The sequence below is a fragment of the Harpegnathos saltator genome, unplaced genomic scaffold (assembly GCF_003227715.2).
Source record: "Harpegnathos saltator strain DR-91 unplaced genomic scaffold, Hsal_v8.6 scaffold180, whole genome shotgun sequence".
NCBI lineage: Eukaryota > Metazoa > Arthropoda > Insecta > Hymenoptera > Formicidae > Harpegnathos > Harpegnathos saltator.
Window position 1 is genome coordinate 101,606 of NW_020229962.1, and position 72,089 is coordinate 173,694.

The 72,089-nt window shown below is 37.6% G+C and overlaps 1 protein-coding gene and 2 long non-coding RNA genes across 7 annotated transcripts; all 3 read left to right on the forward strand.

Annotated features, from left to right (window-relative positions):
• The first annotated feature begins 17,913 nt into the window (after positions 1-17,913).
• Positions 17,914-31,027, forward strand: LOC109503669 (uncharacterized). 4 transcript variants are annotated; one of them, XM_025297581.1, is made up of 4 exons: positions 17,914-18,026; positions 19,193-19,304; positions 19,461-21,258; positions 21,373-31,027. In XM_025297581.1, exons 3-4 carry the CDS (start codon positions 19,614-19,616, stop codon positions 30,624-30,626), a joined length of 10,899 nt encoding a protein of 3,632 aa, XP_025153366.1. In that variant the 5' UTR covers positions 17,914-18,026; positions 19,193-19,304; positions 19,461-19,613; the 3' UTR covers positions 30,627-31,027. The 4 variants fall into 4 exon arrangements, with proteins under 4 accessions (XP_025153366.1, XP_025153367.1, XP_025153368.1 ...); XM_025297582.1 differs by having other exon boundaries at positions 19,461-20,742; positions 20,875-31,027; XM_025297583.1 differs by having other exon boundaries at positions 19,461-20,742; positions 21,139-31,027.
• Positions 31,028-38,305: 7,278 nt separating this feature from the next.
• LOC105192629 (uncharacterized) lies at positions 38,306-41,315 on the forward strand. 2 transcript variants are annotated; one of them, XR_850551.2, is made up of 6 exons: positions 38,306-38,589; positions 39,022-39,223; positions 39,911-40,040; positions 40,111-40,383; positions 40,999-41,115; positions 41,252-41,315. It is a non-coding gene; the product is annotated as an uncharacterized LOC105192629 (long non-coding RNA). The 2 variants fall into 2 exon arrangements; XR_003112732.1 differs by lacking the exon at positions 41,252-41,315 and having other exon boundaries at positions 40,999-41,218.
• Positions 41,316-51,364: 10,049 nt separating this feature from the next.
• Positions 51,365-54,045, forward strand: LOC112588264 (uncharacterized). Its single transcript, XR_003112730.1, has 3 exons — positions 51,365-51,557; positions 53,725-53,848; positions 53,989-54,045. It is a non-coding gene; the product is annotated as an uncharacterized LOC112588264 (long non-coding RNA).
• The last annotated feature ends 18,044 nt before the right edge of the window (positions 54,046-72,089 follow it).

Below are 72,089 nucleotides of genomic sequence, written 5' to 3' on the forward strand. Positions count from 1 at the left end.
GCTGAGCAATGTAGCAATGAGTATGGGAACTCCACTCCCCACAATTTCAACGGATGCGTCAGCAAATGTTATACTTCTAAATAAGTGATAAAAAGGCAGTTGGTAATCGTTCATTCTATTCAATCTGCATAATGTCTCGACACCACTCTATAAAAATTTTCTTTAATAAAGATTATATTCTATCATTCATAATATACACGAAAATATATAAACGAATGTCACACCATATCTAATTTTTCCTTTTTCTAGATGTCGCCAAGTTAAGTAGCTAGCAATCTAGAGGCATAAGATTTCCAAATATCACGCTTTCCGAGATAAAATTATTACTAAGGATAGTTCTTAGAAGTTAAGAATTACATATCAAAATATTATACATATAGCAAAATTGCAAAAGAAATCACAATGGAGGTAATAGATATCACAAATCTAATACAAACAAATCTGTGGAGTCATGGATATTGCTTGGAACAAATAGAGAATATCATTGAGAAAGAACATAACGTTCAGCTGAATACTGTCGATCGTGCTTACATAGAGGATAAATATATTAAGTACTGCTTGGAGTATTCGATAGAGGAGATCGATAGTTTTCTAAATGAACATTCAACTGACGGTCACTTAATAGAGAGACTCATTGCTTTGGACAACATCAGACATTTTATTGAAATCGCGCCTCCATTTAATCAGTTGAATTATTATAAGCTTTTGATGGAACACAAAGATCTTATTGAACAACACAAAGAAGAAACCTTAATGAGACGTTATAAAGAGAAATGCCTGGAGCTGTCAATGGCATACAGTAACACTGTAACTAAAGAGATCGACTTTTTAAAGGCATTGCTTGAATTTTTAGCTATGTTCGAAAAGTGCGATGGATATCCAGACATGATGAAGTTACAACAGTTATATGAGCCTAACATATCAAGTGATAAATTCATTCAATTAATTATGGACTTTGATATCGTCGATTATGATATAAAACTTAAGCAATTGCAATTTGCGGCGCAGTCATTAAAGGGACAAAAACATATTGCTTTGATAGATAAATATCAAAAAATTATCGGAGCATACTTTAAACCAGTAACACTCGAAAAATTGACGACTGATAATCGAATCATTATTGAAGTAATAGGTGGAAATTTTTGCCTAAGTGATATCATCAATGATATCAATCTCATGTTGTTACATGACTCTTATATAGAAGAAGTTCGTTTCATATGCTCTGGCATCATGTATATCAATAGAAATCTGGAAAACAGCACGTGGCATGGGAAAAATATCGTGGTATATGCTAAAGCGATTGTAATTTGCGACAAGTGTAAATGGGATATTTCTGGAAAGTCCGCAGACGCCACAATTACCAAAGCGAAAACTGACGACGACGGCATGGGTGTAGACGGAGAACATGGAAAATGTGGAGAAAGCGGCGGAAATGTCTTCATTTATGCAGATAACGTGTTGCATCCGGAGATGCTGGAGATTTGGACCAATGGTGGAAATGGTAGCGATGGTCAAAGCGGCGGAGACGGTAAGAACGGAAGAGATGGGACAGGAATTTCTTATGTAGATTTCATTAATAAATTCCCAAGTAGTGGAAAACTTGTTGGTAAATTTTTGGTTAGAAACTTGAGAACCATAGTACGTAATATTTGCTCCTTAGGACAAATAAGAGTATCGTGGCTAAATGGTAAGAATCGTTCAGTAGAAGATATAATAAAATGCAAAAAAAAATGCAATATATATCTAGAGGCTGTAACAGAAGACGGTGAAGAAATTTACTTTTCTTCTTCGTTCGGCGGCCAAACTTTCGTATTGTACAAAGGCACTTCAGGGTGTCCCGGAGGACGTGGCGGTACGGCTGGTTTAGGTGGGCAAGGAGGATACCCCGGTGAAGTGATTAGTAACGACAATGGTATTGTCGTAGTTTCCAATTCGGGCGAAAATGGCGAGAATGGCAAAGAAGGTAAATGCGGCATCCACGGCAAAAATGGCTGGGACATGTCTTTTATCGATTGCGCATACTGGATGAAAGGAAAATATTATGGTACTAATAAGAATAACAACCTCGAATTGAGTTATTATGACAGCAATGCTTCGAATCGGATATATGTTCCTTATCGTGCCACGAATTCTAACAATAAGTATGTACAAATATCGGAGATCAGCATCCCGGAACTTGCAAGTACCACATTCACAGAGAAAGATATTTCAATTCGCTCGGAGCGCCAAACTCAAGCCGAGAGAAGGAAGAATATTTCACAGAAACATATCTTCGTGCGGTATTTTCAACATATAGTTGAGACAAATATCGGTTTGTATCAGGATATCCAGACGTATATGCGATATGCTGAGGGACACGCTTTCGAGATAATGATGCAGAATAGAGAGCAGCAGATGAAGGAAATATCGAAGATAACTGTAACGCGTGCAAAACCACTTCCGCAAAAAAATGCAAGAGTACTCAACACAATTTCTCCAATCTCCTCTACTGAACCACAACACGCACGTGAGAAGTCACTGGAAGATTTGCTAAAAAATTTACGACAAGCTTCATTAAGTGAATGGTTCGAATTAAAAAATGAGCAGTTCGATTATTTTGACTTTAATCATTTGTTTGAGCTTCACGAATGGTTGAAAAAGAAACATGTACGAAAAAAAAAAGGGCAGTTGAAAGATATTGAAGAACTCTTAATTAAAAAGTATCGTTCAGCTGTTCTACAACAAATCGCATTACAGATAGCCGAATATCGATGCATTGCTAATAACAAATTTGAATTAACACCAAAGAATGCGATAAAGTATTTTCGAAAGATCGAAAGTAATCCGCATGTTAACCTAGGTCTGCACAAAGAGTTGGGCAATTTGCAGCAGTACTTCTTTGAGGACAACGAGACGCAACGCAAAATGATCTCAAGATTTTGCACAGCGGAAAACGTAAACAAATATCACCAAGCTTTCAAGTTCTCCATTGCGTCTTTCATAATGGACAAGGGTAAAGAAGAGGAAGCGCACCTACATGTGAAGAAGTATTACGAAGAATACAGCAAATTTGTTGGCGAACAAAAGATAAAATTAGAAAAATTGTGCCAAGAATTGAAGCTCGACGCAGACTCTTATAACGAAGTGGTAGCTCAATTCTTCCAAAGTTTCCAAAATAACATAATTGTGGAAAACAAGTTGAAGGAAGATGCAAAGAAAGACAAACAGTTGAAGAAGCTTTATCGACGATCTAGTAAAATGTTCAATGTACGTTTTATTTGGAAACATTGTATGAAGGACCCGATAATACTCAAGGAATACGTACGACATATAAAACTACACGGTCCGTTGTCACCGAGTTACCGAGAATTGTTAGCGTATATATTCAACATTAATATCTGCATGTACATCACGGATCGAAATAATCAAATCTGTTTGTTGGACGTACACAATCCACAATCTACAGACGTTATATACCTCTTGTACACAAACAAAAACTACACACTACTGAATATCAATGAGAACTTCCTCCGACTGGACATGGAACGTAATGTCAGAGCTAATCTGTGCGCGAAAATCATCGCGGAAGTGGAGTCGATGAATGATCATACAAATATCAACGAGTACATGAAAAAGGGGTTGTTTCTTCCTGGAAGCAAAGAGGATAACAACATTATCTCCAGTATCGAAACAGAAATCGACGAGAAGGCGGATATGAACGACATAATAGAACACTTTTCCTCTTCAGAGGAGAGACAGAAGCTACAATTCATGCTGGATAAGATATCATCCAAGTACATTGGACAACGTGAGATCATTCACGCAATAGCTAAGGTTTTCTCATGCAACGGTAGACACATTACCTACAACGAACTCTGTTGCCTAGTGAATGCAGTACTAAATTTCGTAATCGAAGATCGTCCTGGCTTAAGTATATTTAGCTGGATAATCGCGGCATATCCACAGCAAGAATGGTTAAACGAAATTATATTGTTAAAACTCGAAAATCACTTTCAAACTTTATTGGATGATATACACGAATGGAGACAATATTTGTCGAATATTCATGAGAAGAAAATTCTGTTACAATTGAACTTCAAATTGGAGCAGAGAAAATCGAATAAAGCCTTCTCGATAGAATGTATAAGAAACATTTTGTACTTGCTGAGTAATATTTCAGAACGCGTGCACGGACTTCATGCGTTGGAATTATCCGAGTGGCCGTATGCGATCAAGGAGAGATACTGGACGACTAAATTGTCTACATTAACTGAATGGAACGACGAAGAATTGCAGAAAGCCTCTTACTACCTGTTATCTTTGGAGAACAGCGCAGGCACTATTCTCATGGACGAATTCATAGATATTATTATAAAAAAGGGTGTCACGTTGCAGTCGAATGAAAGAATGAAGGTAACAAGCGAGGTATCGTCCTGTTTCCAAAAGAAAAGTGGCTGTATAAGTATTCATGATTTTCTACAGATTTTATCAAGTTTTCACAACGGAGAGTGGAATTTATCTAAGGAAGTTCTCATTAAACTCAATGACTGCCAGATCAACGAATGGACAATCCTGATGAAAGAAATGTTCCCTACCAACGGAGAAGATCATAACATAAAAAAGTTGATTGATCTGATCAGAGGCAATGGCAACACTTCCAAACATATTCTGAACAATTTGAATGCGATCAGAGATAGTATTCAAGCCATGAAGCAAGTGACGGCGACGAGCGAGGAAGCGATCAAAAAGGAGATCGTGAGACACAAATCCAACATACAGCTTTTCAAGAAAGAGAGTAATAAACTGCAGTATATCCACAATTACATGGCTGAGTTACTCGGTCTGATAGACAACGCCATAAAACTGAAGAGAAACTTTAGACTTCGCGACACGCAAAAACTCGCCATACTAACGTTATTCAAGAATGAATGCAGCACACTGATGCAGGTGTCTACGGGGGAGGGTAAGTCGCTGATCATCGTGGTGCTGTCAATATTGAAGGTGCTCTGTGGTCAAAAAGTCAACATCATCACCAGCTCCTCGGTGCTGGCAAAACGCGACAGCGAGATCAACAGCGACATTTACGATTTTTTCTCCGTCAGCGTGTCGCACAATTGCGACAATGACATCGAAAATCGGAAAGAGGTGTACTCTTATAAGAACGTTGTTTACGGAGAGCTATCCGGCTTCCAGCGCGACTATCTGCTGGATCGATTCTACGGTAGGAACATTCTAGGCGACCGTAGCTTCGAGAACGTCATCATAGATGAAGTGGATAGTATGTTGCTCGACAAAAGTAACAACATGCTGTACTTGTCCCACGAATTACAGTGTCTGGACAAGCTGGAGTCCGTTTACGTGTACATCTGGCAGTTGATTAATAGGTCTTTCACGAGCCAAGAAGAGTTTCTACAGATTTTCGACAGCAAGGCGATCAGGCAGGCAGTCTTGTGTAATATGTACGGCTCGTTATCGAAGAAGGATCTTAAGAAGATCGACCTACATATAAGCGGACAACAAGTAAATACTATATGGGAACATTTGATCAAATACAATATAATCGATAACGATGGTTATGTGCTGAAGGACCACGTGAGCAAGAAAGACATCATGAAAGTATTATCATCGGACCTCAAGCGTTACAAGCGATATCTGGTCTATCTGTTCGAGCAGATTTCCAAGCGCGAGAGATTCATCATTATTCCTAATTACTTGAAGTCGTTTGTACTTCTGCATCTGGACGCTTGGATTAACAGCGCTAAGACGGCGTTATTCATGCAGGAACGGCAAGACTACATAGTGGACGTTGACAGGAAGGGCAGCAGGCCGGATCTCAAGGCCAACATCACTATCATCGACCGTGATACGGGTACAGACCAGACGAACTCTCAATGGGACGAAGCGCTGCATCAGTTCCTGCAGCTAAAACATGGCTGTAGGCTATCGATACAGAGCCTGAAGGCCGTGTTCGTATCGAATGTGCGTTACCTGAAGATGTACAGTAATCTATATGGCTTGACCGGCACGTTGGGCTCACAGCGAGAGCGAGATCTACTGCGAAATATCTACCAGGTGGACTTTGTCACTGTGCCGACCGCAAAATTGAGGAAGTTCAAGGAGCACAATCCGATCGTCTGTCCTGACCTACAGGAATGGTGTCAGCAGATATGCTCGGAAGCCAATACTTACACAAAAGCAGGCCGATCAGTGCTGATAATTTGCGAGACTGTACAACACGTAGAATCTCTGTATAGTGTCTTAGGCGCCAAGAATATGACTAACTTGCACACGTACACGCGCGCCTACGAATCTTTCGACGTGACCGCTGAGCATCTGCGTGAAGGTCAAATCATCATTGCGACCAATTTGGCCAGTCGCGGCACCGACATTAAAATCACTGAGCAGTTGGATAAGGCAGGCGGTCTGTATGTTTGTCTCACGTATCTACCGAACAACAATCGAGTAGAACAACAAGCTTTCGGCCATGCGGCTAGGTGCGGCAACAATGGTTCCGGTAGATTGATTATCCTGGATTCGCGGGACACGCAAAGAACCTCGCAGATGTCACACCTGAAAAAAGAGCGAGACTCTGAGGAGATGCGTCGCATCTCCGACACCAAGCTATACTATGAGACGCGGATAAGCGTAGAGGAGGATGCTTTTCACCAATTTAAGGAGGTGTACCAGCAGCTGAGGAAGAACCTAAAGAACGAGGTATGTGATGAAGTGAAAGAAGTACTGTTGTGTAGCTGCCTGGACGAGTGGGCTTTCTGGTTGGATGAGAATAGCAAATATATAAACGGCACATTGGGTGAACAGAGCACGGATAAATATAAAGCATCCCTTAACAAACTGATCGATCGTTTGAGGACATTGAGGTCGAAAGAGAACAAAGACTGGGTACACTGGACTCGCGGACCCACCCAAATCATCAGGCTCGCCAAGTTTTTCGCACGAAACAAGCAGCACGATACGGCTATCAAGCTATTCGATCGCATTATCAAAGAAGAGCCTAATTTCTCGGAAAGCGCGCATTACTACAAAGCTTTCTCGTTGATCAAGAAGATGGACAAGGAGGACCGGGGCGCTTTGAAGGAACTTAAGAAAGAATTGAGCGAGGCAGCGAAGCTCTTGGAGAAGCATCGCGATTATGCGCTATTGGCTGGAAATATCATCGACGTGCTGAAACAGCGGAATCCCGGTATCATGCAGATCGACGCGTTCAAGGAGCAGCACAAGAATATCAGCATCATATACCAGATCTTCTTGCAATCTATTGATAATATGTTTGGTCATAACGTGACATCGCAGAATCTCGAGAAATACGATATCAGCGAGGAATTAGCCGAGACTTTGTATTTCGACTTGATTAAAAATGACATTTTAAGAAAGCCGAAAGTATCGAAGAATATTGAGGAAGGCATCGTCAAGAAGATTTGCGAGCATCACGGAATAATTCTGGAGGAGTTGAAGTATTTTCTTATAAACAAATGCGGTTCTTCTATAGAGCCACAACAATTCGAGAAGGATATGAAGAAGTCGCTGAGAATGCCTAGCAAGGAGGACTTCTGGAAGTTGTTAGTGAAGACAAAGATCTTGAACGATGAGGTGAAGTACGTGAAGATTGTCGTAAAGAAACTCCGAAACATCGATCCGTCTTTATTGAAATCGCTGGAAAATATGATCCAGCAGAAGAAACTGGTGAAGCAGACTTTGAAATGCAATAAAAAACAGCTGCTCCTCTATATAGGAGGCGCCGCCGAGCAGGACAACCAGGACAAAGATGAAAATATCACGTTAGAGAAGGAGCTCTTCAAGAAAATCATTAGCGACGACAAATATAAGATATTGAAGCGCAGAAACGTATTCACCTATAACAAGAAGGCAACCTACGATGCGGGAAAAGTAGAGGACGCGAACTTTCCGTGCTTCGACTCAATCACCGTGAAGGATCTGACCGAACGAAATATCTTGGTGGAAGATGCGTATCGGATTCTAACGGATTTGGTCAAACGAAAAGTCTTATCGGATGGAGAAAAGGGCCTTTACCGATTGGTCGTCCCGTACGACCAGATCGCGAATCTTCAACTACCTTTCTGCCCAATCTACGAAAGCTTCGTGATACAGCTGTTGAACGTCTGCTTCATGTACAGAATAGCGTTGCAGAAATTAGTAAAAGACTTTCACGACGAAGCGGTACCCGTTAATCTGCAGTTAATGACCAACCCGCACCAATCAGTGATGTGTTCGTTGATAGAGGAAAAGATCGTCAAACTCGCCAAGGTATCCAGCAATAATAATAGTCTGGAGAGCAAATTGCGAAGCATGTACGAACGCATAATACGTGGGAAGGATGTTTTCATGCAAGTACTCTATAAAAACAATCTAGTACCACGAACGGAAAAAAATGCAGAATTATTTAATTACATCATTCAGAAGGGATGGATCGACGTGATGGAGTCGACGGAGGAAAACTCGACGGAGGTAATTGAAAGACTCAAGGATCATTTTACAGATCCAGTGGGAAACACAAGCAAATCGCCGAACACGTTGGCAGAAACGACCACAGGAATGTGGCAGCCCAAAACATCGTCAACCCTAATATATACTTATTATAATTTAACAGCGGAAGAGCGAGAGAAAATCTTAGTGTTCGTCAACGGTGACACTCTGAGATGCACACGCGAACCGACGAATTACGAGGGACCGACGGAAACTATCAAGGCCATTATAGACGCTCATAATCTTTTCGGCAAGAAAGCCACGATAAAGAATATCGTCAACACCTTGGAAGCTTTGAAAAACACATTCAAGGCCTTAGACGCGCCGGACTGCGATATGATACCGCTGTTGAAGCACATCGAAACGAGCGGATCTTTTAGTAGTGACGATTACCCAAGTGAGGAGCTACACATCTTTACGACGAACGGTCTGGGTGATCTTCTGGTAATTCGGGAGCAACCATGGAGCTGGAAGATAATATTCAAGACTGCTGCGGTCGTCGTGTTCGGCATAATGCAGATTATACTTAGTAACGTGATAGAAATCTTTTCGGCTGGCACTATGACATATATGGCCGGCGCCGAGAGTGTGAGTAATATTTTCTTCGGAATCTCAGATTTTAGGAGCGGCTGTTTCAGCTCGAAAAGCTATGTGCATCATAAGATAATGAGTCTGGCCATCACTGGCTTGACGTTTGGCCTTGGAGCGATGTTCTCATCCGCAAGCAGAACCTCGTCTTACGCAAACACCATAGTTGGACCCAACGTCTCGTCAGCCAGTACAGAAATCGCTACGACGTCTGGTAAACAGGTATTAAACGATCTGATGCGCAAAGGGACTCATTTTCTGACGAAGGAATTCACGAAGCGCGTCGTGATGAGCACCGTGGAAGGCATTGCATTTGGTCTGACGAGTGCGAGTGTCTATTGGATCGTGGACAAGTACCTGCAGAACCTATGCCGGGACATCGGTTTCTCCATGATGGCGGAGATCAACCAATCTGTAGAGCAGCATATTATATCCGATATTTTGATGATGGCGTATCAAACGTTGGGCCGGCAAAACGCGACAACGATGATAAGAGACCTGACCAACGATTATTTCGCTAGCAATACAACCTCTGAATTGTCGCGTATATGCAGCAAGCTTGTGTACGCCGTAATGAACGTTGTCAAGAAATCTCAGTCCGTTTGTTCAGCGCCCGTCGGCTCGTTTAAAGTGAAGATGCTGCTGAAACTGATGGGTCCGACGAGCATGATCTTAAAGAAGACGACTGTTCTTTACGATCTCAGAAATATGGTGGACAATATGCTGAACGAATTGAACGAGCGTGTATATACGAAGATTAGCGAGTTAAGTGAGATGAACACGACAAGTATCCGACAAGACCAGCAGAACTCGGCAGACGACGATGCCATGAATATGGACAGATTCAGATACGATGTCATAACAATGTGGAAGACAACACTGTGTGCGCGAGCCGGCAAGATGATCGATGAAGTAATTGTCAGCCTTGTCATGCATACAGTTTCAACGATGATAGTGAACTACGTTGACAGCCAGATACAATCGATGTATAGCAATTATACGGAACGCAAGTACTCCTACGAGTTTCAACATTACAAACAGGAATACGAGGAAGAGAAGGTGCAGGAACTCAGGGATATGTCCGAAGAGGAGTGTAAACAGCTCGAGAAGGAATACCATACTAATCTGCAAAACTTGCTGATGAAATCCCGCAATGCCAACCTGTTCGCGGACATGGTCCGCGAGAACGTGCCAATGGACACGACCTACGTGGCCGTATGTCTTCCGGTTCTTCAGCGTATGCTGGAGATTCGCGAGTATAATTTCGAAGAAGTGGTTTTCGTCGTGTATGAGGAGTCCGGCCTGTCAACGAGGATCTCGACCATGTGGGATGGTGTGCAAGACACTGTCATTAGAATCTTCTTGAGGGATGGTTACTTTCAGGTTAGTGGAAACGACAGCTCGAACAGCGGCACAAGCGAAGGCTCCAACAATTGCCTGTATGAGACGCTCTGCCAGTATATACCTGATCTAGATAGCATGTCGGCGGAAACGTTCAGAGAAGAGCTAGCGAAGGAGATTGAAACGCCGCGGTATATTATCTTCTGTTTACTAAGCCACTTGTCGTACAGTCGGTTTCTACGCAGGAAGAGATACTTAGTTCCCACCAGTCGAACTCGAAGAACAGTAAAGATCGTAAAAGATTGGACACAGAACAATAAGTACGACGTGGATCTCATTGTAAATAAAGTATTGAGCAACAAAGAATTACAGGAACAACGTACGAGAGCTCTGAATGTAGCATTTCAAAAATGTTGCAACTTTGTCGGAAAATATAAAGACGTGAAAAGGGAACCCATTAATCTCAAACTAGAAGATTTTAAACCCACCCTATGGGACAGAATATATGTTAATGCCCCGTACGAGGGTGAGACAGGTTTCTTCCCGGTCCAAATGGAAGCCGAGTTGAAAGTGCTCGTACCCGGGACGAAAGAACAAACAGAAACAATCAAGTTCGAGATTAATATCGACAATCCTTGCATTAGTATAGTGAAGCATGGACCGAAGGTTCCTCACGTCGGCTATGGTGTAACTGGATGCGGCGATTTGCCATTGAAAGCACGTGGACATATATTGATAAATAAAGAAGGCAACGACTTTCTTCCGCATCGAAATAGTAGTAATATTAAGTTGGGAAGTCTACTGGCTGGAGAAACGATCCCCGATGATCAGCAAGTTTCTATCTTGAAGATGTTCGCAGGACCATCAGACTACGAGAAGATTCTCGCGCGATACGATACGCAGAATTTCGACCTTCCGAGCATGAGAGGTAAAACATTCGTTACAACATTTTACTAAGCGTCTGGATTTATTTATTCATAAAGAAAGGAGCTGTCTGAATTGCAAATGAAGCAAAAAGATATTATGTTGAGATACTTCTCAGGCAGAATAGAAAGTTATGATAATGTCAAAATGACAAAATGAGTTTTCTTCGTCACTTTGATGAAAAAATTTCATCATGATTCAATTATTTTTTCGTCACTCTAATGTCATCATAATTTTCTGTTCTACTAGGGTGGTTTTCTTTATTGACGTTCCTGACCTTGACATGTGATATGTCTTCATATTTTAATATAATTTTGATATATGATACAATAATGAGATTCGTTTTAATATTCTCTTGGAGATTATCAATAATCTTAATCGATACATATGTATATAATAGTTTTGAAATACTACTGTGATAAAAATTAAGGTGAATTTTTTATTTAAACTTCGCTGGTACTATAAAATCATGAAATTATTTTTTCGTGGGTTGATAGCACTGTCTTTGACATCTATGCAGAATTTCATGTCAATATATTCAATTGCTGCAGAGCTATACGTGTATTTGTAAACATACAAAAGTAAGTTTTTCGATTTTTACTATGTCTGATTTTGTTGAGCAAAGAATTTGCATTAAATTTTGTTTGCGGAATGAATATTCTGCCGTGGAAACGTTGAAGATGTTGCAGAAGACCTTTGGTGATAAGGCTATGTTGCAAAAAAATGTTTACAAGTGGTACAAAGACTTCAAAGAAGGCCGAGAACGAGTTCAAGACGAACAGCGCCTCGGACCCCGGACGACCATCAACATCTACCGATGAAATCTACCACGTCAAGGAAATCAAAGATTTGCTGTTTGAAAATCGTCGATTGACAATTAGAGACCTTGCTGATGCTACGGGCATTTCATTTGAATCAACCCAAACCATTTTAAAAGATGTTTTGTGCCTCAAACGCGTCAAATCTCGATTGGTTCCAAAAACACTCAATTTTTTGGAAAAAAGCGTCGCGTTGACATCTGTGAAACAATGATTTTTGACTACCAGGACGTCATGAAACGCATCATTACGGGAGATGAGACTTGGATCTATGCATACGACTCGGAAACAACCGACCAATCGAACGAATATCATGCAAAAGGTGAACCAAGACCGAAAAAACCGCGCCAAAGTCGCTCAAAAATCAAGGTCATGTTGACAGATAATCTTCGATTATCGCGGTGTCATGCACTATGAATTTCTTCCGTCAGGCCAAACTGTTAACAAAGAATATTATTTGAGTGTTATGCATCGTTTTCGTGAAGCTATTCGCCTCAAGAGGCCAAAATTATGAGCAGACAATTCTCGGTTTTTGCACCACGATAATGCACCGTCCCACACTGCATTGGTTCTTCGAGAACATTTCGCCAAAAATTCGACCCATATCGTCCCACAACCACCGTATTCGCCTGATTTAGCACCGTGCGACTTCTGGCTGTTCAACAAACTCAAAAGACCGCTCCGAGGACACCGTTTCGACTCGATTGAGGAGATAAAAGCCGAATCGAAGAAAATATTGAAGGCCATCCCGGAAAAAGACTTCTCTGACTGTTTCGAGGATTGGAAAAAACGTTGGCATAAGTGCATTGTGTCGGACGGGGAGTACTTTGAAGGCGATGAAATTGATTTGGAAGAATAAATAAAGATTTTTCATTTTATGAACAAATTCACCTTATGTTTTGATCACAATAATATATAATCTTTGTTACTCATATGTTTATGTGAAATATATAAAGATTTAATATATATATCACGTCTAAATACGCGTCACCAATTGTTTTAACTAAGAAAAAGAACGGAGAAACGAGGGTATGCGTAAATTACAGAGCGTTGAATAAGGTAATAATAACGCACGATCAGTTTCCTCTTCTTTTAATCGAAGATCAGTTAGATCTATTAGGGCTGATTTTTCAATAATGGTTTAAACTTAAATCGAAGTTCAAACTCTGTTTAAAGGCATTAAACTGTTTTTCAATGGATAGATCAGAATAAAACGTAGTTTGAAGTATAGTTTAACTAAACTGTGAATGATGACGTTTAAACGTTGTTACACACACATACAATACAGTGTCTCTATTATTATATTTAAAATCACATTGTTAAATATATATACTAGGTGCACAACTAAGTTTCCGGGTTTTTTTGATCAATGAAAAATGGAAAATTTCAAGAGAAATAAAAAAATGGTTTATTCAAAGTATCGTCCCTCGCTAGCTACATATTTTTGCCATCTTTCTGGCAATACATGAATATCGCAACGATAAAACGACGCGTTTTTGGACCGAAACCATTCATCCAACCAATTTTGCACTTCTTCGAAATTGGCCAAGTGTTACCTAGCCAAGCCATGCGCCATCGACTGGAACAAGTGATAATCGGAAGAGGCCAGGTCTGGCGAATACGGCAGGTGCGGTAGTAGATCCCATTTCAGTGTTTTGATGGTGTCCTGGACGATGGAAGTGGCACGGAGCGTTGTCGTACTGCAATATCACTCGTTTGTGTCTTGTGTCCCATTCTGGCCGTTTTTCGAGCAATGCATGGTTCAAATTGATCAGTTGTTGTCGGTAGCGATACCTATTGACAGTTTCACCCGGCTTCTTTTCAGCAGCTCATGGTACACGATTCCTTTCTGGTCCCACCAAACGCACAGCATTGTCTTCTTTCCGAAGCGATTTGGCCATGCCGTCGATGTTGATGCTTCACCAGGTGAAAGTCACAATTTTTTGCGTTTGGGATTCTCGAAATATATCCACTTCTCATCGCCAGTAACAATTCGATGCAGGAAACTCTTTCTTTCACGCCGCAAAAGCAAAATTTCGGAAGTGGCTCTTCGATTTTCCATCTGTCTCTCAGTCAACTCATGCGGCACCCATTTTCCTTCCTTTTGAATTTTTCCCATAGCATGTAAACGTTTGGAAATACCTTGGCAAGTCATATTTAATGCCTCCACAAGTTGATCTTGTATTTGCATATCATCTTCATCCAATAACGCTTGTAGATCGGCGTCTTCAATTGTTTTTGGTCTTCCGAAGCGCTCTTTGTTCTCAGTGTCGAAATCGCCACTTCTGAAGCGTTTAAACCAATCTTCACAGGTAGTTTTCGATGGTGCATGTTCGCCGTAGGCCTCCTCAAGCAAACGACGTGCTTCAGCTGCACTTTTTTTCAAGTTAAAGCAGAAAAGCAAAGCTTCCCGCAAATGCTGTTTATTTGGCACAAAACTCGACATCTTCGTTGTTAGAAAAAATATTTTTGCGTTGCGATATATGTTGGTATTACGACTGGTTATTGTTAACAGATGTCCAAGCTATAAAAAAGAACACAACTTCAGACATGTATGTCGACTACATGTGTCGTTAGCGCCATCCATGTGCGAAACCCGGAAACTTAGTTGCGCACCTAGTATATATATATTTGTAAAAGTATAAAATATTTTATACGGTATTTGATAAAGAAAATTATGAAGAAAGTAGTGAAGATGAAGATATTTCAAGATATGTAAAACGTATCAACATGAGAAAAAATCGTGTTGTAAGGCAAAAATCATTTTGAAATTTGGGATGAAAAAGAATTTTTTCAGATTTCGCTTATCTAAAACTACAGTTCATACGTTAATAGAACAAATTCAAGACGCTGTTCAATTATCAACTGAAAGTTATTAATATATATTAATATATATTATATGATATTATCAATATCATATAAATTAAATGACATATTTTTCAATTATATTAGTTTTAATTAATTAGCTAGTTGCAAAATATGGTGTTTACTAATAATGAATATTATAAGAATAATACAAAATTTATTTATATCGTATTTTTTTTTATTTTTTCCAGAAATAAGTTTCTTTCAGTATGTATGAAATGATGTTACTGACATTAAGATTTTATGGTAATGGATATTTTTTAACAAGCGTAATTTTGTTGGTTCATAAAAGTACAGCAAGTAAAGTAAAATGATTAATAAAGTTTCAAGGGCTCAACATAGACCTGCATGTGTAAAATTTCCGAATGTAGAAGAAAATGTTCGAAGACGTCATGAAAAGTTTTACAATATTGCAAGATTTCCACGTTGTGTGAGTGCCCTAAGACTGCACTCAGATTAGAATTAAATCTCTACTTGCCTAAAAGTGACCCGCACAGCGATGACTTTTCGTTACCAACTTAAGAATAACAAAAGTTTATCTAAACTGTCTTCAGTGTATGCTTGAAAAACACACAAGATGTAAAACTAGGTTTACGGATCAGATAATCTTTAGTTTAAATCACGATTGAAAAACCGGCCCTTAGAAGAAAAAAGTACTTTATGACGTTCGATCTCTAAGATGGATTCTTCTACGTAAAGATGCATGATGAATCGATCAAATATACTTCATTTGTCACGTTCGAATAGTACGCAAATATGTGAAAATGCCCTCCGGTTTAAAAGGAGCTCTCTTAAATTCTAACATCATGTCGCACAAATATTTAAAGATCAAATTAATGCGAAAGAAATATTAGTATATTTGGATGATTTCCTTATTGTTACCGAGACAATCAAATATCATTTCCAGGTTTTTTAAAAAGAGCTTCAAATTGTTTATTACAAATTTGTTAGAGTTGCGGTTAGATAAATCTCGATTCTTCCAAACAAAGTTAGATTATTTAGGATACACTAAAACTAATGAAGACATGCGACCGACGGATGAAGGGCCAGAGGCAGTGAAGAATTTCTCACCTCCGCGAAACGTCTGGGACATGCATAGCTTCCTAGGATTATTATTTAAGTTCTTATTTCAGAAAGTTTATTCGATCATAAGAAAATTATTCGATCATAGCTAAACCCCTATACGATTCTATCAAGAAAAACGCAAATTTCCATTTCGGAGAGGGGTAAAAACATGCATTTGAGATACTCAAAGAACGCTTAATAAACACACCCATTCTGAATATAACAGGATGACCCAGAACAATTTTTATAGAGTTCGTGGAAACATAGAGCGGGTTAAAACAAACATAAAAATCCTATACCATTTTGCGATATTCATCGATAATTATCGAGTTATTAATTACAGAAATCTGAGTGAGTGCACGCCGAGATGGATGATTGAAGAAGTGTTGCAGCCTCTCGGGCTACAATCGATCTAGTAACTGTTGGAGGTGTGCGGCAAGATATAGGTGCGGCGAGATAAAATATAAATAGCGGCACGTTGTCCTTCCTCTGGCCGAAAACTTTATGGGATTTTTATGTTTGTCTTAATCCAGTCACCACGAGCTCAAAGCATTATAATGCGCTTTAAGTCTCATAGATTTCAATATCAATAAACCTCAATATCTCCGTCAAAAATAATTGTAAAATAAAAAATCTTATATGATTTTAAAGGGGAAGAATAGTACATTACAATTCCGTTAGTGAATTTGTTGAAAAGAAATTATTTTGTTAGCAATAATTGGTTGAATATAGGCAAAATCGGCATTTTTTAGCTATTTAAATCTAATTATCTCGAAAACCTGACGTGATAGAGAAATTCTAAGGCCGGATTCGTATTCAGCTGAAATGACTTTTAAAATCCAAAACGCAAAATTATGCAGATCTGTGTTATTATTAGAACACGCAGTATACACGTATTGCCATGCGAGATTAGCGCTACTGACATGACTTTTATTTTCTTCTCTTGAGCGTTACGGAGAGACTCGGTTCAGCTATTGTCACGGCGTCTTTATTATTAAGTTTTTCTGACGAAATTGTTACGTGTGAATACTTTGGCACACATATACACATATCTGGATACCGAGAGCGCTGTTTTATTTTTCGACCATCCTTATTATCATCACAAATAATTTCTAATTAATAGGTGTGTCCGCCACCGCAAAGCATCCGCCCCAACAAAAGTAACTTATTTAATATATTATGGAAAAAAATACGTGCTAACAAATTGTGAAAGCTGTAATTCTCAAAATAAATAATCATTAAGAAGGAATATTAATACGTCGGTTTTCTTGAAAATAAGAATATCTTATGCTTTATAAAACATGATTATCATTTCGTCTTTCTCCGTCTTTCTTTTCATGTTTGTATTTTGCAAAGTTATTATTTATTTTCCGGTCTGAGAATATTAACTTTCGCGTAATCAAATATTTTATATAACAGGATACATTATTTTTTTAGAAACTATAATTTTTCGAAAACATAGAAAAGAAATGAAATCTTCTTAATAGATAGAATACACGCGAAAATAGAAGTGAAAAACAGAGAGAGAAAAATTTCAACAATCTTATTAATATATGTTCAGTTAAAAATACAAAGTGAGATACAATAGCTTTCGTAAGAATGTCGTAACCAAAGTCGTGACCATGTAACTCAACAAAATTAAACATTTCAGTGTCTTACGATTAGTTTTAATTAGTTTTAATGGACAAGATCCATTTGAAATTCGCACGAATAACAGAAGCAAGAGTTTATTGCTAGTGGTACGATAGATGAATCACAGATGTCAGGAAATCCCTAAGACTAAACAGCAAACAGGAAAAGCCAGTGTTTCCTCCGTTCAGTCAGACGCAGATTAGTGTGTGACTAACTCTCGAAGTCGGGACTGAATTCTGTTATCTTCAACAAATATAATTAAGCTTAGAAGACTGAACAAAATATTAAGACCAACACTGCACATAATATTAGGTAAGCTTTTTTATATAAATTTAAACAAGGTAGCAAGTCCTTAACATTTTAGAAAAGTTTGATTATAAAGTGCCGATTGATCTCAATATATGTGTGCAAAATTTTCTCTCTCTCTCTCTCTCTCTCTCTCTTTCATAGAAGATATTAAATCCTTTTAAATTGGATAAATGAATTTATTTTCTCCATGAGAATTTTATTCTTTACGAAATATCAAATCTTTGATATCTTATAAAGATATTTCTTTTTATATTTCTAAAGAACGATAGGTATTGTGTAAGAATTTTGTCCTTTATATCTATTTCATAAATATATTCTTCCATGTCGAATATTCTAATTGTCAAGTCCTTAATATTCGATAAATATTTCATCTTTTATGAGAAGATACAAATTCTTGATATTTCAAAGAACTCTTTGATCACCAGTCTGTAACGTTATTAACGTTTTGTTTATAAAGTCTCATATATATAATCTCAGTTTATAAAGTTTATAATTGTCTCATAAGACAATATTATCACAAAAATCATTACATATGATACATCGAATATTAATGCACAGCAATAAATAAATTGACAGTTAGATAAATTAGATGCTAAATGGCATACATATGACTTAATAATTAAGGTGTCAAGTATACATCGACATTAAATGTGTCATATGTTAATATCATAAAAGGATGTGTCAGTACTTAACATTTTAAATGCAGGAAGTTTAAATTGAGCTACGAATGGTCTGCAATGTAATCTTTCGATTTACCGAACATATTTAAATGTAAAATATAATAATTTCTGTTGCATCATTTCGTCGTGTTTGCGCGATTTAATTCCGAGATATTGTGCCGCACTTTTTATTCCTACAAGTAAATTTAGTTAATTGAAATCAGTTACATGGATCCGCAAACATGATATTCGGTATCATTTTTACACTATCAAATATCAAACATACTGAACATATTAAACCGTATATACTACAAGTCGCCAGACGACCTCGGCTACTCATAGATTTGTTGCGAACGTGATGTCTCACGCAAAGGAATTAATTGCGTATCAGATGCCGGAAACACCGTCGATCTGCTCTTCGCTTGTAGTAGTATATTTTGTGGAATACAAACGATAGCAAAAGTGTCAGTAGTATGCGTCATGCTTGTTAAATATGTATGTGTTCCGTAGGAATAGATGATGTTGGTGAACAATGTAACATTGGAGTTCCACTTTCCCACGATTCCAACGGATACGTCAGCAAATGTTATCTGATATAACTTCTATATAAATGAAAAAGGCAGTAGGTAATCGCTCATTCTACTCAACCTGCATTCAATAATGTCTTGACTCCCTCCTATTAAAATTTTCTTCAATAGAGATTATATTTTATCATTTAAAATATATACGAAAATATGTAAATGAATGTCACAACATGTTTGATTTTTCCTTTTTCTAGATATCGCCAAGTTGAGTAGCTAACGATCTAGGGATATAAAATTTCCAAATATCACGCTTTCTCAGATAGAATTATTATTAAAAATAGTTTTTGGAAGTTCAGAATTACATATCAAAATACTATATATATAGCAAGATTGCAAAAGAATTCACAATGGAAGTAATAGATATCTCAAATCTAATACAAACAAATCTGTGGAATCATGGATATTCCTTGGAGCAAATAGAGAATATCATTGAGAAAGAACATAATGTCCAGCTGAATACTGTCGATCGTGCTTACATAGAGGATAAATATGTTAAGTACTGTTTGGAATACTGGGTGAAGGAGATAAATAATTTTATATATAAATATTCAGCTGACAGTCACTTAATAGAGAAAATTATTACTTTCAACAACATCAGACATTTTGTTGAAATCCCGTCTCCGTTTAATAAGTTTAGATCTTACAAGCTTTTGATGAAATATAACAATCTTATTGAACAACACAAAGAAGAAACGTTGATGAGACGTCTTAAAGAGAAATGCCTGGAGCTGTCAATGGAATACAGTGACACCGTAATGAAGGAAATTGACTTTTTCAAGGCATTGCTTGAATTTTTAACTATATTTGAAAAATTCGAAGAATATCCGGACATAATGAAGTTACAACACTTGTATGAACCTAACATACCAAGCGATAAATTCTTTCAATTAATTATGGACCTTGATATCGCCGATTATGACATAAAACTTAAGCAATTGCAAAACATGGCGCAGTCATTAATGGGACAAAAACATATTGCTTTTATGGATAAATATCAAGAAATTATCGGAGCATACTTTAAACCGGTAACACTAGAAAAATTGACGACTGATAATCAAGTCGTTATTGAAGTAATAGGTGGAAATTTTTACCTAAGTGATATCATCAATGATATCAATTCCATGTTGTTACATGACTCTTGCATAGAAGAAGTTCGTTTCATATGCTCTGGCATCATGTATGTCAATGAAAATTTGGAGAACAGTACATGGCATGGAAAAAACATTGTGGTGTATGCTAAAGCGATTGTAATTTGTCACAAGTGTAAATGGGATATTTCTGGAATGTCCTCAGACGCAACAACAATTATCAAAGCGAAAACCGACGACGACGGTGTAGGTATAGACGGAGAGCATGGAAAATGTGGAGAAAGCGGCGGAAATGTTTTCATTCATGCAGATAACGTGTTGCATCCGGAGATGCTGGAGATTTGGACCAATGGTGGAAATGGTAGCGATGGTCAAAGCGGCGGAGACGGTAAGAACGGAAGAGACGGGACAGGAATTTCTTATGTAGATTTCATTAGTAAATTCCCAAGTAGTGGGAAACTTGTTGGTAAATTTCTGGTTAGGAACTTGAGAACCATAGTTCGTAATATTTGTTCCTTAGGACAAATAAGGGTATCGTGGCTAAATGGTAAGAATCGTTCAGTAGAAGATATAATAAAATGCAAAAAAAGATGCAATGTATACCTAGAGGCTGTAACAGAAGACGGTGAAGAAATTTACTTTTCTTCTTCGTTCGGCGGCCAAACTTTCGTATTGTATAAAGGCACTTCAGGGTGTCCCGGAGGACGTGGCGGTGCGGCTGGTTTAGGTGGACAAGGAGGATACCTCGGTGAAGTGATTAGTAACGACAGTGGTATTGTCGTAGTTTCCAATTCGGGCGAAAATGGCGAGAATGGCAAAGAAGGTAAATGCGGCACCCACGGCAAAAATGGCTGGGACATGTCTTTTATCGATTGCGCACACTGGATGAAAGGAAAATATTATGGTACTAATAAGAATAACAAACTCGAGTTGAGTTATTATGACAGCAATGCTTCGAATCGGATATACGTTCCTTATCGTGCCACGAATTCTAACAATAAGTATGTACAAATATCAGAGATCAGCATCCCGGAACCTGCAAGTACAACACTCACAGAGAAAGATACTTCAAATCGCCCGGAGCTCCAGACTCAAACCAAGAGAAGGAAGAATATTTCGCAGAAACATATCTTCATGCAATATTCTCAACATCTGGTCGGGACAAATATGGATTTGTATTATGACATCCAGACGTACATGCAATATGCTATGGGACACACTTCCGGAAAAATGATGGAGGACAGGAAGGGACAGATGAAAGTATCGGAGGTAATTGTTATGCTTGCAAAACCATCTGCGCAAAAAAATACAAGAGTACTCAACACAATTTCTCCTATCTGTCCCATTGAGACTCAACAAACACGTGAGAAGTCTCTGGAAAATTTTCTAAAAGGTTTGCGACAAGCTTCATTAAATAAGTGGTTTGAATTAAAAAATGAGCAACTCGATTATTCTCATTTTATTTATTTATTTGAGTGCTTGAAAGAGAAACACGCACAAAATAAAAAAGGAAACACGAAAGACGGCACATCCGATATTCAAATACAATTGCAGTTAAAAAATATTAAACAATTCTTAATTGAAAAGCATCGTTTAACTGTTCTACAACAAATCGCATTACGAATAGCCGAATGCCAGTGCATTGCTAATAACAAATTTGAATTAACACCAAAGAACGCGATAAAGTATTTGCAAAAAGTCAAACGTAATCCGCATGTTAATCTAGGTCTGCATAAAAAGTTGCGCAATTTGCAGCAGTATTTCTTCAACGATAACGAGACGCAACGCAAGATGATCTCAAAATTTTGTACAGCAGAAAATGTGAGCAAGTATCACGAGGCTTTCAAGTTCTCCATTGCATCCTTTGTGATGGACGAGGGTGAAAAAGGAGAAGCCCACCCAAATGTGAAAAAGTATTACACAGAATACAGCAAGTTCGTCGGTAAGCAAGAGATGAAATTGAAGAAATTTCACAAAGAATCGAAGCTCGACGCAGGCTCTTGTAACGAAGTGGTAGGTCAATTCTTCCGAAGTTTAAATAACGCAATTGTGGAAAACAAGTTGGGGGAAAATATGAAGAAGGACAAAAAATTGAAGGAGCTTTACCTACGATTTAGTCAGATGTTCAATGAACGTTTTAGCTGGGAGGAATGTATGAAGGACCTGAAAATACGCAAAGAATACGTGCGACATGTACAACTATATGGTCCGTTGTCACCGAGTTACCGAGAATTGTTAGCGTATATATTTAATGTTAACATCTGCATGTACATCACGGATCGAAATAATCAAATCTGTTTGTTGGACGTACACAATCCACAATCTACAGACGTTATATACCTCTTGTACACAAACAAAAACTACACACTACTGAATATCAATGAGAACTTCCTCCGACTGGACATGGAACGTAATGTCAGAGCTAATCTGTGCGCGAAAATCATCGCGGAAGTGGAGTCGATGAATGATCATACAAATATCAACGAGTACATGAAAAAGGGGTTGTTTCTTCCTGGAAGCAAAGAGGATAACAACATTATCTCCAGTATCGAAACAGAAATCGACGAGAAGGCGGATATGAACGACATAATAGAACACTTTTCCTCTTCAGAGGAGAGACAGAAGCTACAATTCATGCTGGATAAGATATCATCCAAGTACATTGGACAACGTGAGATCATTCACGCAATAGCTAAGGTTTTCTCATGCAACGGTAGACACATTACCTACAACGAACTCTGTTGCCTAGTGAACGCAGTACTAAATTTCGTAATCGAAGATCGTCCTGGCTTAAGTATATTTAGCTGGATAATCGCGGCATATCCACAGCAAGAATGGTTAAACGAAATTATATTGTTAAAACTCGAAAATCACTTTCAAACTTTATTGGATGATATACACGAATGGAGACAATATTTGTCGAATATTCATGAGAAGGAAACTCTGTTACTATTGAGTTTCAAATTAGAACAAAGAAAATGGAATAAGGCCTTCTCGACGAAATGTATAAGAAACATTTTGTACTTGCTGAGTAATATTTCAGAACGCGTGCCCGGTCTCCATGTGCTGGAAATATCCGAGTGGCCGTACGCGATCAAGGAGAAATACTGGACGACCAAACTGTCCGTGTTAACTGAATGGAAGGACGAAGAATTGCAGAGGGCCTCGTACTACTTGTTATCTTTGGAAAACAGCGCCGGCACTTCTCTCGTAGATGCATTCATAGAGCTTCTTATAAAAAATGGTGTCGCGTTACAATCGAATAAGAACACAAATGTAACGAGCGAGTCGTCCTATTTTCAAAAGAAAATCAGCTCGATGAATACTCATGATTTTCTCCAGATTCTATCGAGTTTTCACAACGGAGAGTGGAATTTATCCAAGGAAGTTCTCATCACATTCAACGACTGTGAGATCGATAAATGGACAATTTTGATGAAAGAAATGTTCCCCACCAACGGGGAAGATCGCAACGCGAAGAAGTTGATTGATTTGATCAGAGACAACGGCAACACTTCCGAACATATTCTGAACGATTTAAATGCAATCAGAGATATTATTCAAGCTATGAAGCAAGTGACGACGACGAACGAGGAGGCGATCAAAGAGGAGATCGCCAAACACAAATCGAACATACAGCTTTCCGAGAAGAATAGTGATAAACTGCAGTACGTATACAATAACATGGCTGATTTGCTCAGTCTGATAGACAACGCTATAAATATGAAGAAGAATTTCAGGCTTCGCGACACGCAGAAACTAGCCGTACTGGCGTTATTCAGGAATAAATACAACACACTGATGCAGATATTCACGGGGGAGGGCAAATCGTTGGTCGTCGTGGCATTGTCGATCTTGAAGGCGTTCTGCGGTCAAAAAGTCGACATCATCACCAGCTCGTCGGTATTGGCAAAACGAGACAGCAAAATTAATAGTGATATTTACGATCTTTTCTCCGTTAGTGTGTCGCATAATTGCGACAATAACGTCGAAAAACGGAAAGAGGTGTACTCCTGTAAGCACATCGTTTACGGAGAGCTGTCTGATTTCCAGCGCGACTACCTACTGGATCGATTCTACGGTAGAAATATTTTAGGCGACCGTAGCTTCGAGAACGTCATCATAGACGAAGTGGATAGTATGCTGCTCGACAAGGGTAACAATATACTGTACTTATCCCACGACTTACCGTATCTGGACAAGCTCGAGTCCGTTTACGTGTACATCTGGCAATTGATTAATAAGCCTTTCGCGGGCCAAAAGCAATTCCCGCAGACCGTTGACAATAAGGCGATTAGGCAAGCGGTCTTATGTAATATGTACGGCTCGTTGTCGAAGGAAGACATTAGGAAGATTGACGAGCATATAAGCGACCAACAAATAAATACTATATGGGAACGTTTGATCAAATATAATATAATCGATAACGACGGTTACCTACTAAAGGACAAAGTGAGCGAAAGAGATATTGTGGAGGTATTGTCACCCGACTTCAAGCGTTACGAATGGTATCTCCTCTATCTATTCAAGCAGATTTCCAAGCGCGAAAGATCCATTGTTATTCCCAATTATTTGAAACCATTTATAGCTTTGCACTTGAACGCCTGGATCAACAGCGCTAAGACAGCGTTATTAATGCAGGAACGACAAGACTATATAGTTGATATTGATAGAAAAGCCAGCAGGCCAGATCTCAAGGCCAACATTATTATCATTGACCGTGACACGGGTACAGAACAAACGAACTCTCAATGGGATGAAGCGTTGCACCAGTTCTTGCAACTGAAGCATGGCTGCAGGCTGTCGATGCAGAGTTTGAAAGCCGTATTCGTGTCAAACGTGCGTTATCTGAAGCTTTACAGTAAGCTGTATGGCTTGACCGGCACATTGGGCTCACAGCGGGAGCGAGATTTACTTCAAAATATCTATCAAGTGGACTTCGTCACTGTGCCGACTACGAAGATGAGGAAGTTCGAAGAGTATTATCCGATCGTCTGTCCCAACCTACAGGAATGGCAATTGCTGATTTACTCGGAAGCCATTACTTACACGAAAGCAGGCCGATCAGTGCTGATAATTTGTGAGACTGTACAGCACGTAGAGTCTCTATATAACGTGTTACACGCCAAGAATATGACAAACTTACATACATACACGCGCGACTATGAATCCTTCGACATAGCCGCAGAGTATTTGCGTGAAGGTCAAGTTATCATCGCAACCAATTTGGCCGGTCGCGGAACCGACATCAAGATCACCGAGCAGTTGGACAAGGCGGGCGGTCTGCACGTTTGTCTCACGTATCTACCGAACAATAATCGGGTAGAGCAACAGGCCTTCGGCCGTGCAGCTCGGTATGGCAACAATGGTTCCGGTAGATTGATTATCATGGGCTTGCGGTATACGCAAAGTATCTTGCAGACGTCGCACCTGAAAAAAGAGCGGGACTTTGAGGAGATCCGTCGCATCTCCAACATCAAGCTACACTATGAGACGCAGATAAGCGTAGAGGAGGATGCTTTTCACCAATTCAAGGAAGTCTACCAGCAGCTGGAAAAGAACCTGAAGGACGAGGTATGTGATGAAGTGAAAGAAATACTGTTGCGCAGCTGCCTGGACGAGTGGGTTTTCTGGTTGGATGAGAACAACAAATATATAAACGACACGTTAGGCGAACTGGACATGGATATATATAAAGCGTCCCTCAGCAAACTGATCGATCGCTTGCAGGCACTGAAGTCGGAAGAGAGCAAAGACTGGATACAGTGGACTCGCGAACCCACCCAAATCATCAGGCTTGCCAAATATTTCGCACGAAACAAGCAGCAGAACAAGGCAATCGAACTATTTGATCGTGTTATCAAAGAAGAGCCTAATTTCTCGGAAAGCGCGCATTATTACAAAGCTTTCTCGTTGATCAAGAAGATCGACAAGAAGGACAGGCGCGCTGTGAAGGAACTCAAAAAAGAATTGCGCGAGGCGGCGAAACTCTTGAAGAAGCATCGTGATTACGCGCTGCTGGCTGGAAATATCATCAGCACGCTGAAGCGGCGGGATCTCGGTATTATGCAGATCGACGCGTTCAAGGAGCAACATAACAATATCAGTACCATATATCAGATCTTCTTGCAGTCTATTGATGATATGTTGGGTCATAACGTAACGTCACAGAATCTCGAGAAACACGATATCACCGAGGAGTTAGCCGAGACTTTGTACCTCGACTTGATCGAAAACGACATTTTAAGGAGACCGAGAGTATCGAAGAATATTGATGAAAGCATCGTGAAAGAGATCTGCGAGAATCATGGAGTAATTCCGAAAGAATTGAACGACTTTCTTATGAAAAAACGCGGCTTATCTATAGAATTACAACAATTCGAGAAGGATATGAGGAAATTGGTGAGAATACCCAACAAGAAGGAATTCTGGAAGTTGTTAGTGAAGGAGAAGATTTTGAAGGATGAAGTTAAATACGTGACGATTCGTATATGGAAACTACAGAACATTGATCCGTCTTTCTTTAAATCGCTAGACAATATGATCGAGCAGAAGAAACTGCAGAGACATATTTTAAAATGCAATAAAGAACAGCTGCTTCTCCACACAAGCGACGACACCGAACAGCACAATCAGCACAAGGACGGAGATATCACGTTGGAGAAGATACTGTTCAAGAAATTCATCAGTGATGAGAAATATAAGATACTGAAAAGCAGAAACATTTTCACTTATAACAAGAAGGCAATCTACAATGCGAGGAAAGTAGAGAACGTGATCTTTCCGTGCTTCGACTCGATCACCGTAAAGGATTTGACCGAACGAGATATCTCGGAGGAAGATGCAAAACGGATTTTAACAGATCTGGTCAAGCAAAAGGTTCTATCAGATAGAGAGGAGGACCTTTACCGATTAATCGTCCCATACGACCAGATCGCGAATCTTCAACTACCTTCCTGCGCTATCTATATAAACTTCGTGATACAACTGTTGAACATCTGCTTCATGTACAGAATAGCGTTACAGAAATTGGTAAAAGATTTTCAGGACGAAGCGGTAACCGTTAACCTGCAGTTAATGACCAAACCGCATCAATCGTTGATCTGTTCGTTGATAGATAAGAAGATCGTTAAACTCGCCAAGGTATCCATCAATAATGATAGTCTGGAGTGCAAATTGCGGAATATGTACAAGCGTATAATACGTGGGAAGGATGTTTTAATGCAAGTACTCTATAAAAACAATTTGGTACCGCAGACGAATAAGGATGCAGAATTATTTAATCACATCATTCACAGAAAATGGATCGACGTGATGGAGTCGTTGGAGGAAAATGTAATTAAAAGTTTCAAACGCCAAAATCCTATGGAAAATACGAGCCAATCGTTGAACACATCGGCAGAAATGGCCACAGCAGTGTGGCACCCCAAAGTGTCGTTAATTTTAATATACACTTATTATAGTTTAACAAAAAAAGAGCGAGAGAACATCTTAGTGTTCGTCGATGGTGAAACTTTGAGGTGTACACGCGAATCGACGAATTACGAAGGATCAACAGAAACTATCAAGATCATTATAGACGCTCACAATCATCTCGGCAAGAAGGCTACGATAACGAATGTCGTCCAAACCTTAGAAGTTTTGGAAAACACGTTCAAGACCTTGGACGTGCCGGACTGCAGCATGATGTCGCTGTTGAAACATATCGAAACAAACGGAACTTTCAGTAGTGGCGATTATCCGAGCGAAGAGCTACAGATCTTTACGATGAACGGTCTTGGTGATCTTCTGGTACTTCAGGAGCAACGATGGAGCAGGATGATGATATTCGGGGCCGCTGCGGTCGTCGTATTCGGCATAATGCAGATCATACTTGCTACCATAATACAAATCTTTTGGGCCAGCACTATGACGTATATAGCCAGCGCCTTGATATCCCAGGGTGTGAGCGATATTTTCTTCGCAATCTCAGCTTTTAGGGACGGCTATTTCAGCTGGAAAAGTTATATGAAACATAAAATTATGAGTCTGGCAACCACTGGTTTGAAGTTCAGCCTCAAAGCGATGCTCTCCTCCGCAAGCAGAATGTCGTCCTACGTAAACAGTATAGTCGAACCCAACGTCTCGTCAGCTGGTAGAGCGGTCACCAAGATGTCGGGTAAGGTGTTCAACGAACTGGCGCACAAAGGGACCGATTTGCTAGAGCAGGAATTCACGAAGCGTGTCACGATAAGTACTGTGCAAGGTGTCACGTTTAGTCTGACAAGCGCGAATGTTGGTTGGAACGTATACAAGTACATGCAGGACTTGTGCCGGGACATCGGTTCCTTCATGATAGAGGAGATCGATAAAGCCATAGAGGAGCATATGATATTCGATACTTTGAAAACAGCGTATCAAACGTTAGGCCGTCAGAACGCGACAGCGATGATAAAAGACCTGACCAACGATTATTTTGCGAGCAATACAACTTCTGAATTGTCGCGTATATGTAGCAGCGTGGAGTACACCCTGAGAAACATCGTCGAGAAATTCGGGTCTTTTCGTGCACCGCTCGACAGCTCGTTTAATATGAACAGACTGATGGAACTAACAGGTCCAGCGAGCAGGATCTTGAAGGAGAGGAATGTTTTCTACGATCTGAGGAACGTGACGGACAATATGCTGAACGAGTTGAACGAGCGTGTGCAAACGAAGATTAACGAGTTGAGTGAGATGAACACGAGTACCCGCCAACAGCAACAAAACTCGGCGGTTGACGATATAACCACGGATATGAACAGATTCGGGTACGATGTCATAACAAAGTGGAACACGACATTGCGTGCACGAGCCGGCCAGGTGATCGACAAAGAGATCGTCAGCCCTGTCATGCATATTGTCGTGTCATGCATACTAAGCTATACTAGCAACCCGATGCAATCGATGAATATCGATTATAAGAAGGGCCAGTTCTATTACAGGTTCCAACACTACAAGCGGGAATACGAGGAGGAGAAGATGAAAAGAGGAGAAGGAGAAGCGGAGAAGATTATAGTCATGTCCGAAGAAGAATATCACAGAAATCTACAAAACTTGCTGATGAAGAACCGCAATCCCAAGCTGTTCGCGGACATGGTGCGCGAGAACGTGCCAATCGACACGACCTGCGTGGCCGCATGTCGCTGGGTTCTCCATCGTATGCTGGAAAATCACGGGTTCAATGTCGAAGGACTGATCCTCGTCAGTCCAATGGATGAGGCACACGGCCTGTCGGAGTATATCTCGATCCTGTTGGACGGTAAACAAGGCACAGTGGTTAAGATCTTGTCGCAGAACGGTTACTTCCAGGTTAGTGGGCCCGACAGATTGTACAGTGACTCGATAAACTTGTCCAAAAATAGCCTGTATGAAACGCTCTGCCCGTACATACCTGGCTTAGATAGCATGTCGGCAGAGACGTTCAGGGAGGAATTAGCGAATGTAATCGAAATTAGCCCCGGTATACGAGACCGCTTGTTGTACGGATGGCATCAATTTAAGATAGAGGTCGAACTGATCGATGGTAAAAAATTCAGAAGCCAAAGTGTTTCAAGTGAGAAATCCATAGAGGAAGACGAAGAAGACGCGAAAGATTGGGCACAGAACAATAACTATGATATGGATCTCACTGTAAATAAAGTATTGAGTAACAAGGAGTTACAGGAACAACGTACGAGAGCTCTGAATGAAGCGTTTAAAAAATGCTGTGACTTTGTCGGAAAATACAAGGACGCGAAAGGAAGGTCCATTAATCTCAGACTAGAGAATTTTAAACCTACTCTATACGACACGATATATATTGATGCCCCGTACGAGGCTAAGATAGGTTTCTTCCCAGTCCAAATGAAAGCTGAGTTGAAAGTGCTCGTATCCGAAAAGGACAACAAACAAACGGAAACAATCAAATTGGAGATTAATATCGACAATCCTTGCATTAGCGAAATTAAGCATGGACCGAAGGTTCCTCATGTCGGCTATAGCGTAACTGGATGCGACAATTTACCCTTGAACGTATGCGGACACATATTGATAAATAAAGAGGGCAACGACTTCCTTCCACATCGAAATAGTAGTAATATTGATGTGACAAATCTACTTGCTGGAGAAACGATCCCCGACGATCAGCAAGTTTCTATCTTGAAGATATTCGCAGGATCGTCAGACTACGAGAAGTTTCTCACGCGGTACGATACACAGAATTTTGATCGTTCGAGAATGAGAGGTAAAAAATTCGTCACAACATTTTACTAAGCGTCTTGATTTATTTATTCACAAAGGAAATAACTATTTGAATTAGAAATCAATTCTAAATGAAGCGAAGGGATATCATGTTAAGGCACTTCCAAGTCAGAGCAGAAAATAATGATAATGTCGAAACGACGTCTAATGATGAATGATGAAGAAAACTCATTTTTTCATCATGATTCAATCACATTTTCTCCTCATTTTGATGTCATAATTTTCTGTTTTACTTGAGTTGTTTTTTATTGACGTTTCTGGCCTTGATATATGATATTTAATTATATCTTAATCTTTTAATGTGATTATATCTTGATACAATAATGCGATTCATTTTAATATTCTCTTCGAGATTATCAATAATCTTAATCGATATATACTACTGTGTTCAAAAAATAAGGTGAATTTGTTCATAAAATGAAAAATCTTTATTTATTTTTCCAAATCATTTTCATCGCCTTCAAAGTATTCCCCGTCCGACACAATGCACTTATGCTAACGTTTTTTCCAATCCTCGAAACAGTCAGAGAAGTCTTTTTCCAGGATGGCCTTCAATACTTTCTTCGATTCGGCTTTTATCTCCTCAATCGAGTCGAAACGGTGTCCCCGGAGCGGTCTTTTGAGTTTGTTGAACAGCCAGAAGTCGCACGGTGCTAAATCAGGCGAATACGGTGGTTGTGGAACAATATGGATCGAATTTTTGGCGAAATGTTCTCGAAGAACCAATGCAGTGTGGGACGGTTTTTGGAACCAATCGAGATTTGACGCGTTTGAGGCACAAAACATCTTTTAAAATGGTTTGGGTTGATCCAAATGAAATGCCCGTAGCATCAGCAAGGTCTCTAATTGTCAATCGACGATTTTCGAACAGCAAATCTTTGATTTCCTTAACGTGACTTTCATCGGTAGATGTTGATGGTCGTCCGGGGTCCGAGGCGCTGTTCGTCTTGAACTCGTTCTCGGCCTTCTTTGAAGTCTTTGTACCACTTGTAAACTTTTTTTGCGATATAGCCTTATCACCAAAGGCCTTCTGCAACATCCTGATGTTTCCGCGGCAGAATATTCATTCCGCAAACAAAATTTAATGCAAATTCTTTGCTCAACAAAATCAGACATAGTAAAAATCGAAAAACTCACTTTTGCATGTTTACAAAAACACGTATAGCTCTGCAGCAATTGAATATATTGACATGAAACTCTGCATAGATGTCAAAGACAGTGCTACCAACCCACGAAAAAATAATTTCTTGATTTTATAGTACCCGCGAAGTTTAAATGAAAAATTCACCTTATTTTTTGATCACAGTAGTATGTATATGGTATAATAGTTTTAATATGTATAACTTTTGTTACTTTTATATCTGTCAGATATAAAGATTGACTATACATATGTCGTATTTTATATTAAATTATATTTTATATTAATTATATGTAATTAATATAATTATAATTAATTATATTAATTATATTTTATATTAATTTATATTAAATGTATAAATGTAATTTCTGATATGTCTATATGCTATTTTAAAATATATGTGTAAGATTTTTAATGTGATCAATTTTATTTTCTCGTTAGTTTATATATATTTTTTATGATCAAAATACCTGTAAGTTTTTATGTTTTGAGGGCCATAAAGACCAGCGTGCCATAATTATAAAAATAGGGAGTAAGGAGTGGAGTCCACACATGAAGTAGCACTGCCGATGACGATGAACGCTATGTACGAAAGCACTGTCGATATTCTCCAGCAAGCCGTTTAATCCATCAACCAAACAATAAGTATATTTATGTAGAATATTAGGAATACACATATCCTTATTTAAGTACAATGGCGGTGTTATATTTAATTGTTAATTATTATTTATTAAACATTATTATTTAATATATTATAAGTTCTCAGTACTTGATTAGAGAGTCACAGTTGTGAAATATTTCTTTACAATACGCTGTCTGGAATAAAAATCTTACAGCCGTTGAAAAATACGTCTTACACATATTTCCTCCATCTAAATATTCCATTATCTTAGCTTAATAGATGCTTTCTTTTGTTTAAGAAGCTTCTCAGGAAGTTGAATCGAACATACGTGTGTTGTTTGACAAATTTCGAGCAATGAACTTCTCAAGACAATGAAATTCTCAAGACTAAACAGCAAACAGCAGAAGCCAATGTTTGCCCCGATCAGTCGGCCGCAGACTCATGTGCGACTAACTCTCGAAATTTGAACTGAATTTTATTATCTTCAACAAATATATATAATTAAAAAACTGAACAAAATATTAAGACTAACATTGCACATAATATTAGGTAAGATTCATAAGTTCTTTTGTGTAAATTTAAATACAATAGCGAGTCTTTAAAATTTTAGAAAAGTTTGATCATAAAGTGCCAGTTCATTTCAATGTGTATGTGTAAAATTTTCTCTTTCATATAAGGTATTTGGTTCTTTTAAATTGGATAAGTAGATTTATTTTCTCCGTGACAATTTTACTCTTTACGGCATATCTTTAATATCTTCTAAAGATTTTTTCTTTTATATTCTCAACAAACGATAAGCATTATATAAGAATTTTGTTATCCATTTTATAGATATTTTTTTTTATATCCAATTTTATATCCATTTTACAGATATTTTCTACTATGTCGCATATTCTAAATGTCAAAACCTTAATGTTCGATAAATATTTCATCTCTTATAAGAAGCCACATATTCTTGATATTTCAAAGAATACTTGGATTACCAATTCATGACGTTCCGATTCGGACGTGATGGCCAGCAATAAACCACAGTTCCGAGGAAAAAGAGCACCGAGCTCCAATGGGAGGCGACCGAGTCGCTCCTGAAAAGATTCAAGTTTACTCGCGTATGCTTGGAAAGAAAATGAGCACGAGGCTCTAAAGGAAGCGGCCAAGCTGCTCCTGAAATCGCCAAGATCTCACGGACTACTTGAGAGAAAGAAAGAGCACGAAAGCATCAAAAGGAGACGGCCAAGCCCGCTCTTAAATCACGGCAAAGCCGCAAACACGAATCGGAATACTAGATCCGAACCATTAGCCTCAACCCAGCAGGGTAAGGATGGGCGATATTTTAAAATATCGATACTTTTTTATCTAAATATCGATATTTTGTATCGATATTTTTCTTTTCAATATTACTATGTAACGATATTTCAAGAGCAATATCGGACTTCCGATACAGTTCAATACGAATCATTACTATTTTATTGGGAGAAAATTTTAGCGTACCGAAACTTTTGGAACTAACGTAACCACAGCCATTCTCAGTTCCATTTGCGTTTGAATTGTCGCAAACCGTTGCAAATTAATAGTGAATTCGATTGACATGCACTCGCTCCGTCCCACAGTAACTTTTTGTTATTAGGCGCACTTGCTCAGAGTGCGTACTTTTATGCTAACCTAAGTGCGGGTAATTTAAGAAGCTTTCTGAATTTGCGTACATATCATATAATTTGTTAAAAGTACTCCGTCTTGAACGAAAATGTCGCTGAAACTAAACAAATAATATTTTTAATCTGCACACATTTAGGCTAGTATTCATACTCGGATCTTATATTTAAGACCGTTTTAAGTTCATTTTCAGATTGTATGGATCATTTCATTGGCTACGTAGTATCTAAACATAAACTTAAGACGGACTTAAATATAAGGCTGCGTTCAGAAAATACAACGGTTACATAACGATTGAGCAATTCGTCAATGTAATTGGTCTCCTTCCTTTTTTCCTATAAAATAACTAGGAATACATCTATTTCTGACGCATTCCAAAAATGGTAACTATAATAGATTTTAGTATAAACAAATATAAATCAATAAATAAATATATAGTAGGTACATAATCAAAAATAAGGATATTAGTGTTATCAATATTACTAATATCGATATTTTTTATTGTATCGCCCATCTCTACAGCAGGGTATATCAGCGCCGCTTTCAACTCAATAAAGTGTACAGTGCGGTGATTCGAATCCAAAGTATGAGAGAAAGACAGCTCCGGGAAAGCCTAGAGGGAGCGTCGGTAACGAGGGGCGCGACAAAAAGCCGCATGGAGCTGCAGCAGAAAGTTGCTACAATGAACGTCAAGCCGCACAGGAGAGCACGTCTCGTCGTCGCGTCTGATTATATCTCCAGGCAGCCGAATCTTGACTGCGAGCAACGGAATCGCAGGGCGTGCCGCGTAACGGGCGCGGTCGGCACCGATAGCTACGCGAGGGGCGCCGGCGGAAGTACCGCGTGCTTGCCTGCGAGAAACAGGCGCACAGTGGGTCGAAGCCTAAAGGCCATTGCACAATGCCAGGCAACAGGCAATAGAAGTCTCGGATTATTAGATTAAATTTATAAATTGTAGTGTACATTATAGGTTAGCTACTTGCATCACATAGAGAAATAACATCATATTTTCGTCATTCATAGCTAATGACGAAGGCTGTCAATGAAAATATTATATTAATAAAACCATATACCATATTATATTAATAAAACTATATATATATAAGTATATACTTATATATATATATATATATATTTCTTTTTACATATTATTGATTTACTTTGTTCACACAAGTTTTACAACAACAAAAGTTTTAAAATATATTTAAAATATATTTAAATATTTAATTCACAGCATATATCTAAAATATAAAAAAACTTAGAACTATATTACTTTTAGATTATATCGGATTAAATTTGTTATGAATACTACTATGAGGCATCTGACACAATTCAATTCTTCATCTACTCAAGTCTGCCATTTTATCTATCGAAACTCTATCGAAGTTCTGTAAAATCTCCAGATCAGTGAATCATTTCTCTTATAAATTATAATTTCGATTCATTGTCATTGGGAGATAAATTCTACTCTTCTCTTTGCTTCCTCTCTGGATCCTCTTTCCTTTCTCACCATCGAACCTCCTATTCCTCACTCTGTGCTACACACTTTGTTACATTACACACACACATAACCGGCCATTCATTTATGAACATGTATAATTTTAGACTGATTATGCAAATTAATTGTACTGAACCGCGTTTCAACAATATTTATTAAAATCACTTTATATTTACTTTCGGTTCAACCATAATAAAATGTAATTTGATATTCTATAATTTATTTGATTTTCTATAATTTATATTTATTGTTTTATGATTTAAATCACGTTACCCCCTCTCGATTCATCCCTGATTCCAATTATTAGCTCGCGGTCCCATTCCAGATAAAGAGACTCTCTGACCTAAAAGAGGATCGCCCGCCGTACATCGCGATTAGAGTAAATGAACTCTTCTGGTCTTTGAGCTGCATCGCGCATACGCACGTACGTGCAGGATTCGCAATAGCGAGAGCACGTTGCGTCCTTCCTCAGGACGTAACATTACTTTACGATCACATTAACCCATTTATGCCGAGTAACATTGCCGCTTTTAATATTAATAAAATTATCGCTTTTCGCTGTGCAATCATGCACGTTTGCGTAAAAAAGAAACGCATGTCGGCTTCGCAAAATCCCCTTACGGGGATTTCGATACTATACACACAATTATTAATAGAAGTTATAAAAGCGTGTACAATGTTATCATCGTCGATGAATTCATCGCACCACAATCAATATGTGACAGTGAGCTGTATTGTCCTTGTTTATCTCTTATTCTCGACCCATAATAACCTCCTATATCGCATAGTCGATAATTCCTTAAAAAGCTATCACCCTCACTCTTACAAACATAGGTCGATAAATTAACATTGTCGGAATTATGAACAAATACTTATTAGGAGGTTGCATTGAAAACCGCTGCTTTTAGAGTTTTCTGAGCATGTATTTTAATAACAAAATGTGTGAATACATCAATCAAAGTATTTATCACTACTCACTTTTCTGGCAGAAGTAAAATTCTGCGACGAAAGAACGGTCTGTCTTTTGAGCCAATCCATTTAGCAACCCAATTTGCAATTTCTCCGTAATTATGGAAATGTGTATCTTCCAAAATGTATTACATCGATCGGAACAGATGGTAATCGCTTAGGGCCGGATCCGGAGAATACGCTGGATGTGGGAGAACCTCCCATTAGAATTCCATCAGTGTTTGTTTCACGGTTATAACAACATGAGGCCAAATGTTGTCATGGAGAAGAATCACTTTTCGGCGATTTAATGCAATTGATAATCGTTTTTGCATCAAATTATCATTCAAATGTTTCAATTGTTATCGATAACGTTCAGCGGTGACTGTTTCTTTCGGTTTAAATAGCTCATAATATACATAACCCTCTCCATATCCCATCAAGTAGAGAGCATCGCTTTGTGGCCGTGAATGTTTCGCTTTGGTGTCGACGTTGATGGTTGACCAGGTTCAGCTGATTTCTTGCGTTACGAGTTGTCGAAATAGATGTCTATTTTTCATCATCGGTCACGACACGCCACAAGAAACTTTTCTTTTTATGCCTTGCAAACAAAGAAATTGGGATGTTTAAACGATTAGTAATGGCATTTTCGGTCAATTCATGTGGAAGCTATCTCCCTTCTTTCTGGATTTTTCCTATGGCTTGTAAATGTCGTGAAATGGTTAATTTATCGACTTCGAGCTGTTGAGCCAATTCTTTGAATGTTTGAGCAGAGTTTTCTTCCAGTAGAGCTTGCAATTGTTTATCCTCGAATATTTTGATTGACCTGGCCGTTGTTTGTCGTAAATGTCACAATCACTATTTTTGAATCGTCGAAATCAATATCTACATACTGTTTCCGATGAGAGCAGATTCACCATAAATTTTCGTAAGCAATCAATGAGCTTCAGCTGCATTTTTTTTTTAAATCAAAGTAATATAGAAATACATATCGGAAAAACAATTTATCGCGTTCCATTTTTTCCATAATCCGGTTATAGAAAAGCACTTGTGTAAACAAAAGATAGCGTCTAATGACTGAATGTTAATAGAAAATGTTCACACTTCACAATGACATAAGAGACATTTGTCTCTACCATGTCTATGGTCTCTACCCACAGGATACCGACAGCATATGCCACGAAAAAGCCGCGTGAATAGCGGCTTTCAATGTAACCTTCTAATATTTTAATTAAAATAAATGACTTACTTAATATATTACAGAAAGGAATGTGCACTAACAAGTTATAAAAGTTGTCATTCCGAAAATAATTAATCTTTAAGAAGGAATATTAATCCGTCGGTTCTCCTGAAAATAAAAGTATCCTATGCTTTTTAAAACATGATTAGCATTCCGTCTTTCTCCGTCTTTCTTTTCACGTTTGTATTTTCAAAGTTTATTTTCCAGTCTGAGAATAATAATTCTTGTAATCAAATATTTTATCTTCAAACGTTATGTTATAATCGTATCCTACTAATTTAAAACTATTCGCTATTACAATTCAACTTTATTCGCTATTACAATTTCATTAATCCTTGCTACTTAGCGATCACGTTAACCCATTTATGCCGAATAACATCGCCGTAAATTTTTGCTTTTCGCCGTAGAATCATATGCGATTGCGTAGGGGAAAAACGCATATCGGCTTCGCAGAATCCCCTCGCGGCACACGATACGATACGCACTATCATCAATATAAGTTATAAAAATGTATACAATGTTATCATCATCGACAAACTCACCGCATCAAAGTCAATATCCGATAGTAAGTTGTGCTGTCCCTGTCTACCTCTTATACCCGACCAGTAATAGGAAAACTACTTATTTTTATAACTAAAAACTAAGCTTCCTATAACACTTTGCAAGAGAGAAAATTATTTTAGAATTTGTTCACAAACGTGTGTGTGTGTGTGTGCACATGCACGATGCAACGATGTCCCTGCGAGGTTAACATCACACGGGTGTCATAGAGATGATGTCATAAAAACACAACATTTATAATAAATTCGATTTCGCACATCTCTATGAGTTTTGTGTAACTTTATTGTGATCATTGTGACTTTCATGCTATGTAAATAGGTATGTGTCTTTACGAAAACTTTGAGAAATATGTTGGATATTTGAGAGATATATTTGATATATAGTTATTGACAAAATTGAAAAAGTTTTATATAACGGAATATTCATTCAGAATTATTATTTTTTCAGAAACTAGAATTTTTCGTAAACATAGAAAAAAGATTGAGATCCTCTTAATGAATGTAACGCTTAATGAAAACACGCGCGAAAATAGAAATGAAAAATAGGAGTAAGAAAAATTTCAACTATCTTCTGCATATCAATACATGTTTGGTTAGAAATAAAAAAATAAAACACGGTAGCTCTTTCGTAAGAATTTCCCAAGGTCGTGATCGTGTAACTCAACAGAATTAAATATTTTAGTGTTTGTTTTAATTGGACAATATTCACTTGAGATTTGCATTAATAAAATGGGTAACAATCTATTGTTAGTGATACCATGGATGGACCACTAGATGTCAGGAAATCCTCAAGACTCAAACAACAAACAGCAGAAGCCAGTGTTTGCTCCGACCAGTCGGTAGACTGATGTGCGACTAGCTCTTGAAGTCTGGATTGAATTTTGTTATCTTCAACGAATATAATTGAGCTTAGAAGACTGAACAAAATTGACCAACATTGCACATAATATAAGGTAAGATTCATAAGTTCTTTTGTATAAACGTAAACAAGATAACAAATCCTGAAAATTTTAGAAAAGTTTGATTATAAAGTGCCGATTCATCTCAATATGTATATATAAAATTTCCTCTTTAATATAAGATATTAAAGGTTCTTTTAAATTTGATATATGAATTTATTTTCTAAGAATTTTATTCCTTACAAGATATCAAATCTTTGGTATCTTATAAAGATTTTTCTTTTTATATTATATTCCTAAAAAACGATAAGTATTATATAAAAATCTTTACATCAATTTCATAAACAAATTATTCTATGTCGCGTATTCTAAGTGTCAAATCCTTAATGTTCGATAAATATTTCATCTCTTATGAGAAACTATATATTTTTGATATTTCAAAGAACTTTCTTTGATCATTTATTCGCGACGTTGCTGACACTTTGCTTGTAAAATTCTCGAAAGACAGTATTATCACAAAAATCATTATGTATGACACATCGAATATCAACGCATAACATTAAATAAATTAGCCGTTAAATAAATTACATGCTGGCTTGCATACATATATGACACAATAATTATGATATCAAATATACATTGATGTGAAATGTGTTATAGTTAATATAATGGAAATATATGTCAGTACATATAATTATTGATAAAACTGAAAAACTTCTATATAATACATTATTTTTTTAGAAACTGTATTTCGAAAAAAGGAAAAGAATGAAATCCTCTTATTGAATAAAACGCACGAAAATAGAAGTGAGAAAAATTTCGACTATCTTCTACATATGAATATATGTTCGGTTAAAAAAAAATGAAAGAGGTAGCTTTCGTAAGAATTTCCCCAAGGTTGTAACTCAACAGAATTAAACATTTTAATACTTTATGATTAGCTTCAATTGGACGAGATTCATTCGATATTTGCACGAATAAAAGGAGCAAGAGTTTATTGCTAGTGATACCATGGATGGACCACTAGATTTTAAGAAATCCTTACGACTAAACAACAAACAGCAGAAGCCAGTGTTTGTTCTGATCAGTCGGCCACAGACTGATATGCAACTAACTCTTGATGTTTGAACTGAATTTTGTTATCTGCAACAAATATAATTATAAACTCAGAAGACTGAACAAAATATTAAGACCAACACTGTATATAATATTAGGTAAGATTCATAAATTCTTTTACGTAAATTTAAACAAGGTAACAAGTCCTTAAAGTTTTAGGAAAGTTTGATTATGAAGCGCCGATTCATCTCAATGTGTGTGAAATTTTCTCTTTCATATAAGACATCAAGTTCTTTTAATTTGGAATTCTTGATATTTTAAAAAACTCTTTAATCACCAGTTTGTGATGTTGTTAACGTTTCGCTTGTAAAATTTTCATAAGACAGTATTATCACAAAAATCATTACATACACATATGAAATATTAATGCACAGCATTAAATAAATTAGCAATTAAATAAATTAGATGCTAGCTTGCATACATATATGACATTATATGGTATCAAGTATATATCGATGTTAAATGTGTCAAGGGTAATATCATGGAAGTATGTGTCAGTACAACATTTTAAGTGTAGGAAGTTTAAATTGAGTGGCAAGCGGTCAGCGATGTGATCTTTTGATTTACCGAACATATTTAAATGTAAAATATGAATAATTTCTATTGTGTCGTGCTACTCTTCGCTTGTAGTAGTTTATTTTGTAGAATACAAACGATAGCAAAAGTGTCAGTAATATGCGTCATGCTTGCTAAATATGTGTGTGGTTCCGTAGGAACAGACAAGGTGTTGCTGAACAATGCAGCAGGGAATATTGAAGCTCCACTTTTCCACAATTTCAACGGATACGTTAACAAATGTTATCTGATACTTCTGTATAAGTGATAAAAAGGTAATAAGTAATCGTTCATTCTACTCAACCTGCATTCGATAATGTCTCGACTCCCGCCCATAAAATTTTCTTTAATAGAAATTATACTCTATCATTCACAATATATTACAGCACGTTTCATTTTTCCTTTTCCCAGATATTGTCAACTTCAATAGCTAGCAATATAAGGACATAAGATATCCAAATATCATGCTTTATCACATAGAATGCTAAGGATAGTTCTTAAAAATTAAAAATTACGTATCAAAATACTATATATATAACAAGATTGCAAAAGAAGACACAATGAAGGTAATAAATATTCCAAATCTAATACGAACAAATCTGTGGAATTATGGATATTGCTTGGAGCAAATAGAGAATATCGTTGAGAAAGAACATAACGCCCAGCTGAATACTGCCGATCGTGCTTACATAGAAGACCAATATGTCAAGTACTGCTTGGAGTACTGGATGGAGGAGATCGATAGTTTTCTAAATGAACATCCAGCTGACAGCCACTTAATAGAGAAACTTATTGCTTTGAATAATATCAAACATTTTGTTGAAACCCCGTCACCGTTTAATGAGTTGAATTATTACCAGCTTCTGATGGAACACAAAAATCTTATTGAACAACACAAAAAAGAAATCTTGATGAGACGTTTTAAAGAGAAATGCCTGGAGCTCTCGGTGGCACACAGTAACATCGTAACCAAGGAGATTGACTTTCTTCAGGCATTGCTTGAATTTTTAGCTATGTTCGAAAAGTGCGATGGATATCCAGACATGATGAAGTTACAACAGTTATATGAGCCTGACATACCAAGCGATAAATTCTTTCAATCAATTATGGACCTTGATATCGCCGATTATGATATAAAGCTTAAGCAATTGCAATTCGCGACGCAGTCATTAATAGGACAAAAACATATTGCTTTGATGGATAAATATCAAGAAATTATCGGAGCATACTTTAAACCGATAATATTTGAAAAATTGACGACTGATAATCGAGTCGTTATTGAAATAATAGGTGGAAATTTTTACCTAAGTGGTATCATCAATGATATCAATTCCATTTTGCTACATGACTCTTATATAGAAGAAGTTCGTTTTATATGCTCTGGCATCATGTATGTCAATGAAAATCTAGAAAATAGCACATGGCATGGGAAAAACATCGTGGTGTATGCTAAAACGATTGTAATTTGCGACAAATGTAAATGGGATATTTCCGGAAAGTCCGCAGACGCCACAACAATTGCCAAAGCGAAAACCGACAACGACGGCGTAGGTGTAGACGGAGAACATGGAAAATGTGGAGAAAGCGGCGGAAATGTCTTCATTCATGCAGATAATATGTTACATCCGCAGATGCTGGAGATTTGGTCCAATGGTGGAAATGGTAGCGACGGTCAAAGTGGCGGAGACGGTAAAAACGGGAGAGACGGAACCGGAATTTTTCATGTAGATTTCATTAGTAAATTCCCAACCAGTGGGAAACTTGTTGGTAAATCCTTGATTAAAAACTTGAGGACCATAGTACGTAATATACGTTCTTTGGGACAAATAAGAGTGTCGTGGCTAAATGGTAATAATTGTTCAGTAGAAGATATAATAAAATACAAAAAAAGATGCAATACATACCTAGAGGCTGTAACTGAAGACGGTCAAGAAATTTATTTTTCTTCTTCGTTCGGCGGCCAAACTTTCGTGTTATGTAAAGGCTCTGCGGGTCGTCCTGGAGGACGTGGCGGTGCGGCAGGATTAGGTGGGCAAGGAGGATACCCCGGTGCAGTAATTAGTAGCGACAATGGTATTGTCGTAGTTTCCAATTCGGGCAAGAATGGCGAGAATGGCATAGAAGGTAAACACGGCACCCACGGGAAAAATGGCTGGGACATGTCTTTTATCGACTGGGCATTCTGGATGGACGGATCATATTACGGTATAAATCACAACAGGAAACTCAAGTTGAATTATTATAGCCGCAGTGCTTCAGATCGAATATACGTTCCTTATCGTGCCAATAATTCCAATCATAAGTACGCAAAAATATCGGAGACCAGCATCCCAAAACCTGCAAGCACGACGTTCATAGAAAAGGATACATCAACGCGCTCAGGGCGTCAAATTCAAGCCGAGAGAAAGAAGAATATTTCGCAAAAACGTATCTTCATGCTATACTCACAATATATGGTCGAGACAAACATCAGTTTGTATCAGGATATCCAGATATATATGCGACATGCTGAGGAACACGCTTTTGAGAAAATTATAAAAAACAGAGAGGGACATATGAAGGAAATATCGAAGGTAATTGTTACGCATGCAAAACCATCTGCGCCAAAAAATGCAACAGTATTCAACACAATTTCTACCATTTCCTTCACTGAGCCTCAACAATCGCGTGAGAAGCCTGTGGAAGATTTGCTAAAAGATTTGCGACATGCTTCAGTAAATAAGTGGTTTGAATTAAAAAATGAGCAACTCGATTATTCTCACTTTAATTATTTGTTTGAATTTTACGGACGATTGAAAGAGAAACACGCACAAAAAAAGACAGGAAACACGAACGACAGTACATATGATATTCAAATGCAATTGCAGTTGAAAAATATTGAACAGCTCTTGATTAAAAAGTATCGTTTAGCTGTTCTACAACAAATCGCATTACAAATAGCCGGATATGAGTGCATTGCTAACAACAAATTTGAATTAACACCAAAGAATGCGATAAAGTATTTTCGAATGATCGAACGTAATCCGCATATTAACCTAGGTCTGCACAAAGAGTTAGGCAATTTACACCAGTATTTCTTCGAGGATAATGAGACGCAACGCAACATGATCTCAAAATTTTGTACAGCAGAAAACGTGAGCGAGTATCACGAGGCTTTCAAGTTCTCCATTGCGTCCTTTGTGATGGACGAGGGTGAAAAAGAGGAAGCCCACCCAAATGTGAGGAAGTATTACGAAGAATACGGCAAGTTCGTCGGCGAACAAGAGATGAAATTTTACAAAGAATCGAAGCCCGACGCAGGCTCTTGCAACGAAGTGATAGTTCAGCTCCTCCAAAGTTTAAATAACAGAATTGTGGAAAACAAATTAAAGGAGGATGTGGAGAAGAACAAACAACTGAAGGAACTTTACGGGCGATTTACTAAGATGTTCAGTCAACGTTTCGATTGGGAAGACTGTATGAAAGATCCGAAGATACTTGAGGAATACGTGCAACATATACAATTGCACGGTCCATTGTCGCCAAGTTATCGAGAATTGTTAGCGCATATATTCAACATTAATATCTGCATATATATCATGGATCAAAACAATCAGATCTGTTTGTTGGACGTACACAATCCGCAATCTACAGATGTTATATACCTCTTGTACACGAACAAGAACTACACACTACTGAATATCAATGAGAACTTCCTCCGACTGGACATGGAGCGTAACGGCAGAGCTAATATGTACGCGAAAATTATTGCAGAAGTGGAGTCGATGGAATATAAGGCAGACCTCAATAAGTACATGAAGGAAGGATTGTTTCTTCTCAGAAACAAAGAGTATTCCAGCGCAGTTTTCACTACCGAAACAGAAATCGAGAAACTGGATATATACGATATAATACGACACTTTTCCTCTTTGGAAGAGAGACAGAAATTACGATTCATGCTGGACAATATATCATCCAAATTTGGACAACGTGAGATCATTCTCGCTATAGCTAAGGTTTTCTCATGCAATGGTAGACACATTACCTACAACGAACTCTATTGTTTGGTAAACGCAGTACTGAATTTCGCCATCGAGAATCGTACTGACCTAAATATATTTAGCTGGATAATCATGGCATATCCTCAGCAACAATGGTTAAACGAAATTATACTGTTGAAGCTTGAGAATCACTTTCAAATATTACTGGATGAGATACACAAATGGAGGTGGTACTTGGCGAATATTCATGAGAAGGAAACCCTGTTACTATTGAGCTTCAAATTGGAGCAGAGCAAATCGAACATGACCGCCTTCTCGACGGAATGTATAGGAAACATCTTGTATTTGTTGAGTAATATTTCAGAATGCGTGCTTGGACTCCATGCGCTGGAATTATCTGAGTGGCCATACGCGATCAAGGAGAATTATTGGGCATCTAAACTACCCACATTAATTGAATGGGAGGACAAAGAATTGCAGAGAGCCTCTTACTTGTTATCTTTGAAGAACGGCGTCGACACTTCTCTCGTGGACGAATGCATGGACCTTCTTATGTAGTAAGGTGCACGCATTGCAGTCGCATAAGAACATGAATGTAACAAGCGAGGTGCCGTCCTCTTTTAAAAAAAATCTATTTCGAAGGGTCTCATGGTTTTCTCCAAATCCTGTTGAGTTTTTACAACGGAGGATGGAATTTGTCCAAAGATGTTCTCATCACACTCAACGAATGCCAGATTAACGAATGGACAATTCTGATGAGAAAAGGTATTTCCTGCTAACGGAGAAAATCGCACCGTACCGTAACAACAAATTGATCGATTTGATCAGAGACAATGGCGACACTTCCGAACATATTGAACAATTTGAATGAGATGAGAGACACCATTCAAGCTATAAAATAAGTGATGATAGCGACGAGAGAAGAAAGGATCAAAGAGGAAATCTTTGAACACAAATCCAACATAGAGTTTTCTAAAAAAGGGAGTGATGAATTGCAGTACGTACATAATTACGTGGCTGGTTTGCTCAGTTTAATAGATAACACCATAAATATGAAGAAGAATTTCAGGCTGTGCGACACATAGAAACTTGCTTTTGGCGTTACTCAGAAATGAATGCATCACACTGATGAAAGTAACCACGGAGAAGGATAAGGCGCTGATTATTGCGGCATTAGCGATCTTGAAGGCACTCTGCGATCAAAAAGTCGACATCATCACCAACATCGATGTGGAAAAACGGAAAATGGTGTACTCATGTAAGAATGTCGTTTACAGAGAGCTGTCCGACTTCCAGCTCGACTATTTGCTGAATCGATTCTACGGGAAGAACATTCCGTAGCTTCGAGAACGTCATCAGACGAAGTGGACAGTATGCTGCTCGACAAGCTGTAACAATATGTTGTACTTATCCCACGACTGACCGTATCTGAACAAGCTCGAGTCCGTTTATATGTATATCTGGCACTTGGTTAATAGGTCATGAGATAAAAGGAATTTCTCTGCAGATCTTCGACAGTAAGGTAGGTGACCAGACAGGTTGTCTTGTATAATACGGCTCGTTGTCGAAGAAGAATATCAAATGTCACGAGCGACAGCTCCAACAATTGTCTATATGAGACGCTCTGCCAGTACATATCTTGCTTAGATAATATGCTAGCGGAAATGTTCAGAAAAGAGGTAGCGAAAGAAATCGAAACTAGCCTCGGTATATGAGGTCGTATGTCGTCATGGATGGCATCAATGGGATGGGAGTTAGACTAACCGCTAGTAAGAAAACCAGAAACCGAAGCGTCTCAAGAGAGAAATCCATGGCGCAAGATAAAGAAGACACAAAAGATTGGATACAGAACAGTATATACGATGTGGTGGATCTCACCGTAAATAAAATATTGGGCAACAAGAAGTTATAGGAACAACATACAAAAGTTGTGAACGCAGCATCTCAAAAATGCTGCGACTTTGTCGGAAAATACAAGGATGCGAAAAGGAGACCCATTACTCTCAGACTGGAGGATTTCAATCCCACTCTATACGACACAATATATGTTGATGCCCCGTACGAGGGTGAAATAGGTTTCTTCCCAATCCAAATTGAAGCCGAGTTGAAAGTAGTCGTACCCGAAACGGTGAAACAAACGGAAACAATCAAGTTGAAGATTAATATCGACAATCCTTGCATTAGCGCAGTGAAGCATGGACCGAAGGTTCCTCATGTCGGCTATAGCATAATGGATGCGGCGATTTGCCATTAAAAGCACGTGGACATATATTGATAAATAAAGAGGCCAACGAGTTCCTTCCACATCAAAACAGTAATAATATTGATGTGACAAGTTTACTTGCTGGAAAAACAATCTCCGATTATCAGCAAATTTCTATCTTAAAGATATTCGCAGGACCGACAGATTACGAGAAAGTCCTCGCGCAATACGATATACTGAATTTCAACCATTCAAGAATGAGAGATAAAAAATTGGTCACAAACCACCACATTTTACCAAGCGTCTTGATTTATTTATTCACGCAGAAAGGAACTTTCTGAATTAGAATGAACCGAAGAGATATTATATTAAAGTACTTCCAAGGCAGAGCAGGAAATGATGATAATGATGTCGAAATGACGTCAAAGTGATAAAAAACTCATTTTTCATCATGATTCAATGTTTTTCTTTTTATTTTGATGTCATTATAATTTTCTGTTGCTTCTATTCTGTTGGTTCTATTTGGGTTGTTGTTTTTTTTTTATTGACGTTCCTGACCTTGACATGTAATGTTTGATCATATCTTGATATAATTTTAATGTGTGATACAATGAGATTCATTTTAATATTCTCTTCAAGATTATCAATGATCTTAATCGATACATATGTATACCGATATATATATATAATAGTTTTCATATATATACTCTTTATTACTCTTATATCTATGTCAAATATAAAGATTAACTATATATGTTGTATTTTATATTAAATTTATATGAATGTATATTTTAAAATATACGTGTGAGATCTCGTATTTTCTAGTTAGTTTATATATATCTTTTATCATTGAAACGCCTGCAACAAGATTTTATGTGTTGACGGTCGTTAAGACCAGTGTTCGGCTATAATTATTAAAATAGGGAGTAAGGAGTGTTTGAGTCCACATATGAAATAGAAGTGTCGATGGCGACGAACACGATGTATGAAAGCACTGTCGACACTTTCTGCCAAATCGTTTAATCCATCAGCCAAACAATAAGTTTATTTATGTAGAATATTAGGAATATATATATCTTTATTTGAGTACAATGTCGGTGTTATATTTAATTGTTAATACATTATTATTTAATACGTTATAAATTCTCAGTGCTTGATTAGAGAGTCACAGTTGTGAGATATTTCTTTACAATTCGGTGTCTGGAATAAAAATCTTACAGCTGTTAAAAGAAACATATCTTACATACTTTTCCTCTATCTACATATTCCATTATCTTGATTTAACAGATGCTTTCTCTTGTTTAAGAAGCTTCTCAGGAAGTCCAATCGAACATATGTGTATTGTAAAGTTTCGAGCCTAACAATGAAGCACTTATATTTTTGTGCAAAATCGATTTTATTGTTCAATATAGTCTTCTTTTAGCTCGATACACTTCGTTCGTCTCTTTTCTAGTCCTTTCATTTCATCAGCAAAGTAGGTTAAGATAAGTCCTGCAAAATATTTGTTTACGGAGGTTCAATCACTTACTCATTGGTCACGAATTTTTTCCTCCCAACCCTTTCTTCATATCGGGGACCATTGAGAAATAAGGAAAAATTGCAGGGTACTAAATCAGAAGACTAGAGGGAGGAGGAATCAATTTGTAACGTAATGTATGTAGTTCGGTTATGACGATTGCAGATGTGAACACTGATGCATTGTCCTAAAGAAAAGTATAACTTTTCCTTTTTCAAATTCGGTCGTTTCTTTGCGATTTTTTTCTTCAAACGTTCTAATGATAATGCATAATGCGTCAGTGATAATATTTCCTTTCTGAAGATAATCAATTATCAATATGCCAAGGCTATCCCAAAAACAGTCGCTATAATATTTCGGGCTGAATGAAATATCTTGGCTCTCTTTGGAACAGGTTTGCCTGGTGAAGTTCACTGTTTTGACTGTTTCTTGTCTTCAGGTATGTAGTAGTGAATCCATGTTTCGTCAACAGATACGAATCGACGCAAGAAATCCTGTGTATCTCTCTTAAACCGGTCTAAACACTCCTTTGAAATGTGTCGAATGTGTTTTTGGTCCAACATCAGTAAACATAGCTCTCATCACGCAATCAGCTTTCTCATACCAAAATCTTTATGTAATATTTTGAATATACGTTTAGAAGCCTGCGGCAGGTTTACAGGACGTTAAAAAAAAAGAATTCAAAACTTTAAGGATAGATCGTCGCAAAATGGAGAAAAAAAATATTAATAAACATATTCATCGAAAATAAATATTGTCGGAATTATAAATAAATATTTATTTTAATTAAAGTAAATAACTTAATATATTACGAAAAGAAATGGACGCTAACAAGATGTGAATCTCAAAATAAATCTTTAAGAAGGAATATTAAATCGTCGGTTCTCCTGAAAAATAAGAATATCTTATGCTTTTTAAAATATGATTATTCCTTCGTGTGTTTTTCATGTTTTGTACTTTCAGAGTTTATTTTTTATTTCAAAATAATAAATCGCATAATCAAATATTTTGTCCTCAAACGTTATGTTATAATCGTATCCTACTAATTTAAAACCATTCGCTAATACAATTCAACTTCATTTGCAATTACCATTTCATTAATCCTTACCATTTAACAATCACATTAACCTATTTATCCCGAATAACATTGCCGTAAATTATCACTTTTCGCTGTGCAATCATACGCGTTTGCATAGAGGAAAAACGAATGTCGGTTTCGCAAAATCTCTTCGCGGCATTCCATGCGATATACATGATCATTAATAGAAGTTATAAAGACGTGTACAATGTTATCATCGTCGATAAGCTTATTCCATCACAGTCAACATGCGCCAGTGAATTGTGCCGTCTCTGGCTACCTTTTATATCCGACCTATAATAACCTCCGAATATCGCCGAATAGTCGATAATTCCTCGAAAAGCTATCATCCTTACCCTTACAAACATGAGTCGATAAATTAACATTGTCGAAATTATGAACAAATATTTATTTTAATTAAAATAAGTGATTTACTTAATATATTATGCAGAGGAATGCCCGCTAACAAGTTGTAAAAGCTGTCATTCTCAAAATAAATAATCTTTAAAAAAAAATATTAATCAGTCGGTTCTCTTGAAAATAAGAATATCTTATATTTTTTAAATCATGATTATTACTCCGTCTTTTTCCGTCTTCCTTTTCATATTTGTATTTTCGAAGTTTATTTTTCAGTCTGAGAATATGAATTCGCGTAATTAAATATTTTGTCCTCAAACGTTATATTATAATCGTACTAATTTACTACCTACTAATTTAAAACCACTCGCTAATATAATTCAACTTCATATGCTATTTCATTAATCCTTGCTACTTAGCGATTAACCCATTTATCTAATAATAATAATAATAATTCTGCTTTTCGAATAATTTTGAATAATTTCGCTTTTCACTATGCAATTATACGCATTTGCGTAGAGGAGAAACACATATCGGCTTCACAGAATCCGCGGCACTCAATACGATACACACTATCATTAATATAAGTTATGAAAATGTATACAATGTTATCATTGTCGATAAGCTCATCGCATGAAAGTCAATATCCGACAATGAATTGTGCCGTCCCTGCCTATCTCTTATACCCTTTTTGTAATAAAAAAAACTACTTATTTTTATAACTAAAAACCTAAGCTTTGTATAACATTTTGCAAGAGGAAAGATCGTCTTAGAATTAGTTCAGAAACGTGTGTGTGTGTGTGTGTATGTGTGCACATATATGCCGCAATGATGTCTCTGCGAGGCTAATGTTACACGAGTGTCATAGGAATGATATTATAAAGACACAACATTTATAACAAAGTATATTCGATTTCGCACATCTCTATGATTTTGGTGTGACTTCATTGTGACCATTGTCACTTTCGTGTTATGTGAGTAGCTATGTATCTTTACGAAATCTTTGAGAAATATATTGGATATTTGAGAGATAGTTATTGACAAAACTGAAAAATTTTTATATAACAAAATATATTATTTTTGTAGAAACTGTAATTTTTCGAAAATATAGAAGAAAAGGATGAGATTCTCTTAAGGATAAAATAACGCACAGAGATAGGAATGAGAAAAATTTAAACTATTCTCTGCACATATATGTTTGGTTAAAGATAAAAATGGAAAACCTGTAGCTTTCGTAAGAATTTCCCAAGATCATGATCATGTAACTCAACAGAATTAAACATTTTAGTGTCTTATAATTAGTTTTAATTGGACAATATTCACTTAGGATTCACACGAATAAAAAGGGTAACAATCTATTATTAAACAGTCTATCGTTGATACGATGGATGGACCACTAGATGTCAGGAAATCCTGAAGACTCAAACAGCAGAAGCCAGTGTTTGCTTGGATCAGTCGGTCGTAGACTGATGCGCGACTCTCTTGAAGTCTGGATTGGATTTTGTTATCTTCAACAAATACAATTATATATAAGTTTAGAAGACTGAACAAAATATTAAGACCAACACTGCACATAATATAAGGTAAGATTCATAAGTTCTTTTAAATTTAAACAAATTATAAACTGTAAATTTGAACAAGAACTTACTGACTTTTGGAAATTTCAAAATCATCAAATTAACAAACGTCAGGGCACTATTGTAACAATATATTCTTAAGACCAAATACAGCAAAAAGGTCTAGTACCACTTTTTCTTTCGAAATAATTAGCGAGATATCGTAAGTTAAATATTAAAAAAGTTATCAAGTTTTCTTTAAATATCTCAAAAAATATTAGGTAAATAAAAAATGTTTCAGACAAAAGTTGTTCAAATTAATTGGTAGAAAAAGGCGGTGTAATAAAAAATTGGGGTTTCCATTTAAGAAAAGTAATGATCAGTGAATATCTCGAAAGTACCATTTGTAAAGAGAATGATGTGGTTGTTTTATGTCCCTCTTGAAATCATACAACTTTTGTCCGAAACATTTTTTTCTAAAATGTTGGCTTGGCTTCCGAGATATTTCGCTCTGTTCCGTTACTTTTTCTTCACCTATATATACATATATATTAAGTCATTAAATATAAAATGTCTGATTTCGAATCAAAAGTTTGGTTTATTATATCTCACATTAGAAATAGTATAATTAATCAAAGTATGCGCCTAAACTATCGATACAGTTTTACCATCTTAACGGTAGCTTATTTGACAGCAGCGAAGAAGTCTGAACAGAGGGTGACAATGAAATCGCGTTTTCCACAGTTTATTGAGAATTTAATATTTTTCTTTGCAAAAAGTGGTCCAATGTCTGGAAGAAGTGATAATCAGTTGATGCAAGGTCTGGTGAATACGGTGGATGACAGAAAGTTTCCAAGTCCAGCTCCTGTAGTTTGAGCAACATTGTTTGTGCGACATGTGGTCGAGTGTTGTCTTGCAAAAGGATTGGCCTGTCTCTATTGACCAAGCATCCTCATCATTTCGTCCACTTGGTTACAGTAAACATCCACTTTCTTTCGTGAATATTTGATTTCGGATTGTGCTTCGGCATTTCATCTATATCCAACCATTGTGCCGAACGCTTGCGATTATCGAAAAGAATCCATTTTTCATTACACGTAACAATATAATGTAAAAATGGTTTTTGAGACGATTTTCCTTCTGACACTCGTTTAATTCATGTGAAACCCATCTATCTAGCTTCTTTACCTTACCGATTTGTTTCAAATGATCCAATTATTGTTGAACCTTGCTGCTGATTTACGCGTAGTTTGAGATGTATGTATTCGATTCCACTACAGCTTTCAGTTCATCATTATCCATTTTGGCATCGGATCGCCCATGTGGCTTATTTTCAAGATTAAAATCGCCGGAACAAAACTTCTCAAACCATCAACGTGCTGTGCGTTCAATAGCCACATCTTTACCAAACACTTTGTTGATATTTCGAGTTGTCTGCGTTGCATTGATTCCACGACAGAACTCATATTTGAAAATAACACAAACTTTTGACTTATTCACGGTTACACAAAAATTGCTGTAAGAAAAGACAACTCGAAAGATAATCACAAACCAAAATATGCGTTTGAAAAAGTGATGATGTATCTTCACAACATAAAAAAATCAAGAACTGTAAAAATAAAATATCAGAGATATCCACTATCGAAATTAATATTTAAGGAAATCAGATATTTCATACTTAACGACCTAATATATATGACATAATAATTATGGTATCAAGTATACATCGACATGAAATATGTCATGGTTAATATCATGGAATCATGTGTCAGTACTTAACATTTTAAATGCAGGAAGTTTAAACTGAGCGGCGAAGTCTGCAATGTGATTTTTCGATTTATCGAATATTATTTCCGCATGCTTTATACTTAAGAATAAATTTGGTTGATTGAAATCGATTACATGGATCCGTGAACATGACATTTGGTATCATTTCCACACTATTAAATATCAAATATCTATCACTAATCATATTGAGCCGATATACGATAATTCGTCAGATGATTTCGACCGCCACTCGCAAATTCGTGACGTACGTGACGTCACACGCAAAGAAATTAATCGCGTATCAGATGCCGGTGAACGTCATCGGTCTGCTCTTCGCTTGTAGTAATATTTTTCATGGAATACAGCGATAGCAGAAGTATCAATAGTATGCGTCATGCTTGCTAAATATATGTGTGGTTCTGTGTAGGAACAGATAAGGTGTTGCCGAGCAATGCAGCAGAGACTATTGGAACTCCACTTTTTCACAATTTCAACGGATGTGCGGATGTGACTTATCTGATATTTCTATATAAATGATAAAAAGGCAGTAGGTAATAAATCATTCTACTCAACTTGCATTCGATAATGCCTTAATTTTTTCTCATAAAAATTTTCTTTAATACAAATTAATACAAATTATATTCTATCATTCATAATATATCACACCGCGTTTCATTTTTCTTTTCTCTAGGCGTCGCAAAGTTTAATAGCTAGCAATATAGGGACAAGAAATATCTAAATATCACGCTTTATTATATAAAATTATTACTGACAATAGTTCTCAAAAATTAAAAATTACGTATCAAGATATTACATATAGCAAGATTGCAAAAGAAGTTACAATGAAAGTAACAGATATACCAAATCTAATACGAACAAATCTAAGGAATTATGGATATTACTTGGAGCAAATAAAGAATATCGTTGAGAAAGAACATAACGTCCAGCTGAATACTGTCGATCATGCTTACATAGAAGACAAATATGTCAAATATTGCTTGGAGTACTGGATGGAGGAGATCGATAATTTTCTAAATGAACATTCAGCTGACAACCACTTAATAGAGAAACTCATTGCTTTGAACAACATAAAACATTTTGTTGAAATTCCGCCTCCGTTTAATGAGTTGAATTATTATAAACTTTTGATGGAACACAAAGATCTTATTGAACAACACAAAGAAGAAACCTTGATGAGACGTTTTAAAGAAAAATGCTTGAAGCTCTCAGTGGTACACAGTAACATCGTAACCAAGGAGATTGACTTTCTGAAGACATTGCTTGAATTTTTAGCTATGTTCGAAAAGTGTGACAAATATCCGGACATGATGAAGTTAGAACATTTGTATGAACCTGACATTTCAAGCGATAAATTTTTCCAAATAATTATGAACCTTGATATCACCGATTATGATATAAAGCTTAAGCAATTGCAATACGCGGCGCAGTCATTGATGGGACAAAAACATATTGCTTTGATGGATAAATATCAAGAAATTATCGGGGCATACTTTAAACCGGTAACATTAGAAAAGCTGACAATTGATAATCGAGTTGTTATTGAAATAATAGGTGGAAATTTTTATCTAAGTGATATCACCAATGATGTAAATTCTCTTTTGTTATATGACTCTTATGTAGAAGAGGTTCGTTTTATATGTTCTGGCATTATGTATGTCAATGAAAATCTGGAGAATAGCATGTGGCATGGGAAAAATATCGTGATGTATGCTAAAGCGATTGTAATTTGCCACAAATGTAAATGGGATATTTCCGGAAAGTCCGCAAACGCCACAACAATTGCCAAAGCGAAAACCGACGACGACGGCGTGGGTATAGACGGAGAGCATGGAAAATGTGGAGAAAGCGGCGGAAATGTCTTCATTCATGCAGATAATATGTTACATCCGCAGATGCTGGAGATTTGGTCCAATGGTGGAAATGGTAGCGACGGTCAAAGTGGAGGAGACGGTAAAAACGGGAGAAACGGAACAGGAATTTCTCATGTAGATTTCATTAGGAAATTCCCAAGCAGTGGGAAACTTGTTGGTAAATTTTTGATCAAAAACTTGAGAACTATAGTACGTAATATACGTTCTTTGGGACAAATAAAAGTATCGTGGCTAAATGGTAATAATTGTTCAGTAGAAGATATAATAAAATGCAATAAAAGATGCAATACATACATAGAGGCTATAACCGAAGACGGTCAAGAAATTTATTTTTCTTCCTCGTTCGGCGGCCAAACTTTCGTATTATATAAGGGTTCCGCAGGGCGTCCTGGAGGACGCGGAGGTGCGGCCGGTTTAGGTGGGCAAGGAGGATACCTCGGTGAAGTGATTAGTAGCGACAATGGTATTGTCGTAATTTCCAATTCGGGCAAAAATGGCGAGAATGGCAAAGAAGGTAAATGCGGCACTCACGGAGAAAATGGCTGGGACATGTCTTTTATCGACTGGGCACTCTGGATGGACGGAACATATTACGGTATAAATCAGAACAGGAAACTGAAATTGAGTTATTACGGTCGCAATGCTTCAGATCGGATATACGTTCCTTATCGTGCCAATAATTCCAACCATAAGTACGCAAAAATATCGCAGACCAGCATCCCGAAACCTGCAAGCACGACATTCACAGAGAAGAATATTTCAACGTGCTCAGAGCGTCAAGCTCAAGCCGAGAGAAAGAAGAATATTTCGCAGAAACGTATCTTTATGTTATACTCTCAACATATGGTCGAGACTAACATCAGTTTGTATCAAAATATTCAGACGTACATGCGATATGCTGAAGAATACGCTTTTGAAAGAATAATGAAGAATAGAGAGGGGCAAATGAAGGAAATATCGAAAATAGTCCTTACGCGTACAAAACCATCTGCACAGAAAAATGTAAATATGTTCAACGCAATTTCCCCCTTCACTGAGCCTCAACAAGCATATGGAAACTCTCTGGAAGATTTACTAAAAGGTTTACGCCAAGCTTCATTAAATGAATGGTTTGAATTAGGAAATGAAGAACTGGAATATTCTCACTTTAATTATTTGTTTGAGCTTTACGGACGGTTGAAAGAGAAACACGCACAAAAAAAGAGAGGAAACACAAACGATAGTGCATATGATATTCAAGTGCAATTGCAGTTGAAAAATATTGAACAACTCTTGATTGAAAAGTATCGTTTAGCTGTTCTCCAACAAATCGCATTAAAAATAGCCAGATATCAATATATTGCTAATAACTCATTTAAATTAACACCTAAGAATGTGACAAAGTATTTTCAAAAGATCAAAAGTAATTCGCCTGTTAAACTAGATCTGAACAAAGAGCTCGGTAATTTGCAGCAGTACTTCTTCGAGGATAACGAGATGCAACGCAGCATGATCTCGAAATTTTGCACAGCAGAAAACGTGAGCAAGTATCAAGACGCTTTCAAGTTTTCCATTGCATCCTTCGTGATAGACGAGGGTGAAGAAGAGGAAGCGCATCCATGCGTGAAGAAGTACTATAAAAAATATATCAAATTTGTCAGTACGCAAGAGATGAAATTAAGGAAATTCTACAAAGAATTGAAGCTTGAAGCAAGTTCTTGTACCGAAGTGATAGTTCAGTTCTTCCGAAGTTTAAATAATACAATTGTGGAAAACAAGTTGAAGGAGGATGTGAAGAGTAACAAACAACTGAAGGAGCTTTACGTACGATTTACTGAGATGTTCAGTGAACGTTTTATTTGGGAAGACTGTATGAAAGATCCGAACATATTTGATGAATATATGCAACATATAAAACTACACGGTCCATTGTCGCCAAGTTACCGAGAATTATTAGCATACATATTCAACATTAATATCTGCATGTACACCATGGATCAAAATAACCAGTTCTGTTTGTTGGACGTACACAATCCGCAATGCGCAGATGTTATATATCTCTTGTACACCAATAAGAACTACACACTCCTGAATGTCAATCAGAACTTCCTTCGATTGGACATAGAACGTAACGGCAAAGCTAATCTGTGCACAAAAATCATCACAGAAGTGGAGTCGTTGGAACATAAGGCAAACCTCAATGAGTACATGAAGGAAGGATTTCTCCTCGGAAGCAAAGAGGACAACAACGTTATCTCCATCACCGAAAAAAAAATCGACGAGAAGGCAGATATGAACGACATAATAGAACACTTTTCCTCCTCAGAGGAGAAACAGAAGCTACGATTCATGTTGGACAAGATATCATCCAAGTATATTGGACAACGTGAAATTATTCACGCTATAGCCAAAGTTTTCTCACGCAACGGTAGACATATTACCTACAACGAACTGTATTGCCTGGTGAACGCAGTACTGAATTTCGTAATCCAAGATTGTCCTGGCTTAAATGTATTTAGTTGGATAATTATGGCATATCCGCAGCAACAATGGTTAAACGAAATTATACTGTTAAAGCTCGAAAATCATTTTCAAATGTTGTTGGACAAGATACACGAATGGAGGCAATATTTGGCGAATATTCATGAGAAAGAAACTCTGTTACTAATGAGTTTCAAATTGGAGCAGAGAAGATCGAACAAGGCCTTCTCAACGGAATGTATAGGAACCATTTTGTACTTGCTGAGTAATATTTCAGAACGCGTGCCTGGGCTCCATGAGTTGGAATTATCCGAGTGGCCGTATGCGATCAAGGAGAAATACTGGACGACCAAATTATCTACGTTGACTGAATGGGAGGAAGAAGAATTGCAGAGGGCCTCTTACTACTTGTTATCTCTAGAGAATATTGCCGGCACTTCTCTCGTGGACGAATTCATGGATCTTCTTATAAGAAAGGGTGTCACGTTACAATCGAAAAAGAGCACGTGTGTAACAAACGAGATGTCGCCCCATTTTCAAAAGAAAACCAGCTCGATCAGTACTCATGATTTTCTTCAAATCCTATTGAGTTTTCACAACGGAGAGTGGAATTTCTCCAAAGAAGTTCTCATTACACTCAACGACTGCCAGATCAACGAATGGACAATCCTGATGAAAGAAATATTTCCCACCAACGGGGAAGATCGCAACGCAGAAAGGTTGATTGATTTAATCAGAGGCAATGGCAGCACTTCCGAACGTATTCTGAACGATCTGAATGCGGTCAGAAATATCATTCAAGCTATGAAGCAAGTAACGGCGACGAGCGAGGAAACGATCAAAGAGGAGATCACAAGGCACAAATCCAACATAGAGCTCTCCGAGAAGGGGAGTGATAAATTGCAGTACGTAAACAATTACATGGCTGATTTGCTGAGTCTGATAGACAACGCCATAAATATGAAAAAGAATTTCAGGCTTCGCGACACGCAGAAACTTGCCATATTGGCATTATTCAGGAATGAATGCAGCACACTGATGCAGATATCCACGGGGGAGGGTAAGTCACTAATCGTCGTGGCATTGTCGATCTTGAAGGCACTTTGCGGTCAAAAAGTCGACATCATCACCAGCTCGTCGGTGCTGGCAAAACGCGACAGCGAGATCAATAGCGACATTTACGATCTCTTCTCCGTCAGCGTGTCGCACAATTGCGACAATGACGTCGAAAATCGGAAAGAGGTATACTCTTGTAAGAACGTTGTTTACGGAGAGCTATCCGGCTTCCAGCGCGATTATCTGTTGGATCGATTCTACGGTAAAAATATCCTAGCCGACCGCAGCTTTGAGAATGTCATCATGGACGAAGTGGACAGTATGTTACTTGACAAGGGTAACAACATGCTGTATTTGTCCCACGACTTACCGTGTCTGGACAAACTCGAGTCCGTTTATGTGTACATCTGGCAGTTGATTAATAGGTCTTTCAGAAGCCAAGAAGAGTTTCGACAGATTTTCGACAGCAAGGCGATCAGACAGGCAGTCTTGTATAATATGTACGGCTCGTTATCGAAAGAAGACATTAAGAAGATTGATTCTCATATAAGCGGCCAGCAAATAAATACCATATGGGAACGTTTGATCAAATACAATATAATCGATAACGACGGTTACTTACTAGGGGACAATGTGAGCGAAAGAGACATCATGAAAGTATTGTCACCCGACTTCGAGCGCTACGAGCGATATTTGATCTATCTGTTCGAGCAGATTTCCAAGCGTAAGACATCCGTCATTGTTCCTAATTACTTAAAACCATTTGTTGCGTTGCACTTGGACTCATGGATCAACAGCGCCAAGACGGCGTTATTCATGCAGGAACGGCAAGATTACATAGTGGACGTTGACAGGAAAGGTAGCAGGCCAGATCTCAAAGCCAACATCACTATTATTGACCGTGACACAGGTACAGACCAGACACACTCTCAATGGGATGAAGCGCTGCACCAGTTCCTGCAACTAAAACACGGCTGCAAGATGTCAATACAGAGTCTGAAGGCAGTGTTCGTGTCAAACGTGTATTATCTAAAGCTCTATGGTAATCTGTACGGTCTGACTGGCACGTTGGGTTCCCATCGGGAACGAGATTTGCTGCGGAAGATCTACCAGGTGGACTTTGTCACTGTGCCGACTACAAAGATGAGGAAGTTCAAGGAATGTAATCCAATTGCCTGTTCTAATTTACAAGAATGGTGTCAGCAGATACACTCGGAAGCCGATACTTACACGAAAGCAGGCCGATCAGTGCTGATAATTTGCGAGACCGTACAGGACGTAGAGTCTCTGCATAGCGTGTTATGCGCCAAGAACATGACGAACTTGCACACGTACACGCGCGACTATGAATCTTTCGACGTGGCCGCTGAGCATCTGCGTGAAGGTCAAATCATCATCGCGACCAATTTGGCCGGACGCGGCACCGACATTAAGATCACCGAGCAGTTGGACAAGACAGGCGGCTTGCACGTTTGTCTCACATATCTACCGAATAACAATCGAGTGGAACAACAGGCTTTCGGCCGTGCGGCTCGGTGCGGTAACAATGGTTCCGGTAGATTGATTATCCTGGGCTCGCGGAACACACAAAGTATCTCGCAAACGTCGCACCTAAAAAAAGAGCGGGACATTGAGGAAATCCGTCGCATTTCCGACATCAAACTACACTACGAGACGCGGATAAGTGTTGAGGAGGATGCTTTTCACCAATTCAAGGAAGTATACCAGCAGCTAGAGAAGATCCTGAAGAAGGAGGTATGTGATGAAGTGAAAGAAATACTTTTGCGCAGCTGCCTGGATAGGTGGGCTTTTTGGTTGGATGAGAACAGCAAATATATAAATGGCACATTGGGCGAGCAGGACACGAATAAATATAAAGCGTCCCTCAGCAAATTGATCGATCGCTTGCAGGCATTGAAGTCGAAAGAAAGCAAAAACTGGGTACACTGGACTCGCGAACCCACTCAAATCATCAGACTCGCTAAGTACTTCGCACGAAACAACCAGCACGGCACAGCGATCGAAATGTTCGATCGCGTTATCAAAGAAGAGCCCAATTTCGCGGAAAGTGCGCATTACTACAAGGCCTTTTCGTTGATCAAGAAGATCGATAAGAAGGATCGGGGCGCCTTGAAGGAACTCAAGAAAGAATTGCGCCAGGCGGCGAAACTCTTGGAGAAACATCGCGATTACGCGATAATGGCCGGAAATATCATCGACGCGCAGAAGCAGCGAAATCCTGGTATCATGCAAATCGACGCGTTCAAGGAGCAACACAAGAACATCAGCACCATATACGAAATCTTCTTGCAATCTATTGACGATATGTTCGGTCATAACGTGACGTCGCAGAATCTCGAGAAATACGATATCAATGAAGAGTTAGCCGAGACTTTGTACCTCGACTTGATTAAAAACGACATTTTAAGAAAACCGAGAGTATCGAAGAATATTGAGGAAAGCATCGTGAGGAAGATCTGCGAGCATCACGGAGTAATTCCGAAAAAGTTGAATGACTTTCTAATGAAGAAACGCGGCTGCTCTATAGAGTTACAACAATTCGAGAAGGATATGAAGAAGTCGGTGAGAATGCCCAACAAGGAAGACTTTTGGAAGTTGCTAGTGAAGGAGAAGATTTTGAAGGACGAAGTGAAGTACGTGAAGATTGTAATAAAAAAGTTACGGAACATCGATCCGTCTTTTTTGAAATTGCTGAACAATATGATCGAGCAGAAGGAACTGGAGAAGCAGACTTTGAAATGTAACAAACAACAGCTGCTCCTCCACACAAGCGGCGTCACCAAGCAGGACGGTCAGGACAAAGATATCATGTTGGAGAAGAGGCTGTTCAAGAAATTCATTAGTAACGACAAATATAAGGTATTGAAACGCAGGAACGTTTTCACCTTTAACAAGAAGGCGACCTATGATGCGAGAAAAGTGCAGGACGTGATCTTCCCGTGTTTCGACTCGATCACCGTAGAGGATCTGATCGAACGAGATATCTCGGAAAAAGATGCGAAACAGATTTTAATAGATCTGGTCAAGCAAAAGATCCTATCGGATAGAGAGGAGGGTCTTTACCAATTGATCGTCCCTTGTGACCAGATCGCTAATCTTCAACTACCTTCCTGCCCCATCTATGAAAGCTTCGTGATACAACTGTTGAATATTTGCTTCATGTATAGAATAGCGTTGCAGAAATTGGTAAAAGATTTTCAGGACGAGACAGTATCCGTTAATATGCAGTTGATGACCAAACCACATCAATCGGTAATGTGTTTGTTGATGGAGGAAAAGATCGTCAAACTCGCCAAAGTATCCATCAATAATGATAATCTGGAGAGCAAATTGCAGAACATGTACGAGCGCATGATATGTGGAAAGGACGTTTTCATGCAAATACTCTATAAAAACAATCTGATACCGCGAACAAAGAAGGATATAGTGTTATTTAATTACATTATTCAAAAAGGATGGATCGACGTAATAGAGTCGATGGAGGAAAACGTAATTGAAAGTCTCGAGAGTCAATTTACAGATCCTATGGGAAATACGAACAAATCGCTGAACCCATTGCCAGAAGTGGCTACAGGAACGTGCCAGATCAAGGGGTCTTCAGATCTAATATACACTTATTATAGTTTAATAGAGGCAGAGCGAGAGAAAATCTTTGTGGTCGTCGACGGTAACCCTCTGAGATGTATACGCGAACCAACGAATTACGAGGGGCCGACAGAAACTGTCAAGATCATCATAGACGCTCACAATCATTTCGGCAAAAAGGCCACGATAAAAAAGATCGTCAATATCTTGGAGTCTTCGAGAAACGTGTTCAAGACATTGGACGTGCCGGACTGCATCATGATGCCGCTGTTGAAGCATATCGAAACGAGCGGATCTTTCAGCAGTGGCGATTATCCGAGCGAAGAGCTACATATCTTCGCGACGAACGGTTTGGGTGATCTTCTGGTAATTCAGGAGCAACCGTGGAGCTCGAAAATGATATTCAAGACCGCTACGGTCGTCGTATTCGGCATAATGCAGATCATACTTGGTAACATGATAGAAATCTTTTCGGCCGGCACTATGACGTGCATGGCCGGCGCCTTGATATCCGAAGGTGTAAACGATATCTTCTTCGCAATCTCAGCTTTTAGGAGCGGCTATTTTAGCTGGAAAAGCTATATGTATCATAAAGTTATGAGTATGGCAATCACTGGATTGACCTTTGGCCTTGGAGTGATGTTCTCGTCCGCAAACAAAATTTCATCCTACGCAAACAGTATAGTCGGACCCAACGTCTCGTCCGCCGGTACAGAAATCACCACGATGTCGGGTAAGCAGATGTTCAATGAGCTGACACGCAAGGGCACCCATTTGTTAACGAAGGAATTCACCAAGCGCATCGTGATGAGTACCGTGCAAGGTGTCGCATTCGGTCTGACGAGCACGAGTGTGGATTGGATCGTACATAAATATCTGCATAATTTGTGCCGGGACATCGGTTTCTCCATGATGCTGGAGATCGACCAAGCCGTAGAGCAGCACATCATGTCCGATACTTTGACAACAGCGTATCGAGCTTTAGGCCGGCAAAACGCGACAGCGATGATAAGAGATTTGACCAATGATTATTTCGCGAGTGGCACCAACTCCTGTCTTGAATTGTTGCGTATATGTAATAGGCTGTTATACGTCGTGATGGACGTCGTTAAGCAATCCCAGTTTGTCTGCTCAGCGTCCATCGGCATGTTTAAAGTGAAGACGCTGCTGAAACTGATGGGTCCGGCGAGCATAATCTTGCAGAATACGGCTGTTCTTTACGATCTGAGAAATGTGACGGACAATATGCTGAACGAGTTGAACGAGCGTGTGCAAGCGAAGATTAGCGAATTGAATGAAATGAACACGAGTATCCGACAAGACCAACAGAACTCAACGGACGACGATGCCACGGATATGAACGGATTCAGATGCGATGTCATATCAATGTGGAAGACGACACTGCGTGCGCGAGCCAGCCAGGTGATCGACGAGAACATCGTCAGGCCCATCATGCATACTGTCGCCACGATGATAGTGCGCTATACTGGCAGTCAGATACAATCGATATGTAACGATTATAAGGAACGTAAGTACTCTGACGAATTCCAGCAGTTCAAGCAGAAATACGAAGAAAAGGTGCAGGAACTTAGGGATATTTCCAAACAAGAGCGCGAGCAGTTTGAGAAGGAATACCACAGCAATCTGCAAAATTTGCTGATGAAGACTCGTAATCCCAAACTGTTCGCGGACATTGTGCGCGAGAACGTGCCATTGGATACGACATGCATTGCCGCATGTCTCCCGGTTCTTCAGCGTACGCTGGAGATTCACGGATATAATGTGAAAGGACTGACTCTTGTCGTGGATGAAGCGTCCGGCCTGTCGGAAAGGATCTCGACCATGTCGGATGGTGAACAGGGCATAATGATTAGAATCTTCTTGAAGGACGGTCACTTTCAGGTTAGTAGGATCGATAACTCCAACAGCGGCGCGAGCGATGGCTCCAACAATTGTCTGTATGAAACGCTCTGCCAGTACATACCTGGCCTAGATAGCATGTCGGCAGAAATATTCAGGGAAGAGGTAGCGAAAGAAATCGAAACAAGTCCTGGTATACGTGACCGCTTGTCGTACGGGTGGCATCAGTACAGAATAGGAGTCGGTCTGATCGGCGATAAGAAAACCAGAAGCCGACATATCTCAAGAGAGAAGTCCATGGCAAAAGACAAAGAAGACACGAAAGATTGGACACAGAACAATAAGTACGATATGGACCTCACTGTAAATAAAGTATTGAGCAAGAAGGAGTTACAGGAGCAACGTACGGAAGCTCTGAATGCAGCATTTAAAAAATGCTGCGACTTCGTCGGAAAATACAAGGACATGAAAAGAAGACCCGTTAATCTCAGACTGGAGGATTTTAAACCTACCTTATACGATACAATATATGTTGATACCCCGTACGAGGCTAAGGTTGGTTTCTTCCCGGTCCAAATGGAAGCCCAGTTAAAAGTGCTCGTACCTGGGACGGAGAAACAAACGGAAACAATTAAGTTGGAGATTAATATCGACAATCCTTGCATTAGCGATTTGGAGCATGGACCGAAGGTTCCTCATGTCGGCTACAGCGTAACTGGATGCGGCGATTTATCATTGAAAGCACGTGGACATATATTGGTAAATAAAGAGGGCAATGACTTTCTTCCACATCGAAACAGTAATAATATTAATGTGACAAGTCTACTTGCTGGAGAAACGATCTCCGACGATCAACAAGTTTCTATCTTAAAGATATTCGCAGGGTCGTCAGACTACGAGAAGGTTCCCGCGCGATATGACATACAGAATTTTGACCGTTCAAGAATGAGAGGTAAAAAATTGGTCACAACATTTTACTAAGCGTCTTAATTTATTTATTCACAGAGAAAGAAACTGTCTGAATTAGAAATCATTTCTAAATGAAACGAAGGAATATTATGTTGAGGTACTTATTGTTTTCTTTATTGATGTTCCTTACCTTTATATGTGATATTTAATCATGATCTTGATGTATGATACAATAGTGAGATTTATTTTAATTTTCTCTTGCAAATTATCATTAATCTTAATCGATATATATATATAATTTGATATATATAATTTTTGTTACTCTTATATCTATATCAAATATAAAAATTGACTATATATGTATGTCGTTTTTTATATATATTTTTTATATATATTTTTAAATTTTATAGTTTTTAATATAATAGTTTTTTAAATTTATATGAATGTAACTTCTTATATGTATATGCGCTATTTTAAAACCTATGTGTAAGATACTTAATGTGATCAATTTTATTTTTTAGTTAATTTATATATATATATATATATATCTTTTATTATCGAAATGCCTGTAAAATTTTATGTGGTGAGGATCGTAAAGAGCAGTGTGCCATAATTATTAGAATAGGGAATAAGGAGCGTTTGAATTGACATATGAAGTGGAAGAGCCGATGTCGATTGACGCGATATGCGAAGGCACTGTCGACACTCTCCGCCGAGTTTAATCCAGCAGTTGAATAATAAGTTTATTCGTGTAGAATATTAGGAATACATGTATTTTTATTTAAGTATAATTGCAGAATCATATTTAACTGTTAATATATTATTATTTAATACATTATATGTGTGTCCTCAGTATCCGATTAGAGAGTCACAGTTGTAAAATACTTTTTTACAATTCGCTGTCTGGAATAAAAATCTTTCAGCCGTTAGAAGAAACACATCTCATACACCTTTCCTCTATCTAAATATTCCATTATCTTGGCTTAATAGATGCTTTATTTTGTTTAAGAAGCTTCTCAGGAAGTTCAATCAAACATACGGTATTGTTTGATAAGTTTCGAGCCTGTTCGAGATAAGTTTCGAACAATGAAACACTTACATTTTCGTGCAAAATGGGTTTTAGTCTCCAATATAATCTCCTTTTAACTCGATATACTTTGTCTATTTCTTTTCTAGTTCTCTCATTCCGTTAGCAAGGTAAGTTAGGTCAATTCCTGTAAAATACTCGTTTATGGCTGCAATCATTTGCTCATTGATCGTGAATTTTTTTCCTCCCAATCATTTCTTCGTGTTTGGAAGTAAAAAAAAGTTGCAGGAGCCTAAACCGTCGTGTAATATTTTGAATATGTTTGGAAGCCTGCAACATCTGCTATCTCTCTGATCTTCAGTCACTGATCCAATTATACGATTTCATGCACTTTGTCGACCATTTCCCCAATTACAGTTTTTGAGCGATCTGAGCATTTTTAGGCTCATTATTAAACACGCTTGTACGACCACGTTTAAACTCGATAACCCAAACTTTTACCGTTGAGATCGAAGAAGTCCAAGAAGACGAAGAAAATCACCGTAAACGGAACCCAACCCGGTTTTGATTACTGTTGAGGTTTTCCTTTTTAAATTTAAATATTTAATCACGGAACGATATTTGATTCCTTCCATCATTAAATAAATATAATGGCATGCATACTACAACTGACTGTCAAAACAAAACTAAGCATTGCATATAGCTGAACATTTGAGAGCAACTATTAAAAAGATGTAAAAGATGAAGAGATAGCTATCACACCTTATAACAGTTTCCGACCATAATGTCATCCTCATATTTAGGTTCGAAATTTATCAAACAACCCATGTATATACAGGGTGATCCGAAATTCCCGCATTCGGAGTATAGGACATGATACTTTATGCTTAAACAAACAACTTTTTCCTTTAGCAAAATTGCGTCCGACGAGTAGTTTTTGCAGGAGAGCGTGTTAAATTTAACGAATAAGCGCTCTTGTCTATGTAGCGCTCAGGGCCGGCGCGCGCACCTCACTCGCGTGTACTTAGTCCGTGATTAGTAATCATAAGTAGTGTCTTTTAAGACGCTCATACGTTTTGTTGTGATTAGTTTACGACATTTTAAGACTGTGCTTGAGACAATTTTAAGTAATAAGAATCAATTATGAACAATACCGGGATTTGACCTGCTTTCGAATTTGTATTGCTTAAATAATGAAAAGTTAATAAAATAAGTATTGCCTTTATTTCTTACGTAATAAATTAATAAAATATTGTCTGATTGCACAATATTATCTGAAAATAAAGATAAATGTAAATAGTAAAATGTTTTGCGCGCTGTTAGCGTTCTATTATTTCAAGTATTGCACAATTACATGATAATTACGTAATAGTATCATTAAACTTAAAGATTAATTTACTGATCAAGCGTATACATAGGAGTATACATATTTGTAACAGTGATTAAAAGTAAAGTATTTGTATTAACGTCTTTTAAGAGCTCTCTTTTTATTTTTTTATAATAGAAAATACAAAGGACTTATTTAAAATTCAAATTGTGTGATATATTCACGTCACGGTCTACATTTACTTATTATTGCTTATGCACTTTAGCCTTTCAATATATACTTTCCTTACATGTTTTGATTATTGCGAGGAATATTGCTATAGCCTCAATGGTCAAGTTGGTTAAGAAAATAAATTATTGAGGCTATAGCAATATTTCTCATAATAATCGAAACATGTAAGGAAAGTATGTATTGAAAGGCTAACGTGCATAAGCAATAATAAGTAAATATAGACCGTGACGTGAGCATATCACACAATTTGAATTTTAAATAAGTCTTTTGTATTTTCTATTATAAAAAAATAAAAAGAGAGCTCTTAAAAGACGTTAATACAAATACTTTATTTTTAATCACTATTACAAATATGTATATTCCTATGTATACGCTTGATCAGTAAATTAATCTTTAAGTTTAATGATACTATTAAGTAATTATCATGTAATTGTGCAATACTTGAAATAATAGAACGCTAACAGCGCGCAAAACATTTTACTATTTACATTTGTCTTTATTTTCAGATAATATTGTGCAATCAGACAATATTTTATTCATTTATTACGTAACAAATAAGGGCAGTACTTATTTTATTAACTTTTCATTATTTAAACAATACAAATACGAAAGCAGGTCAAATCCCGGTATTGTTCATAATTGATTCTTATTACTTAAAATTGTCTCAAGCACAGTCTTAAAATGTCGTAAACTAATCACAACAAAACCGTATGAACGTCTTAAAAGACACTACTTATGATTACTAATCACGGACTAAGTACACGCGAGTGAGGTGCGCGCGCCGGCCCTGAGCGCTACATAGACAAGAGCGCTTATTCGTTAAATTTAACACGCTCTCCTGCAAAAACTACTCGTCGGACGCAATTTTGCTAGAGGAAAAAGTTGTTTGTTTAAGCATAAAGTATCATGTCCTATACTCCGAATGCGGGAATTTCGGATCATCCAGTATACAGGGCATTTAAAAATTCAAAACTTTAAGAGTAGATAAAACTTTAAGAGTAGATAATACTTACAAAACGCAGGAGAAAAATATTAATAAACACGTTCCGAATTGGAAAATCATATCGGCGGTTCTGCGTACTCATTAAAATCGTCCAGAGGATTCTCGCGGAGCATGTGCTGGACGCCGGTAACATCGAGTCACCGCTCGGGCAAATCACCCATGTTTACAAGCGAATTATTTGCTCGATCTTTGTCTTGCCGATTGGTATTGTCTTGGCGCGTTACACTGTCTCATTATATCGGTGACAATAACACTCTTTCCATCAGAAGAAACTTGCGACAGTCTAATGTCTCGTGACTAACGGCAAAACAATGTATTTACCGCCAAGATCTTTGTATCAGCCAAACAACGATTTGTACAAATCTACCAATCGGCTTGAGCCGCATCAGAGATATAAAATTATAAATATCACGATCGATATCGTGACGGTAGAGTTCAGTAGAATCCGGCTTTCGAACTCAATTCTTTCAAGTTCCGCTCGGCTACCGTCGAATCTCTACAATGCGTCGCTCCGGCGCATGATTACTTTTCGCCGTCTCGTTATTGAGACGCAGCTTCATTGTCCGCGATTTGCAAGCCGCTGTACCGGCTCAAAGCAAATAAAACGCATCGGAATCGGAGACTCAAGCAAGTTATTGCCCCGAGAACAGATCGGTCCTCTCCTTTGGCTGACTCTCGTCGTCAACAGCCGCACTTTCGCGCCCAAGATCTGGGTGATCCCAGCGTCCAATGGGTTAACGATTCGGATTCAACCCGCAACAATAAACATGAGCCGGAAAAATTAATATTGTAAGAATTATGAATAAATATTTATTTTAATTAAAGTGACTTACTTAATATATTATGGAAAGGCATGCGTGTTAACAGGTTGTGGAAGCTGTCATTCTCAAAATAAATAATTTTCAAGAAGGAATATTAATCTGTCGGTTCTTTCGAAAATAAGAATATCTTATGCTTTCTAAAAACAATGATTATCACTCCATCTTTCTCCGCCTTTCGTTTGTATTTTCAATGTTTGTATTTTCAAAACTTTATTTTCCAGTCTAAGAATAATAATTCACGTAAACAAATATTTTGTCCTCAAACGTTACGTTATAATCGTACCCTATTAATTTAAAACCATTCGCTGTTATAATTCAACTTCATTCGCTATTTCATTAATTTCATTAATCCTTGCTACTTAGTGATCACATTAACCCATTTATGCCAAATAACTTCGCCGTAAATCGCTGCTTTTCGCTATGCAATTATACGTATTTGCGTAGAGAAAGAATGTATGTCGACTTCGCAGAATCTCCTCGTAGCACTCGATACAATCATTAGTAGAAGTTATAAAAATATATAACAAATATATAATGTTACAATGTTATCATCATCGATAAGCTCATCGCATCAAAGTCAACATCTGACAGTGAGTTGTGCCATCCCTGCCTACCTCTTATACTCGACCGGTAACAGGAAAATTACTTACCTTTATGACTAGAAAACTAAGCTAATTATATAACTAAGCTTTGTATAACATTTCCCAAAAGGGAAAATCGTTTCAGAATTTGTTCAAAATGTGTATGTGTGCACATGCACGATGCAACGATGTCCTTACAAGATTAATATCACACGAGTGTCGTAGAGATGATGTCATAGATAAAGACAACGTTTATGACAAAGCGCATTCGATTTCACACATCTCTATGATTTTGGTCTGACCTCCTTGTGATCATTGTGACTTTCATGCTATGTGGATAGCTATATATCTTTAAAAAGACTTTGAAAAATATGTTGGATATTTGAAAGATCTATTTGAGAGATATGTTTGACATATAATTATTGACAAAATTGAAAACTTTTTATCTAACAGAATACATTATTTTTTCAGAAATTATAATTTTCAAAAACAGAAAAAAATGAGATCCTCTTAATGGATAAAATACGCACGAAAATAGAAGAAAAACAGAATGAAAAAAATTTCAACTATCCTCTGCATATCAATATGTTTGGTTAAAAATAAAAAAATGAGAAACGATAGCTTTCGTAAAAATTTCCCAAGATCATGATCTTGTAACTCAACAGAATTAAACATTTTAATGTTTTACGATTAGTTTCAATTGGACAAGATCCACTTGACATTCGCACGAATAAAAGGAGCAAGAGTTGTTAGTAATACGATAGGATAGCGCAAATTTTTGTTGTTAGTAATACGATGGATAGACCACTAGATGTCAGGAAATCCTCAAGATTAAACAGCACACAGCAGAAATCAGGGTTTGTCCCTATCAGTCGGCCGCAGACTGATGTGCGACTAACTCTTGGTGTCTGGACTGAATTTAGTTATCTTCAACAAATATAATTATATACATAAGCTTAGAAGACTGAACAAAATATTAAGACCAACACTGCATATAATATTAGGTAACATTCACAAGTTCCTTTACGTAAATTTAAACAAGATAGCAAGTCCTTAAAGTTTTAGAAAAGTTTGATTATAAAGTGCCGATTCATCTCAATGTGTATAAAATTTTCTCTTTCATATAAGATATTTGGTTCTTTTAAATTAATTATTTTAAATATAAAAATATATGAATTTGTTTTTCCATGACAATTTTATTCTTTACAGTATATCAAATTTTAGTATCTTATAAAGATTTTTCTTTTTATATTCTCAAATAACGAGCTATTGTGTAAGAATTTTGTTTTTTATATCCATTTTATAGATATATTCTTCTATGTCGCGCATTCAAAATATCAAATCTTTAATGTTCGATAAATATTTCATCTCTTATAAGAAGTCATATATTCTTAATATCTCAAAGAACTCTTTAATCACCGGTTCACGACGTTTTTGACGTATTGCTTGTAAAATATTATCACAATATTATCATAAAAGTCACTTGTAAAATATTATCACAATATTATCACATAAGACAATATTATCACAAAAGTCATTACATATGATATATCGAACATTAATGCACAATATTAAACAAATTGACAATTAAATAAATTAAATGCTAGCTTGCATATATACATGACAATAATTATGGTATCATGTACCTATGCATCGACATCAAACGTGTCAATACTTATCATTTCAAAGGAAGTTTAAATTGAACGGCGAAGTCTATAATGTGATCTTTCGATTTATCGGATATTATCTCCGCATATCGTATTCCTAAAAATAAATTTGATTGATTGAAATCGCTTACACGGGACCGGGGAAATGGCATTTGATATCATTTTCACACTATCAAATGTAAATATGCTAACATACTGAACCATATAACATACTGAATTGTATGACTATTTCTCAGACACTCCCGATCGCCACTCGCAAATTTATGGCGAACGTGACATCTTACACAAAGGAGTTAATCGCGTATCAGATATCGGCGAATGCAATCGGTCTGCACTTCGCTTGTAGCAATTT

Excerpts from the sequence above, each read along its gene's own strand:
- LOC109503669 (XM_025297580.1), top strand. The coding sequence starts at position 19,614 with ATGGAAGTAATAGATATCTCAAATCTAATACAAACAAATCTGTGGAAT.